General features: G+C 39.9%; 6 protein-coding genes across 13 annotated transcripts; 3 read left to right on the top strand and 3 right to left on the bottom strand.

Annotated features, from left to right (window-relative positions):
- Nucleotides 1-10,088: 10,088 nt before the first annotated feature.
- Nucleotides 10,089-16,321, bottom strand: LOC104419668 (filament-like plant protein 4). Its single transcript, XM_010031394.3, has 6 exons — nt 16,146-16,321; nt 14,927-15,061; nt 14,471-14,687; nt 11,688-14,127; nt 11,112-11,172; nt 10,089-10,505 (listed from the first exon to the last, which is right to left on the bottom strand). The coding sequence occupies exons 2-6, from the start codon at nt 15,044-15,046 to the stop codon at nt 10,359-10,361; spliced, it is 2,985 nt and encodes a 994-aa protein (XP_010029696.2). The 5' UTR covers nt 15,047-15,061; nt 16,146-16,321; the 3' UTR covers nt 10,089-10,358.
- A 1,190-nt stretch (nt 16,322-17,511) lies between these two features.
- Nucleotides 17,512-19,945, top strand: LOC104419669 (60S ribosomal protein L8-3). The gene is made up of 2 exons (XM_010031395.3): nt 17,512-18,033; nt 19,384-19,945. Exons 1-2 carry the CDS (start codon nt 17,594-17,596, stop codon nt 19,727-19,729), a joined length of 786 nt encoding a protein of 261 aa, XP_010029697.1. The 5' UTR covers nt 17,512-17,593; the 3' UTR covers nt 19,730-19,945.
- A 4,700-nt stretch (nt 19,946-24,645) lies between these two features.
- Nucleotides 24,646-30,075, bottom strand: LOC104419670 (zinc finger CCCH domain-containing protein 45). Of its 2 annotated transcripts, none has more exons than XM_018863272.2 (8): nt 29,618-30,075; nt 29,355-29,441; nt 29,074-29,160; nt 28,798-28,881; nt 26,101-26,223; nt 25,851-25,975; nt 25,632-25,723; nt 24,646-25,513 (listed from the first exon to the last, which is right to left on the bottom strand). In XM_018863272.2, the coding sequence occupies exons 1-8, from the start codon at nt 29,756-29,758 to the stop codon at nt 24,678-24,680; spliced, it is 1,575 nt and encodes a 524-aa protein (XP_018718817.2). In that variant the 5' UTR covers nt 29,759-30,075; the 3' UTR covers nt 24,646-24,677. The 2 variants fall into 2 exon arrangements, with proteins under 2 accessions (XP_018718817.2, XP_018718816.2); XM_018863271.2 differs by having other exon boundaries at nt 24,646-25,546.
- An 8,540-nt stretch (nt 30,076-38,615) lies between these two features.
- Nucleotides 38,616-45,953, top strand: LOC104419671 (nucleolin). The gene is made up of 11 exons (XM_010031397.3): nt 38,616-38,976; nt 39,463-40,541; nt 40,684-40,773; nt 40,848-41,312; nt 41,625-41,736; nt 41,819-41,983; nt 42,062-42,318; nt 42,472-42,565; nt 42,667-42,719; nt 42,798-42,880; nt 42,971-45,953. Exons 1-10 carry the CDS (start codon nt 38,724-38,726, stop codon nt 42,864-42,866), a joined length of 2,637 nt encoding a protein of 878 aa, XP_010029699.2. The 5' UTR covers nt 38,616-38,723; the 3' UTR covers nt 42,867-42,880; nt 42,971-45,953.
- Nucleotides 45,954-50,728: 4,775 nt separating this feature from the next.
- On the top strand, nt 50,729-51,851 carry LOC104419672 (histone H1). Its single transcript, XM_010031398.3, has 2 exons — nt 50,729-51,040; nt 51,129-51,851. The coding sequence occupies exons 1-2, from the start codon at nt 50,822-50,824 to the stop codon at nt 51,606-51,608; spliced, it is 699 nt and encodes a 232-aa protein (XP_010029700.2). The 5' UTR covers nt 50,729-50,821; the 3' UTR covers nt 51,609-51,851.
- A 9,236-nt stretch (nt 51,852-61,087) lies between these two features.
- LOC104419673 (NAC domain-containing protein 37) lies at nt 61,088-65,944 on the bottom strand. Of its 7 annotated transcripts, XM_039302183.1 has the most exons (5): nt 65,791-65,930; nt 65,126-65,234; nt 63,883-64,075; nt 63,207-63,478; nt 61,088-61,838 (listed from the first exon to the last, which is right to left on the bottom strand). In XM_039302183.1, the coding sequence occupies exons 3-5, from the start codon at nt 64,046-64,048 to the stop codon at nt 61,212-61,214; spliced, it is 1,065 nt and encodes a 354-aa protein (XP_039158117.1). In that variant the 5' UTR covers nt 64,049-64,075; nt 65,126-65,234; nt 65,791-65,930; the 3' UTR covers nt 61,088-61,211. The 7 variants fall into 7 exon arrangements, with proteins under 7 accessions (XP_039158117.1, XP_010029702.1, XP_010029705.1 ...); XM_010031400.3 differs by lacking the exon at nt 65,126-65,234 and having other exon boundaries at nt 65,791-65,944; XM_010031403.3 differs by lacking the exons at nt 65,126-65,234; nt 65,791-65,930 and adding an exon at nt 64,846-65,119.
- Nucleotides 65,945-69,961: the final 4,017 nt, after the last annotated feature.

Below are 69,961 nucleotides of genomic sequence, written 5' to 3' on the forward strand. Positions count from 1 at the left end.
TTTGGGTAATTGAGTTGACTGAAGGAGATAACTATTGAAGAACTTGCCTGCGCGATGACGCTCCTAACTTCTGATACGGGAGACAAATCGCACATGGCTATCCTTGAATAATGGATGAAAAGCCACAATCTTTCACATCTCAAAGTCATCCTGCTTCACTAAAATTGGTTTTTTTGGCTTCTCAGGCACCAATAAATACACTACAAACCCTCGCTGATTGCTCGTATCTATGCATGCTCGGTGTGAATCGATCGATATCAATGTCATCTCACTACATAAGGCGCGCATCTTTTGCTAAATCAACACTTGCGTGGTTCAATTAGCTTTTCTTATTGGGTTTGTTGACGGGACAAGCATTAACGTGGGATCAGGAGACAATAATGCATTCAGGTTTCATGCATTGTCATATTCATCCAATCTCTTCCGCCTCTTGAACTTGACTACACGTTTCATAAATGAATATTGTCTTTTTGCTAGGAAAGACTTTTTTGTACATGGGGCCGTTGGATTGCATTATGTGTTCATGGTCTTAGTAATCTAGAATAGGGATGGTTATCAAAAAAGTCGTAAATCTATTATATGAATGTTAATTTGGTTCTAAATTTTAAATTTGCCGAATTTAGTCCTAATTTTTTTTACAATTTATCAATATAATCCTTTCGGCTAATTTTAGCTGGAATTCACTGACGTTGACAATTTTTACAATTCTTATGTTTGCAAGATTTTTTTTTCTTTATTTCCTTTTCTTTTTCTTTTTTTTTTTTTTTCCGGCATTTCCCTCCACTTGTTGCTAGCTACCGATAAGGGACGCACCACTAGCCTCTAGCGAGGGCAACCCTCAATTGTGGCCAACGAGGGTTGCCAACCATCGTCGGACAACCTCGTTGGCCAAAAATCCATGGAAGGAAAAAATATCAAAAGAAAATAACGAAAAAAAGGAATTCATGATTTTTTAAAATTGCAAAAGTTGTTCATGTTAGCATCAATTGTGACATGTAGGATGTCTAACATCAATCAAAGTTAATCGAAATAACTATATTGATAACATCAAAATGTTTAAAACTAAATTAACAAAATTGAAAAGTTTAAAATTGAATCGGTATCCATGCAATTGATTTAGAACTTTTTCAGTAATCTTTAATTCTTCATCAAGTATACTGTAAACAAATGTTTTAGAGTACTTTTGCACAATCAAATAAGGAACATTTGTCCTTAAAAGCCTTTACATATTGTTAATGTGTATAAATCGGTGTTCAATTTGCTTTATTAATACACTACACTAGCAAATAGATTAGGGCCTAATAATATAACGCTTTCATCAATTGAAAGGGTGTAAGGCTTGTATAAATCTTGTATCTACTAATTGTTGATTAAGTGAGTTTGATCCGATCAAAAAAAGGGAAACTACCAAAAGAGTCTTAAATTTTATTGTACTTGTGTTAATTCAGTCCTAAACTTTTTAATTTTGTCAATTGCGTTATAAATCTTCTAACAATTTCTCGTTTTGAGTTAATTATTCAGTGCAAAATGGGAGAATTTCCATACCATGATAGAATCTTTCGAAATCTCCCCTCCTACTATTGTAAATGGCCTAGTTTCTCTTAGCCCTCCTTTAGAACTTTGTACTTCTAATGTTTTTAAAATTGACTATCTTTTTTAGGTTCCTTATCTCAATGAAGAATATAAAATTTCATAGACTCACATTCCACCTATAAATCCATATTCTACTTTTGCTAAGCCTTCATCCCTCTCTCCCATTTGTTCTATTAAGCATACTCCTCAAGATATCAAAGACTATGCCCAGTCCTTGAAATTCGAGAACATTTTGTCACCCTCCAAATTCCTTTTGATTTCCCACGACATTGGACACAGCAAGGATATATGCACCTCCAATTTAATGCAATTAGACTTGCTTTATCCTTTTATGGAGGGAAATGGTTACTCGCAGTCGTTCAAATGGCTCTCTTAGACACCCGTTTTTTGGGCTATCAACATGCTTGTATTGGTACCATCCAAATTACCCTCAATGTAGGAACAATGTTTGTTACGCTGTTTCCAAACTTCAATAGGGCTTTCTCAGATCCATGATTTCTCTCAGCCCTTAAGGTTCAACTATAGATTACTAGAGCTCATTAAATTCCATATTCTATTGTTGCTACCTTAAATTATCAGATGGTTTGTTGAGTTCAGAATCATGCTATTGACCTACCCAAATAGATTCCTTGAGATCAGCTAGTTGAGTTACTCCCAGACACCTAGGTAATTAACTATGAAAAGAGCCACTAGAACTCTAGGCCAATCCAGTCCACAAAATCCCAATTTACTAAGAAAAAAGATGGTACAGTTGTCATTAAATTTAGTAATGAAAAAGAAGAAGCCACTTCTTCTATCTTTTCTACTATTCTTATAATGCAACTTTATGTAGCTGATGTTCTAGTTGACAATGGTCATCCAAACCGAAAACCTATGATTGAGCTCTTTGACCAAGAGGGATGACCCATTCATTACTATATGGATCCCCGTACATGACACTGTTTCTGGGATTTTGATTGTTAGTGTTCCCTTTTTACACATCCTATAGATGAAGAAGAGATGATAGATTGTCAATAAAAAAAAAAAATAGTGAAAAGGTAGTATTTACCAGAGCTACCTTGATGGAGACCTCACTATAGGTCCTCTTGGTGAGGATGAAGGAAAGTACCAATTCATGGTCATATATAGACCACCCCGACCACAACCTCCTCACTGATTCTAGAATCATGTGAACCTTCCTCGCCATCTCAATCACCACCCAAAAAGAAATATTCCTGCAAAAACCAGTTGTTTCATCTTCCTACAAACTTATTTAATAAAGGAAAAGCTCTTTTCCTTTAGAAGTATTCAAAGCACCTTAGCCGTCATGTTTTCCAAAACCAGAACCACCACATGTCCTTTCATCTGTTTGTACATTGTAATCTTCAGACTTTCCACCCCTAGAAAAATCTAATTCTAGTGCCATATTTTCCGCATTAGAAGAATTTATATATGTTCAACATTGGTTCCGTCATATGCCTAAAATCCCAAACCCTACGGATGTTGATGATTACGAGAGACAAGAAAATCACAACTACTAAGGCTGTTCTAAATTAGCAGTTAAAAAATGTTTTGGCCCATAATAATGTTCTTAAGACAATTGATATCAAACTTTCAACTGTCTAAACTCGTCTTGATCATGTTGACCAAAAAGTTGATCAAATGGCTTTGGTCACGAATAAATTGTTTGAAACATTTCAAAAGAAAATACAGTAAATGGAATTTGGCAGATTCGTTCCTCATCATTACCTAGAAGACCAGACAGCTAAAATGGAAAAATTGAAGAGATAGATCAAGCTCCTACAAGAAGGAAAGTCCATTCCTCCTTTGGACCCATTTTCTCAACCTTGGAGTCTAACTCCAATTGAAGTTATTTCTTCCAAGGTTACATCGATTGCTTCAATCTTTGAAGAAACCCCAAAGATTGATCAAAGTGATATTATTACACTTTGAAACCGCATAAGAGAAATAGAAAGGCAAAAAAAGGTTAGAGAAGACAAGAAGCCAACTCCTAAACCTTTTTAGGAACCTTCCTCTGCTTATGCAGTCTCAAATCCACTTGAGAATTTTTTGTGAGACTAAAGTCAGCAGCAAATCCCAACCATTGCTGCATTCAACTCCACTGAACAAAGTATCTTTGAATCAACTTTAGAATTAGATTGTGCGGTCTCAAAACGCTTTAGATGAGTTTCTTCTGGGAAGCATAAATAATCTAACAAATGCTATGTCTGCAACAAGAAATGCCATTTTGCAAAAAAATTGTCCAAAAGCCAAGGGAAGAAATTCTCATTTGATTCAGAAAGTAGAGAAGGAAATTGGAATCACTCCAGGATGATGATAATGTTGAATTAGTTTTTTCCTTGGAGGATAAATGAACCAAACACATTGTATGAGCCATCCAGACATGGTCACAAACTAGAGAAATTTTGTTTGAAGAATCCAAAGAAGAAGTTTTCTTCTTTTCGGGAAACTCCAAACCTCCCACAATCTAAGATCTTTGTGCAGATCCTCCATTTATTCTATCATATTTTCCTATTAAAATGTACCCATCCAAATATGACATGCTTATTTCTGTCATTGCTCTCATTGACATTAGAGCTAGTCCTTCTATTTTTTATACAAATATACTTCTAGAAAAATATTGAACTTTGTATACCGGGTATTTTAACTCTGCTTCTAGATATACCTTTGTTACTAGAGTTCGAAACAAACCTATCACCATACAATTCTTTTCATATTGTATGACCACTATCAAAATCCTTGGCTCTAGCTCACTAAATAAAAATATCATTACCGATTGGGATCCTTATATAAATTCTTAAACTCAAAATTTTGCCCAATGGATTAGGGTTCAATGGACAATTTAAGGAATTTGTAGACATCCAAAAATTCTTCACTATTCATATGAACATTTAGACCCTATTTTGCAAACCCTTATTGAAGCATGTGCAGACTCGCACTCAAATTTTGTTCAAAAATGCCGTAACCCTTTGTGGAAAAATCCTGGCTTTTTTCATCCATCTTCATTTCAAGAAAAACGAAGATGTCAATCTCACCGAAGTTAGTCACACAGGAATGAATATGGAACATTTGCTTTTCGCACAGAAGGAATGTTCAGATTTGCTTTATCAAGGATATTGAGCCCTTAGATTCTCAATGGGTTTGCGAAGTATTTTATACAAACAAACGTGCTTAATAGAATAGAAGAAAAATTAGATTGGTCATTAATTACTAGCCTCTTAATAAATTGATTTGAAGACAGGTACAAAAATGGATGTTGTATCTCAAATCAATATTTCCAGTGAACGACACTCCCTTTTGGGCCTAAGATAGCTCCTCCATTGTTTCAAAAGGTTATGTGTAGGATTTTTTTAGCCTATTATGGCCAGTGCCCATATTTATATTGATGATATCCTCCTCCATAGTCCAGATGAGGATTTTCATTGTAAATTAGTAACCTAATTCGCAGAGCTAGTGCGAAAGCATGAGATTATGTTATCCTTGAAAAAGATGATTATTGCACAAAAAGAAATCGAGTTTATTGGGATGCACTTCATAGATGGAACATATTATCCTGATCCTCATATCATTGAGGAATCGAAGAAGTTTCCTGATGGTCATCTCTCTCACAAGCAGGTTCAACAATTCATTGGGATATTTAATTATCTTAAAGATTTTGTCCCAAAAATCATAGAGTGTGTAAGTCTACCACAATAAATGCTCAAGAATGACACTCCTCCATGAGGACCACATCAAACTCAATTGGTAAAAAGACTTAAAGAAGTTCTACAACATCTTCCTCATCGCAAATTCCTTCCACTATTTTGCAAAGAGATGCCAATGGTGAATATTATACTGTTGTTTTTCTTGAAGAAATTGATGGGAAGCTAAGAGTTTGTAGACACAAGAGTGGAAGATTCACGCAAGCGATTATTACTATACGTTCAAAGAAATCCTTGTAGTAAAATATGGCATTAAGAAATTTGAATTCCATCTTATAAGACATCATTTTCTCGTGGAGATGGATATATCATTATTTTTCTCAAATGTTGAGATTCAAGAAAAAGCAAATCCCACATCCTCAGCCCTTTAGGTGGCAAAATGGTTCTCAAATTATCTTTTTAAAACCAAACATATTGCGGGAAAAAAGAATATACTTGTTGATTTTCTATCCCGATCAAAAGAACAAGCAGCTGTCACATATATAAATATGTATGTGGTGAGAAATTCAAGAAGAGGTTTTAAGACTCAAGAAATGAAGCCCAAATGGTTTTCATACTCTTATCCACCAGAAGTCCCTAACCTTATTGGAGACAACACTCTCTTTGAAAATCTTGGAAGTCTTATGTGGCAATACCATTTCCATATTATCAACGATTATGGTGGTCTTATTATTTGCCCAGACGGACTACACTCAAAATATCCATTTATTCATCATTTGTCTTTCTCCCTAGATGAAGAATTTCCAAAAAAAGCTCAAATGGTTTAGTTGGTATTTGTTTAATCTTTATACCATAGCCATTGAGTTTTTGACAACCAAGATGCCTCTCATCATTAGTAGGATCATCCAAGAAGAAACCAAACATAAATATTTTGGGCAAATACTTAGTTGGTTTAAACCATTAAGTGTATAGAAAAATATTTTCCAAGCACAACTCAAAACATGTAAGCCTATCTCAAAACCTCATACAATTGCTTTATTTTTCAAGTCATAATTATTTGTCCAACCTATTGGAGATATGTGTAAAACTCTAGCAGATGTTAGAGTATCTGCATATAAACCCCAACTTGTTCCAAATAAGATTTTTGCAACTCTTCCTTGTAGAATCTCAGCTTACCCTCAATGGTATCGAGAATTGCAGAAGATATTATGCTAGTGTAATCAAGTCATTCCACCAAGAGCATGGCCAACAGAAACTGATAACATTTTTTGAGATCATTATGATGAATACCCCACAATTCGATCGACGATCGTTGCTTACTTAAGGAGATACTATGGAATTGACGTGCAGGATAACTCTGAGTCACAAACATCTTCACAAGATCCAATTTCATCATCAGAGGATCTATGGAAAGGACCATTGTCTCAGGACCCTTTTTATCATAATAAATTACAGCTTGCACTCAATCTAACCATTGTCTCAGGACCCTTTTTATCATAGTAAATTATAGCTTGCACTCAATCTAACCCTCAATAAATAAATAAAAAGCCCATCACTTCAACTTGAGAATTTACCACAACCTGACATTTCATCAAGCTCCACTAATGTAGCTCTTACCAATCATCCAAAAAACAAAGGTTGTCTAAATTAAATAAAGTTGCTCCAAAAATTGAAGAAGTGGAGAAGCTCCTAGAAAGACTCGACAACAGTGTAGAGATAATCCTGAGAAAAACACTCTCAACAATCCCACGAACATTCCATCAAGTTCTCATCAGCCTCTAGAGTCCATAGAGTGTGATTAGCTTGAAGCCTTAGAAGTTGAAAGACTCATCAGGCAACACAAAAGATAGAAGGATGGATGTAGCTTAGATAGCTTGGACGACAACACAGAAGAACCAATCCATAAATATAACATGTGAAAGAATCAAATGCAAGAAGAAGTCAGATGAGACAAAACTTGTGAAGAAAAAGTTGGCTTAAGTACTGTATAGTAAAATATTTATCGTGTGGACAAAATATAACACTATTATCACATGTGAAGAAGTCCGATGCAAGAAGAAGCCATACGCAAGAAAAAGTTAGGTGAGATGAAACGTGTGGAGAAAAAGTTGGTTTAAATACTACAGCAAAACATTGTTCATGCAATCTTCATGTATTGTTGAGCACTATACTCTTCATGTATTGTTTGGCATTATTCATAGCATTGTAACAATACTATTTGGCACTGTAGTGTACTATAGCAGAAGTGAAAAATGACGGATAAGAGTTTGTTAGAAGTAGAAAACTCAGCTTGTTAGTGTGAAACTCAACATGTACAAATAATTGACATTTGTCGACCACAAAACATCTATAAAAATTATTGGTGATCTCCATAACTATCACCAATAATTATGTGTTTGTCTTTAGTGTTTGCCTATAAAGGCAGTGTTTGCAAATGTTAAGGGGCAGAATGTATCATCTCTTAAAAAATAATATTGTGTAGTTTGCTATGGATCCTTAAAGTTTTTTCATATCTTCCTTTTTGCCTGGTATGATGCTTTAAAATTAGGGATGTTTTTATCAATTCTAGTAGTATGCTCTACACTTGTCACAATGTAGAACTTGTCTATAAGAATTATGCTAGCTCAAAATTTTCTCTCATATGAGTCAAAAAATGAAAAAGTAATTTGGTAGCTAATAGGCAGTATCTACTTTGAGGTTTGAAGAGCTGTGCATGTGGGATAGCATACTTGCCACAAATTCTGGTTTCATTTTCCCTTACTCATATCATATGCAAAATGTAGTTTTGTATCTATGTCTAGGTTGAATGTCCAGTTGCCAAAATCCAACTTAAAGATCGACCTTGGAGTAAACCTTGGCTTGAATAAGGCTAGAGAATAAAGAGTTCTAATGAGGTAGAGGAAATTTATTATCTTATAGGAATTGATTGAGAGGCTGGTAATTAACGACTAGTCCTATTTATTCTCTATGGCCATTTTTGGTTAAAAATCACTGATATTGACATTAGCTATCTCACGTGGAGCGATTGATGTTGATATAGACATTTATTTATTTTTTTAAAATTTTCTTTATACTTTTTCCCCTTCTTCCTCCACCAGTCGCTAAGCCTCAGCGATGACCAGCGAATGGACCAAGGCCTAGCCATGGGAAACGACTGGCAAGGTCGCCCGTCGCCAAATCCTAGCGAGGCTAACTTTGCCTGAGATTGTCGAGGGTGACCCTCTTGCCTTTGGCTAGTCGCTGGCCATCGCCGAGGCTTGCTAATCGGTGAAGGAAAAAGGGAAAAAAATAGAAAGAAAAGGAAAGAAAAATATAATAAAAAGTTTCGAAAATTGTTTGTCAACTCCGACCATGTCACATGGGACGGCCAACATCCACGTTAACAACTTTCGGTCAAAATTGGCTCGATGGACTACATTGGAAAATTGTATGTTTAGAATTAAATTAGCCAAATTGAAAATTTTAGATGAAATTGGTATAAGTGTAATAGATTTGAGACTTTTTTAGTAATTTTCTCATTCAAAAAATTAATCCTGTTTGAAAATCATGCATGTTGTATTTTATACTTTTAAAATAAGGATAATTATAGCATACACCATTTGTACAAAAGTTGTTCACAATTGATCTTATTCACCCTAAAGTTGATAATTAGAGAAAGAGCGAGTAATTAAAATTCTAAAATCCTCTCCTTGCACTTGTGTTGTTGTTGGGCCTTTCTGTTACTTTTTGCTCCCTGTTTAGGTACTTTGTTTGCTTTTACCGCTGTTTTGGCTTTCCTCCGCCCCTATGCAGGTGGTCTTGCTTTTACCTTGGCACCCTTTCACTCACTCTGACTGTCTTGTCCTTGTGAGTGCAAGTTTTTGATGCCGAGATCTTGCTGTATAGTTTCTTTGTGTTTTTGGGCTCTAGTCTATTTAATACTTATCTTTTACCAAAAAAAAAAAAAAATTTGCTTGCATAAAACTTCTTCATAATCGCGACATGCTCTGATTTTTCTTAAAATAAATAAAAGCGTGATCATAACATGCATGAGTTTCTAAAATTGAACACACAAAAATGACCCTTACTATCGAAACGGGCCATTCTTATTCTGCTACCAAGACACAGAAGATTGTGTAATGTAGCAAACGTGCCATTCTTACAGAGACTGGATTTTTTAGACAAAAAAAAGTTTGGGTCAAAATTAAAACCTAACTTAGATCTGGTGCTTTTTAAGAAAATTAGTCCCATATTTGGTACACCAGGTTTATTCCGTGCCCTTTCATACTAACTACTAAGGAAAGATCCTCCTAAATGCTTTAACACTCACACTGAAAATGGACTGAAAAATCTCTCAATGTTCAGAACCCAACTCACCGCCCAAGCCTGAGAACATGTTAAGGCCCCAAAAGGCAAAGAGTCAGACAACGAGATGCCAAACCTTTCAGTCGATGTGAACTCTCAGGAAAGATCAACCTGTCATCCTATAGTAACTTTGATTGGTTGGGCACCGTCAATTGCTAAGGCCGAGTTTCAATGTCTATACACCCGAGAATGAAATAGGTAGCAATTACAGGACCCCAGTCATACGACGAATCTCGCAAGATTAGTGATTGTAGCTCATCCCCATCAATATAACGTGAGATTGATCGTCAAGCGTGTTAACATCACAAAAGTGCAGAGCAGAAATTCTTATTTGCCAGGTACGGTTCCACGGTTCTTACGGTAGCTGAAGTCGGAGCAAGGTGCTACGAGAATGGACTACGATAGAAGCCTGTCAAAGTTTTATCGATGACGGGCTAGCGAGGCTCCAGATGATGCGAATTAGCACGTTCATTTGGCCATCCGGGAACAAGCATGTTAGCTCCAACTTGATTAGTGGGAAAAAGGCGAATTACTTTGCATTCTTTAACTAAAAATGGCAAACATCTGTCGGATAATCAGGATGGAACCAAACTAACCCGTAAGAGTCTTGCATTTCCAGAGAGTGGAAATTAATCGGTATGATATCAGGAGGGCTTTTCAATTGATGCTCGCCGCTCACTGAAATCAACACTACACAGTTCAGCTTTGATCATATTCACCTGGTCTGTTGAGGCGGCCTTTTTCATTTTTGATTAGAATGATATCGTCTCAGCTTAGCCTCTACAAGCTTTCCTCCTTTTGCTTCTCATCAAATTGAGTGACCTTGCTTTCTCGGTGGGGTTGCAGAGCCGTCAGTTGCTTGCTTAGAAGATGAATGGTCTCTTGACACTCTGCAAGCTTCTGGCTTGCTGTGGCTATCTCCTTCTCCTGCCAGAGTATTAGAAAATCTTTAAGGGATACAAAATTGCCGACAGACCAGAAAACATGCATTCGCACCTTTCAATCATGAAATCGATCATTTAAATCTCTGGATGTAGTCATTGAATAGTTATAGGGACTGGGAAGAAAATTGGAGATTGCAACAAATGCATCTTTAGAATCTCAATGCTCAGCAGTCTGCACTTGAATATGTAGCTAATCTATTTTGTTAGCAGGGTTGAAAACAGTAACTGATAATGTTCACTACAATCTAGGATTTTGAACTAAGAAAGATCCATTTCACGGACATATCCATTGGCAAGGCATCTGATCCTTAGTCCACGAACAAAATATAAAACAACAAGAGCAAATTAACAGCCACTATAGACAATGACAAAATTGTGGTCATATTCCTCATGATCGTAAATGATGTGTATATCGAATACCTATGGTGCTTCGAGAGCAACTTATAAATGCCTCTGCATATTACTCTCCTTGCAATAATATGTACATGTACATTGTATACTGATGACTCTTTCCAATTTAACTTCCTGAAGATATGAAGCAAGTCTAAGGAAGACTATAGCTATTTAAGATTAGGTGAATCTACCATACCTGTCTGCTCTTGGTGTCAAGATCTACTGCAGATGATGAGCATGTTGTGCAGTTCTCCTTCCTTCAGAAAGAGATAAGAGGTCACGTAAGATACACTTTGGACATCAAGTTCATAAAAAAAAAAAAAAAAGTGTCCCGATGAAAAACAAGTTTTGCTGCCTATGGATGAAGTTGGAAGCCCGAATGGCATGACAATTACTCAGAAGCGATGAAAGGCAGCTGACATTAAAGTACAACATTTGAAATTGCACAAGCATGATATTTATTTCTGGACATAGGCACGATTTTTATCAGCTCTGATCCAAGGGCGTTCACCAACTAAGAAATTGCTAGACATTCCTATTGAGATTTTTTAAGCTCGAAGGAACTCCCATGACCTCTCGCCAATATACCTATGTGGGCCTAAATCCTATCTGACCTCAAGCCCGAGAAAAACAGGAAACCACCTCCGTTCCAAAAGCCTATTTTTGAAATGAATGATGATTAGTTTTTCATTGGTAAGTTCAAACCCCGGGATAAGTTAATCTTAACTGACTGTAATATCCTTCATATTAAGGTGAGGCAACAAATTCTGACCTTTTGATTTTCTGCTGAAGATCCTCACACCTAGCTTGAGTTTCCTGATGATGGTGCTTTTCTTCAGCAAGTTCCTCCTCTAACTTCTTGATCTTATCTCGTAAAAGTTTCACTTCATCTTCCAAATCACATGCCCGCATTTCTAATGATTTGTAAGACTCTGTCATGCATTTTAGTTGAACCTCTGCTAAGCTGTGCGAGTTTTTACATGAATCCAACTGCAATTTAAGTCCTGTAAGAAGCTTCTCTTTTTCCAGCAGATGAAGCTTTGTAGTCTCAAGATCAGTGCACCTAGCTATGCCAGATACAAGGTCACTTTTCTCTGACTTGAAGAGGTTCACATCCTCCTTTGAATATTTATGAGGTGCAACCTTTGACCCAATCCGGGAGCCCATGTTTTCTTCTTGAAATCCCTCACTGTAATCCTCAATATTGGAAGTAGGAGGGATATTGCCACATTCATCTGTATATGTATCTCCTGACAGCGTTTCTTTGATGACCTTACCCTCCAGCAAAGCAACCTTGTCTATGCATTCTCCATCACTATTATCTCCCTCATGACCTGTGTAGCTAATTATGCCAGATTTTAGTTCACTAGCTTTACCAACGATATCTGAAAGCTCAATAACAAAGTCGGCCAAGGTTAAGTTGTTGCAAGCAAGGTTCTCAACAGACTTGGAGAAAGATTGTATCATCTCTTCCAACCCATGCCCATAACTGGAAAAATCCTGGCAAAAGGCTGCTTCCTTGCCTAGAGAAAATACAAACTTGTGCATCTGAGAAACTGCCTTTTCAAGGTTTTGCTTTCTCATATTTTCGTTGCTAGTCTTAGGGCTACCCAGAATGACTGATGTCACAGTCTCTGCAGTTTTCACTGTATCTTCAGCAGTCGGATGCTGACCATATCTATCACTTCGATGAACTTCCTTTGAGATAGGACCGATTGAATGAAGTAATGGAGAATCTGGGATCTGTACAGCATGTTTTATATCTAGCAAAACTTTTCCTACATCCACATCTGGAGCATGAGACTCAATTATCATACCTATTTTTGAGAGCAAGTTGGGCAATTGCAGATCCTCTCTATGCAGCTGTCTGGTTGGAGGACTAGGGTACGGCACATCCTGATTCAACAATGAATTTATGCCAGTATCCTCCTTAGGAAGGACACTCAGATCCTTCGACTTTTTGGTATCTGCTGGTGCTACACGTTCTTTATTTGCTTTGCCAGAAGAATCCGTATTTCTAATAGTGGAACTGCTTACACATATATCATCAGATGAACAGGCCAATTTCTCCATTTCAAGAAAGTCATCCATTAACCGTCTGTCGCTCTCGTGTGACCACTCATCAGATTTGTCTATGATCTTAGTCAACTGAGACATGCTGCAGATATGCAGACCCCAAGATTCAGAGGAGCTTCCTTCTTCTTCAATTCCATCTTCACAAGTAGAACTGGCGCTTGGCGGGGTGCTTGCTATTTGACTTGAGAAATCTTCAATATCCAAACCCATGTTGGACTCAGGGGTTTGTTTCAACTCACCTGCCTGAATCTGAGCTTCCAAGCTCTTAAGCCTGCCAACAGTTTTGGCACACATGTTTCTCAAAGCCTGCAATTCTGAGTTTCGAGCAGCCAAAGTTTCTTTCAACATCTTTGATTCTTCTTCCGTTGCCAGCAAATGTTTACTGAGAAAATCAGGCTCTTTGTAACATTGCTGAGGATGGTCAAAGGAGATTTCAGGCTCATGAGGCAACCTAGGACTAGGATTTCTAGCTTTGCTCTTCCTTAGCCAAGGTTCACTGGAGATTCGGCCTGAGCTCCCAACTTCCAGCTTCATTTGAGCTAATGCAGCTGGACCAGGCAATTTCTTGCGAACGAGGCCACGTAGCCTTTGGCATTCTGCTTCCAGTTTCGAGATTTTTTTGACATCCTCCAAATGCTGCTGGTTTAAAGCTTCTGCTGACTTCATGTTCATATTCTTCTCCTGATTTCTAATATCAAGTTCTTTAGAAACCATGTGCAGCTCATATTTCAGTGAGTTCATGTCCTTCTCATATAACTCGATATCCCGTTTAAGAACTTCAATCTCTAAATTAGCTTGAGACTTTTCTTCATTGACACTTAATATTGTATCAATATGATCCTGTAATGACCTGGAAAGTGCAGCATTTTCTGCAGTTGCCTGAAGAAGTCGACTATCTAATTCAGCTACCTTTGCCTCAAGACCAAGTTTCATATCGTCCCATTGCTTGGCTTTGGTACGAATTACTTCTTGCAAGTTCCTCTCGCTCTCGTCCTTTACATTTCTTATCTGCCTCATGCACTCCTTCAGAGCACCGTCCAAGTGGGATGCCCGGTCCTCAGCAGTGAGCTTCAACAGCATAGTAGATTCAAGTTGCTGTCTCAGTGCAGAAGCTTCTGCATCTGCCTTCTCCCATCCTGAGAAAAAGACAAGGTAATGATGTAAAAACTATATTGGGCATGACAACTGTAATGTAAAGATAGGTATTATGAACTCTATTGCTTAATGTACTTTCCGGTCCCCACAACAGTTAAGCATTTCGATCTCGTTGTTTGAAAAGTTCGAGGCAAGGACAACTATCGCTTTATCATACTCATATGTTCACTGAAGCAATCTAAGTGAACTTTTGAAAAAGTCATTGACAAATCTGACAGAGGAAGTGCTAATTATTGCTCTTATCTGCATGATTGGGTGGGGATGGAGAGGGATAGAGATTATTTAAACTACTTAGAGAGCTAAGCTCATTACTAGGGATTTTACCTGAAACAGCTTCTTCAGCAACTTTGGCATGTTGCTTGACCAGATTTTCCTTTGAACTAATCTCCACATAAGCTGCAGACAGCTTTTCGTTCAAGCCCCTAACTTGAGACTCCAAAGTAGTGACTTGAGATTCCAGTGTAGTGACATGACCTTCCAATCCAGTCAAATGCTTATATGAATCCACGGATATCTGGACATAGCTTACCTTTACATAATCCTGCCCACGGAAACATAGAAACTTAGGCAGGAGTTATTTGATCAAGAGCACAATGTGACTTGTTAAAATGTTGTTAAAAGAAAAAAAAAATGAAAAGGAGTACTCCCTTGCTCCCGGCATAAGTGAAATTGACAACAACGAATGAAGATGAACATAACCAGTTAAACTATTTTTGCAGATATGGACAGCTTTCTTATGCCCACCAAATTATGCTTTCGACCCAAGTTCAATGGGCATACCTCATGTCCTAGCGATGCTGCTTTAGACAAGGTAATTGCAGGATCAGATGGGGCAACAGCTTTGTCAGGCAGGTTCTTGTCCGACGATTTCTTCTTCCACGGCCAGCCACGACGGTCCATTTCACTATATGCTTCCTAAGATCATAATACATAATTGTTTTTAATTACCTGACTAGCCTCCCGGGTAGGGGGCATAGAGCGAACAACAAAAATGAGAAAAAAAAAACAATTAAATGGAAGGCACTGCTCAACGGATGACCTGTGAGTAAAAAAAAAAATGTGAACTTTACTACGAATGATTTCGAAATCTGTGGATGCTGATCATCTCAAAATCACATCAATATCGAAACAGACATGAGAGCATGATCATCCGATGCCAAATTCGTCGAAACCTCAAGCATGAATTACCCAGTACTCCCACAAGCTCAGAACAGTTTTCTCAATGGCTCAAATTCTCGCTCACGCCGTGTGTAGGACGAACATCCGCCAAGAACGAAGAGGGTTCTCCCCACGGTCATAGGAAAAAAGATTCGCCAAGAACAGAATCAGCCAAATTATCATTCCAAAAATGCTAAATGCCTCGCAATCAATGCAGCTCTAAACCAGCCACCCAAAAAAAAAAAAAAAGAAACAAAATTTGAAGAAAAACAGAGCTAACCCAACCGCGTGTCATCTAAACAGAGTGAAAAGAAAACTCACAAAGAACACAGCTAACTGGCCACCAAAAAAAAAAAAAAAAAAAAAAACAAAAAAAAAATGAAATACAACAAAAAACGATTGTCGTGCAGTAAATTTCACCAAAACCACTCCAAACGCAAAACGAAGCGGCAGGATCAATGGCCGAGTCCCACTTCGCTCGCTCCTATCTACACAGAGAGAGAGCTCAGTATGGCATCCATCGGCAAAGGTCGAGGAACAAAAAAGAAGCGAAAAAACCGGAGCGAGCTCAGCTACACGAACGGCGGCGACCACCCCAGGGACGAGAAATTCACAATCCACGTCCAGGCGCTCCCCCCCCACTGACCACGCACCCCCGACCGAGGACTTACTTAAAAAAACGGCCGGGAAAAAGCGATCTCCACTCTACTCGCCGGACGCTCGAGGCGCAGCCGCCGACCGCCGACCAAAGCGCCGCGCCGGCGCGATCGCCAGCAAAATGCGAGCGAGCGAGCGCACGGAAGAGAGAGAGAGGAGGAAAGCGATCTCGAGATGAACTCACCAGAAGAAGAAGGAGAAGAAGCGGCGACGGTTTGAACTTTGAACTCGAGGAGGCCGATCGAGCTTCGACGATCGTGCGGCGAGCTTCGAGCCTGGGGACGAGCGCGAGAGAAAGTGAAGACGATGAAGAAGACGACGCCCAGAAATAGGAGGGAGAACTTCAAAAAAAGGCGAAAGTGCGGGCGGACGTCACCATCACAAGACGCTCCTCCTCCGAGCCACGCCAGCCCCCGAAAAGCGGGCGACGCCACGTCGGCCCCGGGGGCGGGGCCCGCGCCCCCCGCGCCCGCTCTCTCGATTTACCCGTTTTGCCCTTGCGGAGGGTTCCCCTTGGAGTACGACAGTCGACGCCCGGGGCGCGACTGGCGGGAGCGCTGGTAACTGCTAATTTTCCTAATTGCGCTCGAGCTGGTTCCATTTCGGGCAAGTTTGTCGCCACTCGATGGCCTCAAAATTTGAATTCGCAGCTTTAATTATTTTTTCCGTAGTTGCCGTGAAACAGTCCGAAACTTTAGTATCCTTTTGACACTGCGTTTCCGCTGTCCAGTCCAGATTGGGTACTAAACTCAAATATATAATAGATTGAAGATGTCCACTGGGTTCGATTCATCCAGGATTCAAAGCGAACCAGTTTCGACCGGCCAGTTCAAGGCCAACTTATGGGTTTGATTCCCGATTTCGTGGAGCTAACTGCGGCCTAGAAATGACATTCCTAATTTCATTTGAAAATCAACTCAATTGATTCGATTTCTAGATTGAGTTGGTTTTAAACCGATGTTGAGGTCTCTTTCACAAATAAAAGAAAAAAAAATTGCAATTATTAGAAATTGAAATCTCGACATAAAGAAAAAACAACTTTATCACTTAACCAAAAAAATATTTTTGTATTAACCACCAATTCTAGACTAGTCCGGTTCACAATTTTCTTTAAACCAAGTTATAGAATCTAGGATATCGACTCACCTTGAAATCAATCGCTTTTAAAGTGAAAACACGTTAGATTTTGACTTTTATCTAGGCCTAAATATCAAAACCAACATAGAAAAAGCCGACGATTCTAGACCGGTTCGATTCACAATTTTCTTTAAACCGAGTTATAAGATTTGGGATGCCAACTCATCATGAAATCAATCGCTTCTATTCTAAGATGAAAGCACGTGAGATTTCTGCTTTTATTTGGGCCTAAATATCAAAACCGACATAGAAAGAGAAAAAGCCTGAGCAAGAGCCCATTTAGCCCAAAAGCCTCAAAAGAAGAAGAAGGCCCAAGTCACTCAAACTCAAAGCCCAAATACAACTTCTTCACTCTTTTCACTACGCTATCTACTATATATACATCTGGACAACCTTCTCCCACGAACCCTAGGTAATCCTCCTCCTCCACCTCCACCTCCATTTCCGACACCCGCACACAGGCACGCGCGCCGCCCCTCCGCCGCCGCCGCGAGAATGGGTCGGGTCATCCGGGCGCAGAGGAAGGGTGCCGGGTCCGTCTTCAAGTCCCACACCCACCACCGCAAGGGCCCCGCCCGCTTCCGCAGCCTCGACTTCGGGGAGCGCAACGGGTACCTGAAGGGCGTCGTCACCGAGATCCTGCACGACCCGGGGCGCGGCGCCCCGCTCGCCCGCGTCGCCTTCCGCCACCCCTTCCGCTACAAGAAGCAGAAGGAGCTCTTCGTCGCCGCCGAGGGCATGTACACCGGCCAGTTCGTCTACTGCGGCAAGAAGGCCACCCTCGTCGTCGGCAACGTCCTGCCCCTCCGCTCCATCCCCGAGGGCGCCGTCGTCTGCAATGTCGAGCACCACGTCGGCGACCGCGGCGTCTTCGCCCGCGCGTCCGGGGACTACGCCATCGTGATCAGTCACAACCCGGATAACGACACCACCAGGTGCGCCCCTTTCGTTTGCTCCTTTTTCTTGTTTGGACCGGATAGGATTGGGTCGTCCTTTAAGTGTGTGTTTGAGGTGTACGGAGCGTATAGCAGATGCGAGTCGTGATTGCCTGAGTGTTGGGTTGCTATTGCTTGTGGTCGATTTGATTTGGAAGAGCCCTGGGGGCGGTATGGCAAACTCGGGTCGCGATGTTTCGGGATTATCTTTACAGTTCGCTGTTTCGGCTTGTTGCTTCTATGATTTGAAATGGTTAAACTTTTAGTTAGTTGTATTATTCGTAAGCCTAATGTAAGCCTGGTTGCGTGCACTGGAATTGAGCATATGTTTGTAAGAACTCAAAAGCGGTGTGATGCAGATGATTATCTTGATTGCGTGATTATGCTCGCTTCTCTATTCTGTTTGTTGGTGTATTTCAGCGATGCCCCAGAAGAAAAATGTCATTCTTGTCAAGTTCTGGAAGTTGGTTATGCTCGTTGTATGGGTTTCTGCATAAAAAATCCATATTCTTAATCCGAGGCTCTCACATCCGGTGGAGATAATTTAATATGTTATCTTGTTTGTGACTTTGTTTGCTGTTGAAGTTATTAGTCTTTACGGTGGACTCTATTGGAAAAATGTCATTGGCAAGGCAACTGATTATAGAATGTGCACACATTAAATTTGGCATCTCAGAGATGAGATGGAAATGGCTTGTAATTGTTGGGCAGTTTCACTCTTTTTGCAATTTGTGGATGGTCTTCAATACTTTGCTTATAGGACTACATTGTTGGATTTGGTGGGCTTTTAGCCCACTGCAATGCTTAGGCACTATGCCACTATTCATTTTTTCCATTGGGTAGATTTTTCGATATTTTTGCATAGTGGGGGTCACTCCTTGCATGTTTTCTTGGCTCTGTTTGTGAAGTCATCTACTGCTTTGGGGATGGGAGCCAGTTGGAAGGGGTAGGTATAGTAGAGTTGATAAAGTGAAGAGATTAAGTGATGTTTTAAATACATAAATGCAGCAGTGATGCTTATGAGATGAAGGAAATTCCTGACTATTTTCATGGGAACGAAGGAAATTTTGGAACTTGGTATTGTGTTTAACATTTAAGTTAAGGTCCTACACAGTGAGAAAGAATTTTCATAACAAAGGAAGGCAATGACATGATGTTTGACCTATCAAGTGTTCATATTGTGATGAGACGGTGTGCACTTAATGATTAGAAATTGCATTATCAGATATTGATTTGCTTGTGATATTATATTAGTGCCCCCCATAGACGTTATATTTTACTGTTCCCACGCCTGATAATTGAAGCTCACTAAATAACCTTCGAGCTCACATTGTTTGCATTGGATGGCAGAGTCAAGCTCCCTTCCGGCTCTAAGAAGATTGTTCCAAGTGGGTGCCGGGCAATGATCGGGCAGGTCGCAGGTGGAGGTAGGACTGAGAAGCCTCTCCTCAAGGCTGGCAATGCTTACCACAAATTCAGAGTCAAGAGGAACTGCTGGCCTAAGGTACGTGGTGTGGCAATGAACCCCGTCGAGCATCCTCACGGAGGAGGTAACCACCAACACATTGGGCATGCGAGCACAGTCAGGCGCGATGCTCCTCCTGGCCAGAAGGTTGGTCTCATCGCTGCAAGGAGGACCGGTAGGCTCAGAGGTCAAGCTGCGGCTACTGCTTCCAAGGCCGATAAGACCACTTAAGGAGCATTTCTATTTTATCTTTTCCTTATTTTTCTTTCTTTGGGGATTGTCTTGTTGGGGACCTTTTGTAGTTCACTTCCAAAGATTAGCTGGTGCCTTTTGTAGACGAATTTTGGACAACTGCGAGAGTCGTGGTCATTTTATATATGATTGTTTGTGTTGCTTGGGAGCTTTCAATTATTTGACAAGCTGAATGGCAATTGCTATTATTTCCTACTCTTCCTTTGCCTTTGTTAGGGGAAATTTCTTCTAGTGGCTTGACCTGACTCACGGAGTTGCAATGGCTTGGCTGTGGTGGATTGGTGATGGTGGTACCTTTGACAATTTTATCTTTGGATCAAACGTGGGATAGGCTGTCTTTAGATGGTTTTAACTGGCTTTTGAATCGGGAAGTGGTTTGGTTCCTGCTGGCCATATCGGGAGGGGGGGAGAGAGCGCAACGGACGCAACTTGAATAACTTGTTATTCAGGTTGATGGTGCTTGGTGGCGGATGGTGGCGGAGCGGCACGAGAGAGGGCTTTTCAGGGTGAGACGTGGAAGCCACACCTCTGCTGCGGCGTTTGGTGATGGATGGCGGAGGTTGTGGTTCCATCACAGTGCCATAGATGGCGGCGGAGCCATGGTCGGTCTCCTTTAGCAGGGCCACCAAGATAATGATCGGTAGGGAGCCTCCTCTGTTCTTGAAATGTAGGCGCCGCTTCTTGGGACATATGCACCACTCCTTTGTAATGTTTGTAAGGTCGGTGCTTTATACAACGTCCTTTAGTTGACTGAAATTCCTTCAAGTCCGGGTTGATGAGAGTCCATGTATGCATTGTTATTGGTCATTTATGCTTTCTTTGGCAATTCAAATTTGAGTTCATATATGATAATCTATGATTGAAACTCCCTAGACTAGACCTTCACTAGACGAAGAGGAAGACCTCACACCTCGACGAAGACCTTCACATTCCTCGACGAAGATATCTACATGACGAAGATCGTCGCATAACCGTGCACAAATGATGCCTGTGGTCGCCTAAAATTCCGGCGTCTCCTCTCCCTGTCGCGATCTCAGATCGGTGGATTTGAGTCACACTCTATTGGCGACAATCGTGCAAAGAAATCTTAGATCTATGGATCTGATAGCCACGATTCCTCAACCTCGTTTCTCTATTCTCCCTTGCGCTTGGTCACTTTGATTTCGTCGTGCCAGACCACCGCAACATCAACCATGCAAAGGTCACGCAGGTGTTTGCCTTCTTTTATTGTAGCAGCTGTTCCGGCAACGGCAGCAGCCGCAATCTAGGGTTTTTTTTTTTTTTTTTTACATTTTAATAATTTTATTTAATTTTCTAGTTTTTAGTTTATCAATTCAATTGATCTTCTTATTATTTTTAAATCTTATTTTAAATTGTACTAAACATGTGATTGGACCAAACATTTACTCTATCTAGTTTACGAAAAATGACATCCAATATCTAAAGATGGAGAAATTAAGGGCGTGTTTGGTAATGATTTTGTTCATGGGAACAATTTTTTATCATAAATGATTTTTTTTTTTGTTTCCAGGAACAATTTCTAAGTATAAGAATGTGTTTAGTAATTGCACCGAATTTATATTCCTGTAATAGAAATGCGTTTAGTAGAATTGTATAATTTCGTTATTTCTTTTAATTTTTTAATATTTTTATTATACTTTTCTTTTTCCTTTTTTTCTTTTGTGACCGGTCGCTGACCATCACCACTACTAGGCTTGACCTTGCCTAGGCGGCGCGAGGTCAGCCTCGCCCGGCCACGGTGAGGCTTGGGCCGACATCGAGCTTGTCAAATGATTGCCGGCCATGATCGAGGCTGGCGATCGACCAAAAGGAAGAAGAAGCAAAGGAAAGAGAAGAAAAGAGAAGAGAAAAGAAAAAATTGTTCCTGAGAACAAGAATGTACTTTTTTCTACTTTTTATTTTTGTTTCAAATCTATTATTCACAATAACAAAAAATATTTTTTTTTTTTGTCCGAGAACAAAAATTTTATCAAACACATTTCTATTATTTTTTTGTTCCCACAACAAAAGAACAAAATAGTTGTTCCCGGAAACAGAAATGTCTTTTGCTAAACAGGCCCTAAGTTGATAGAGGTAATTATTTTTAATTGGTGCTTCTAACACTCGTTCAAAGGGAGGAAAATGACTTTCTGATTAGACTCTTGTGTCACGATCAAGAGGTTCTGGTAACTAAAGGGCCATGCCTTGATGCGGAGGACCTTTGCGATCGCTTGGATTCCCAATCAATCTCCTTCTCGAACTTTCCAAGGGCGGGCGAAAAGCCGTATTCTAGAAGTCTCTAACTTTATTTACGTCGGTAGATGTGATCGCTTGGATTCCCAATCAATCTCCTTCTTGAACTTTCCAAGGGCGGGCGAAAAGCCGTATTCTAGAAGTCTCTAGCTTTATTTAGGTTGGTAGATGGTAGTTGACATTAATGTCGGTAGATGAGATGGTGCAATCTCGTCCACCGGATAAATTTTAGATCAATGGATGTAATCAGAGGGCCTCGAGTATAAGAAGGGGTGCTCTCCCTCTCATTTGGATCCATCCAACTATTTCAGCAATATAAAGCTCATTTCTTTCCAGAGCCTCTTTCTCTTGATCGAGTAAGGCTTGGCTTAGGTGATTCAAAATTGCCTGAGTCGCCGCACGGTCACGATCCTAATCGATCGGCCCGTGACACTTGCATGTGATTATTCTTTCCCTGGAAACTTACTTCTCTCTTTCTCTTGTCCCCGTCCCGGAAAATTTCCTTACGAAGAAAATACTTTCTGAAAAATCATGTTCGAAAATTTTTTTCCTTTTTAGATTGAAAAATTATTTTCCTAACTTTAAGCATGCATATCTTCTTAGATGGTAAATGATTTTTTGTTGATCAATCATTTTCAACAAACTGAATGTGTAAAAATTCAAAAAACTAATTCGTGATAAATTTTTTCACTCAAACAAATGCACTTCGAATCCCTACACGTTCTTCCCGTTCTTCTTCATTCCAACGGCTGGTGAACCACCGCCATGTCCAATTCCGCAGAGCGCTTGATGCTGCTCCTGTCTTCCATTTTTTTATCAACACTGATACTCAGAAAGATTTGCAACCCGTGATGTGAATACTTCGCAATCAGTGATGCTTTCCACAGATTTTTTCTCATCTTGGGGCTTTTCAATCAGCTAAGGTGTCATGCTTCTTCAATTCTCTATGGCTGTTTAGCTATAGTTGGGAGAGTTATTATTTACAAAAAAAAATGGTTATTTACAATCGGCAGAGATGTTTTTGTATCAACCGATACATTGACATTCTGCTCAAACACCAATAAATTATCATTTTACAAAAAGAAAAACATTTTTAAAAAGCATCATTTTTTTTTACGAAATAAGTGAAGCATTATCATCCGAATCTTATATCGAGATCCGATGCAAACTTAGCAAATACATTCTTGGACAGGCCTCTTTATCACCTCTCATTGGAATAGGAGATCAAGGATCTAATCACAGGTGTAACCTTTTTTTTTTCGGCGGTGAGCCTGAGAATCCAATAGAGATTTCAAAATGGCTAAGAGATTACCAAGCCGTGATTCAAGTGCAATCTGGATTTTCAAGAGATGAAAATATCCCGATGATGGTCCACTAGAAATCCGCTAAATGCCAGCGGTTAAGCTTTCTCAGACCGGCCCAACCATTCGTCCTGGTGTAAAAAGAAGTTGATTTGACTTAACTAGATTAAAGAGAGCATTTTAAAAATCCAACTGCACGTCGGCAGCAGTGATTTATGCTCGATGATCGCAACACTGTTTCGAAAGAATTTACTAAGAACCGGACTTGCAAGTCCGATTCTTTAGTGATAACAATCCAAACTTTTATTGTAATCGCTGCAGATAAGATACGCTAAATTAAAGAAATAGTTCCCTCAAAATGAATTGCACAGGCAAAGCCAAAAATTCCAGTTTTAACACCCAAAGAGTCAAATCTGCTCATGAAATAATTTAACTAGTAACCCAAATTGTCCTCCCTCCGGTTCCTATTATTCATCCTTCTATGATCCGAAAAGAAAATACTTATTCAGGCGTCGCTATCCATTTTTCGTCCCTCTTAATCACCGAATTTCACTCTGTTCCCCGGCTGGATTGTCGCTCACCTGCTGAAAGACATTGCATGCAGATAAGTGCAATTGACCCGTGTCGGCAACCCTTTGCAGTATTAAAGAACATGCAAACCTTCTTCTCTTCTTTAGGCCCTAGTTTTTGGTCCATTGTCAGATTTTGCAGTTGATTCTGATTCACCGCATTTGGTGCAATGTGCACCGAGTCTTCTGGCTGTTCTCCTCCATGTTGTCTTACCAAGTTCTTATAGAAGTTAGGATCTTTCACAGGTTGTGGTCTCACAGCCTCCTTAATTGGGACAGGAGCAGGACTCGGTGGAGCACTCACCTGATAAGTAAAGGATGGCCGAGCTGGCATACTGCTGGAAGGTGGCATTCGCGGACACAGTAAAGCACTCCCAGGATGTGCTGTTGATGCCCACATAGTCGGGACGAGAGCAGGACGAGGTAGAATACTCAACCTAGGAGGGAAAGTTGGCCGATCCGGCATGGCGCAGGGAGTTGGAATCGGCGCATACAGGAGACCACTCGGAGGACGTGCTCTTCCCGCCGCCATAATCGGGACTGGAATAGGATTCTGTAGAGCACCCACATTGTAGGTGAAAGATGGTCGATAGGGCAGAGTGCATGAAGTTGCTAATGGAGGACCGGCAAATCGAATAGGGAGAGCAGAACTCTGAGCCTTCACTCCATCTAACCCAGGCAATGGAGCAACAACCGGCCGAGCTTGCGGTGCCCTGAATGGAGGTTGCATCTGATTTTGTGCAGAAAAGATTGCATTAGCAGGAGTTGGCGGCAGAATTTTCTGAGAAGGACGAACTGGGGGAGTTATCCGCTTTGGTTCAAACGACAGCTCATAGCTTGACACGGGATTTGGTGGACTTGTTTGCATGGGTTGAGGTAGTGAAAGCTCAGGGCTTGATAGAGGAATTGGAGTTTCTGGCTTTGATTCGGTTGGCAACTGTTTCGGGACTGAAACGGCAATCGATGGATGTATATTTTTGGTAACAGATTGGGAAGCCTCAGGGCTTGACAAAGGGGTTGATGGATGAATATGTTGTGACTCAGGTAGCACAATTCTGGGGCTTGCTGGGGAAGTCGGTTGTTGAACTTTCTTTGAATCGGAGCACGACAAATTGGGGCTTGACGTAGGTGCCGGTGAACTTTTTTCCTCTGATACAGGAACAGAACTTTTTTCCTCTGAGTTCGATGGAAGGTTTGGTGGGCACATTTGTTTCGACTCGGACAGCAAAACTTCCGGTCCCAACAGGGGAGTTGGCAGACAATTTGCTTTGACTCGGTCGGGGGAAGTTCTGGGCTTGACATGGGAAGTGAAAGAGTTGTCTGCTGTGTCTCTGGTTGAGAAAGTGGAGGGCTTGATTGAGAATTTTGGGGACTAGCTTGCTTTGACTCAGGCGATGGAGTTTTACTCTTCATAAACTTTCCAATCGTTTGAGGATCAAAGAGGAACTTGACGAGCAGATCGAGGTCAATTATATTTCCCTGCTCAGTGCTCTTCACAAGGACACTGAAAAATATCGCCGCTGCAGCAGCAGCTAACTCGACATCTCCAGCAGATATCCTCACATCTCCAGCAGATATAGTCTCAGCTCCTGAACCTGTCGTCTGATTCTCATCAAGTGAAGTTTTATTTTCTGATTCATCTACCAGAGGTTCCAAGGAAGGAGTTTCAGAAACTGACAGAAGTTAAAGAAAGAGAAGGTGTCAAATTTGAGGAAGTAAAATTAACGCTGAGCGTTTCCAAGTCAGGTCGAGACTAACCAATGTCCATCTCTTCAACGCCAATAATGGGAATGATTGGCGTGAGACTATCATCATAGTCTTCCTGCTTTACATTAGGGGGTTCAAATGGGCTGCCAATTAAAAACAAAAAACAAAAAAAAAAAAAAGATGAAGGAGATGAAGAGGAGGAGGAGGAGGTAAATGCAGAATCATGTAATCCAGAAAAATGATCATTCAGAGGAAAGAGTGATATTTTACTTAGATGGTATATATGTTGGGCGTGGGTAAAACGACTCAAGCACTTTGAATGCTCTACCGTGTTCAGCTCCCGCCTCTTCACTTTCTTCACCAGCGGCAACACGCCAGTTGCTACTCACAGTGAACTACAAAGTTTATTCAAAAGGAAAAACCACAACTGTAAATTTAATTTTAACAACAAAGGGCAATGAATGCATTCAGATAAAACATTAACTAGCTATAGACAGCATTTAATGCCAGAGAATCTTACCTTGGGAGGGCAAGTCCACCGAATGCAAGGGATATGAATATGCTCTCTTGAATGTTTTGCCGGATGGCTGTCTCCATATACCTGCGGCACGGCGTCTAATTTCGCACCATTCAAATCCGATATCTACAGCGATTTGCCAGAAAATTATGCTTAGCTTTCAATACAAATTGTGAAGTACAATCCCTAGACACAGACTGCACAAAATACATGGAAGGACAACCTTCCATGGTACTCAAATTTGACATAAAAATAACCACTTACAGATAAAAATGTCTCATATTCTCCATAACAAGAGAAGAACATCAGTTCATTAACAGTATTACCTCATAACATAGTTAGTACAGTGAGAATTACACACGTAACTTGACCATCAGAATGAGAGGCTCAAGTTAAATTAACACATCAGACCAAAAAAAAGAAGTTAAATTAACACTTGCTAATTAGATGAGCAATGCCAATCATCTTAGGAAGATACTCCTCCAAACGAAATTTGAATGCTAATGAAAAAGGGGAAACCTTCTTTTGAGGACTTTTTGACGAATCCTTACTAAATGCATACTAGGCAAATCATTAAACTACCGAATCTTCATCATAAATTCAAAGTCCTTTAGAGGAAGCTTCTAACCAGTTTCTTTTCTGCTATCCTTCATCAAAATGCATACTCGGCAATTAATAAACTTCTCATGGCTTCATCAAAATCCTTAATAAGAAGGTCATGATCTTCTTATGAGCCCCCTTTAAAATTCTCACAATATCTTTGGACTTATCCATCAAACTCTGAAGTGGGAAAAGCTTATCACTTGCTTAATCCATATTCCAAAGTTTGCATAATAATCCTGAAGAACCCTTTATAAAGCAGATCATCAACACATGCAAGAAACAAATTTTCCGTTTAATGGTTATTTAAAGACCTACCTGTATTAGAATTGTACCCAAAAGAATGTACATAAACATTGTCATATTACTTTCATGTCCAAACGTCAATTTGTAATCCCATCATTGCTAGTCACCAAGAATATGGAAAAAAGTACGGTGAGAGATTTATACATGAAAGGCAGTTTTAGAGTCAAGGCCCCCAGACTAACAGAAGATCATGGAGAACACTGCGACTTGATCGTGACCATGTAGTACAATGTGTGTCAATTATCCTAAAGTTTAGCTCATTAAGCTATTTATGTACTTCATTTAACCATTCAAGCAAGTGTTCCAGTTATCAATTCTACCGATTGCCATGCCAAGCAGTCAAAAACACGTCAAAAGACAGCAGTTTAATATGAGATAGCAAAGTTATATTTTTGAAACCAGATCATCAAGAAAGTTTATTTTTGTCAACCCATACGAAATTGTTACTAGCAAAACAAGTTGAACTGCTGGTTTAAATTAGGGACTGTTATCTTAGAACATGGCCTGGCAGGGAAAATTTCACAAGTTGTCTGTGTATTGGTTGTAACAGCAGAATCTCTCACTAAATAACGCATCAAATGCTTCACCGGCGCATAAAAGCCCACTAAGTCAGAGAAAATGATTAGTTCCCCCAAAATGTTAATCAATATAATGGATTCTGCATTGAACAGCTAATCATATGCAAGTCTTCGAATAACATTGTTTAGAGAAGCTTAAGGCTTGTAACACAAAAGTATGTCCTTAACATGAATTTACAATGTAAAGTCTTTCTCTAGAGTAAAAAAATTACACCACTGCAACTTCATCTAAGTCAAGCAATTGTCTGGGGATAGCTGCTCAACTTTTCTATGCGATACAATCCAGCAAGTAACTAACAAGATTGTGCCTGCACCTCAAGCTTATAAACGACTTGTAAAACCTCTCATATGCCGATTTTGGCACTTACTTTTGACATTCAGGCAGACTTTCTTTTTCACAAAGTATATAGTCTTCGTAATTGGTAATTAATCAATCAGAAAAAAGAATAAGTTTCCATATTTCATTGTACCGTATGAAGTAGTCTCTCCATGAACAACCTGTGGTGCCTCGGAAAAAATGTAAATCTGATCACCCTTTGCAAATATGTTGAAGACATCCCACAAAAAAGGATAGTAATAGAATGCCAACTGGGGCCGTAAATATTGCTCAAGTTATTCTTTCCAAAATGTTGATTGTATACCCATGAATACTATATAACCTACATCTTCGGAGAACATCGTTTTTGCTCATAGGTCACTCCAGACACTAATTAGAATTCTCAGATGTCTGATCCTATAAGATTTAATTTGCACATAAATACACTAAACCAATAAAGCTGGCAAGTGATTCCTGAATAGTCTTTTATAAGTACATTCCTCCACTTAAGTCGAGATCCGGATCACATTGTAGCTTTAAGCTCATTTAAACTCAAGTCTTAAATTATTGAACAGAGCGGGATCAAATCATTATCAACTAACTAAAATACAAATCCCTTTTACCGTCCATTAAGCAGCAACTCCGGAATGCCAAATTAAATGCATGCGGCAGCAATTTACTGATTCAAACGAATTAAGCACTTTTGACGCACATTTCTTTAAAATGCAAAAGAACTTTTCAAAGCCCGCGGAGATTAACATCACGCTTCTTTTTTGTTTTTATTCCTTCGTGGACAAGCCAAACCGAGCGCACGCACGACTAGCTCGAATTCAAACTCAAAAAGACACACGCACGACTGATCCTTCACGTGAAAAAAAATGCGTAAATCCATCGCAATACCTGATGATGCTTATCATCCGAAGCCCGCGACACGGGCTTCGATCCCCCAGCCCTGCTACTCCTCCTCATGTCTTCTGCATCACACTGAAACAAGCATTTTCAACACGTATTCCTCCCAAAATGAAAAAAAATAATAATAATAAAACTCTTAAAGCAATACGTCATTATCATTAACCGAGCGCGCGCAGGACAAGCTCTAATCCAAACTCAAAAAAGACACAAGCGTGATTGATCCTACGCATGAAAAAAAAAAAATGTTTCGAGCCATCGCTATACCTGGCGATGCTCATCATCCGAAGACCACCGGGACACGCGCTTTGATTCCCCGGCCCTGCTACTCCTCTTCATATTCTCCGCATCAAACTGAAACAAGCACTCTCAACACTCATTTCTCCAAATGGAAAAAAAAAATGAAAAAAAATAATGAAAAATACTCTTAAAGCAATACGTAATTAACATTAACCGAGCCTGCGCAGGACAAGCTCAAAATCGAACTCAAAAAGAAACGAGCGCGATTGATCCTTTGCATGTAAAAATGCGTCGAGCCATCGCTATACCTGACGATGCTTGTCATCCGAAGACCACCGGGACACGCGCTTTGATTCGCCGGCCCTGCTACTCCTCTTCATTTCTTCTGTATCATACTGAAACCAAGCACTCTCAACACTCATTTCTCCAAAATGAAGAAGAAGAAGAAAAAAAAAAAAAGGAACTCTTCATGCATAGCGAAATCAACGTTAACCGAGCACGCGCGCAGTACAAGCTCGAAATCAAGCTCAAGAGTGACACGACCGGTCGATTCTCTCTCGCACGTCGGTACCTCACGGAGCTTATCATCCGAAGGCCACGACACGCGCTTCAGCCCCCTGCCGCTCCCGCTCCCACTCCCGCCTCCGCCGCCGCCGCCGTTCCTGCTGCCGCTGCCGCTGCCGCCACCGCCGCTCCCGCTCCTGCTGGTCATGTCTTCTCCACGCCTCGCGAGTCGCCGAGCGGGCGCTCCCCGGTGCTGCTACTCTCCCTGTTCCGCCGCTTCCTCCACCGGTGGCGATTCGAGATGCGAAGCTGATCCGGCCGGTCCATGGAGGCGGAGCTCGTATATATATATACGCACGAACCGCCCCACCAGAGAGAACAACCCTAGGAATGGCGATGGCGCTCGTTTTGGGAAGGTGACGAAGCGACGCGGCCGGTGGAGGGAAGAAGCGGAAGGGCAATGAAGAGGCTGCCTCCGTTGCGGTGGCCCGAGGGGATTTCCTGCTGACAGTGAAGAAATGATATGGATTTTGGCTGGTCTCCGTTTTGGGGAGGGGGTAGGTGGCGAGGGGACAGCTGGCTTTTTCTTTTTCCTTCTTTTGGCCTTTGGTTGGTAGGTAAGGCGTTGCTGCCATGGCAAAATGCTGGCCATCGATTTTTTTGACAACGTGTGCGCAGATCGAGATGGATTTTTTTTACAACATTTGCGCAGATCGAGATGGATTTTTTTCATCAATTTTTTATTATTATTTGAGATGTAAGTGTACCTGAGCTCGTTTTTTGAGATGCGACCGGCGCACGGGATGGCAAAAAGAAAGAAAATCCATAGAAAGACCCTTCCGTCTTCACCCCATAGGAAATGAGATCGCCTCCAAGGACGCCTTCGGCATTCACGGGTCTCGGACCGACCGACTGAAGAATCCTGTTTAATAAGTGGAACACATTAGCTACCGCTCTTAGGTTGGGATAACTACAATCGCAAAGGGTGGTAACTCATGGATGGCGGACTGCAATGGCGATGATGGTCTGCTCTATTTCTGCCGCCGTCGATGGTCGGCTCTATTTGTGCCGATGCGACGGTGGCTGCTATTGTGAGCAGACCCATTTCTCTCGGAGGGATTTTTTTCCTTTTACAGTTTAGGGTTAAGGATTTCGAGAAGAAGGAAAAGACGGATAGAAAGCGAGAGGGAATAAATCAGTGAGCAGGATCCGAGCACCTTTATATAGGGGAGTCACGCTTGACATCTGCACACGCGGCAATCGATGAGTGGAAGAACCTACGTGGCAATTCAAATAGCGTCCGATTTTTTTTTTTTTTATCTTCACCTTATTTCATAGGACAAAATAACATAATATCATGAGATGAAAAAAAATAGCAATATTTATTATTTAATCGAAGAAAAATCATGAAAATAATATTGACTTTTGTATTAAATTGATTGAGTAAGCCTTTAGTAGGGCCGATTGGTTCCTGGTAGTTTGACTCCCAAGCAAGAATTAGGAACCGAATCAGAATAGTTCTCAGTTAGGCCTAGGGGTGTATAAAAGAACCACGACCCGCCTGGACTGCTCGGAATTAAACCAAAACCGCCCAAAACCGGTGGTCCTTAAGGGAACCGATGGGTACCGATTCGGTTCCCAGTTCCATGGACGGATCCGCTCACCCGCCCACCCGGACCGGACCGATTATATTATAACAATATATTAATTTTTAATATTAAAAAATTCAAAATTAGCAAATCTAAAATTTAGGACTTTAATCACCATCTTGTCTTAATTCACTACTCTCCTACTCCATCTCGTCTCTTTCAATTCAAAATCTCCCCAAGCTCTCTCTTCCTCTCCGATTCATCTCCGGATTTACTCATCTCCCTTTGAGTCATAGTCTGAACTCGGCGAAATAGGGAGTCAATTCTCTTTTCCTCCCTTGAACTTGAACACTCTCTCCACGTCGTCGTCATCTCCGCATTCACTGTCACTATCATCATCTTCGTTGTTGGGCTCGTCCTGCTTCTACCTCCTCTCTTCCCCCTCCCCCTCCTCAGGCTTCTCCCCATCATCCTCATCTTCAGGGACGAGCAAACTCTAGGTCTAAGAACGGCTTATTGTCCCCATTGTTCTTCTCATTGTCGGTCTCAAGGGAGGAGTGGGAGACGACGGAGGTGGTGGTTGGGACGGAAGTGGAGCGAGGGTTGCGACCGGTTGAAGTCGAAAAGGGGAAGGTGTGGAGGTTGGACCGGTTTTATGGATCTACCTGGGAACCAGACTGAACCGATAGTTCGGTTCCCGGGTGGATCCCTGCAACTAGTAGGCGGTTCCCAATTCCAATTTTTCGGAACCGGTTCTTAGCGGGCGGTTCCCGGTTTTAGGTCGGGAACCGCCCGCCCGGATCATGCACACCCCTAGTTAGGCCAATGGAATCGGGAGGCCTTCTCCTTCTACTTGAAGGTGTCATGCTAGGTGAAGGTGACAGCATTGATGTGGTCCTTTATGTGGGAGATTAAGAATTAGGTCTCAACCATGCTAAGGGCATCAAAAGTAGGACTGGAGTAGACCTGTTAAAAGGGTGGATAGGGTTGGGTTTGGATCGGATCGTAAATTGTTAAACTTAAATTGACCCATTAACTAGTTTTTGACCCATTCATTAATAATGTAAATTTATTGATGCATACTCGACTCAATTCATACTCGACCTAACTCATATTGTAAAACATTTTCATATTTAATCAAATATGGAATAGCTTTTCTCTTATGATTTAAAAAAAAAAATTATATTGTCAAAACACTTCCGTACAAGAGTTAATACCTGAAGAATCCAAACATTGTATAATTGTGATAAATTTACCACAAACTAATTTCTTGATAATGAAAAATTCCAAATAGATATAGATGTGACAAATATACCTTAAATGACCACAAAAAACACCAAATCGATACAATTATGACAAATTTACTCTAAATTATATTTTTCAACCGTAAAAAAATCTCAAAATTGTACATTTGTAACAAATATATCATTCATTAGATTGGATTAATATCACAAAAATTGTACATCTATGACATGCGAAAAGTAAAATCCCAAATTAGTATAATAGTCAATCAAATTTAGTAATTTGATAGTAAAATTTAATGGAAACTTCATATCAGTTTGGAGTAAATTTGTTAAAAATGTACCAGTTTGAGATTTTTGGTGGTTAAAAAATTAGTTTAGTGTAAATTTGTCACATGTAACCAGTTTGGATTTTTTTAAAGTATTAACCCTCCATACAATTACAAACTTAATGGATGAATTTAACAATTTTTTTTTTTTTTAAATATGAAGCTCCATTTATTTCATGAAAAATTTGATATTTCTGAAAGTGATAATATTTTCTGGTATTTGGTTAAACTTGAAAATTAATTAGAAAATATTTTTCACCTAGTACATAAATTTTGATTTAATTTTTTGCACACTCCTTTTAAGTATTTTATTTTTATTTTGTAAAAATATAATTTTTAATTATTTTTCTTTTTCTTTTCCTCCTTCTTCTCCCACTCGCCAGCCACAACAACCACGACCGGCAATAAGTAAGCTCAAGCCTTAGTAGCCTCAAGTGAGGCTCCACCTTGCCAATTCCGATGAGGTCAAGCTTGCCCTAACACGGCAAGCTCGAGTCTTGCCAAATTGCCTAATCGCGAGCTCGAGGCTCGCCAAATCGAGGTGGCCGGAGTCTTGCCAACGTCAAGGCCAACAAGCTCAAGCTCACCAATGCAATTGGCAATTGGGCAAGGGCTTCACAGCCCTCACTTGGTGACTGGCGAGGGTTGGCAACCGGAATTCATAGGGGAAAAAAAGTAAAATTAAAAAAAAATTAAAAAAAATCTAAAATTTTTAAAAGATAAAAATAATAAAAACTACAATGGGCTTTGAACTTATTTATATCGAACTCTCTTATCTATAGCTCGGGGCTATCTAGGCAAGCGATAGTGTCGGATCTTTTCTCCCCTTCTGGTCACGCACCTTTTTGGAGACGTGGGATTTTTCCCTCCCTACACTATCTCATACCCCTGATCAGCTTACCTGGCTTGGGAACTCTTCCAATGTATTCTCGGTTGCCTCAGCTTGGGAAGACATTAGGAGGAAGAAGGATTGTGTCCCTTGGGTCTTGCTTATTTGGGACAATTCGATTGCTCCAAGATTTCAATTCAACCTTTGATTGATTATTAGAAATCGTCTACCTACCTAGGTTCTCCTCCTCTCATATGGTAGACTTGACAATGCGTTGTGCGCCTTTTGTAACTCTACGCCTAACTCTATCGACCACCTTTTCTTTGGCTATTGCATCTCGGCTACTCTTGCTTTTTTCTATGCTGCTAGATGTAATCTTCCGTGGCGAAATAGGTCTTGGTCAGAGAACCTCTAATGGGCTTTGAAGTTCCTTTCAGGTAAGGATTTCTTCCACTCCATTGCCCAATTCTCCTTTGGTGCTCTATGCCATCTTATATGGAAGAAGAGGAATGATATTATTTTTAGGGGAGAAGAGCCGGTGGTGTCGACTTTGAAAAATCATCTTATTAAAGTGGTTAGGGACAAGGCTTTGACCTTCAAGAATGTGGTCGATAACCCAAGAAATAGGAGGCTCCAACGTAGTTGGGGTATTGACCTCTCCATTTTTTCTTCTACAGCGCTGGTCCTTCCTAATTAGTGATGGGTGCCTTCTTTGCCTTGGTTGTTGCTCCTGTTGCGTTGCTTCGTGGGTGCTATTCCGGCCTCGGAGTTACGTTGGAGGATCGATTTTCCTTCCTTCCTAGTGTTGCTGCTGGAAGCTTTTGTTTGCGTTGTTGGTGACTTCAGAGGGCTGGTTTGGGTTGCTGTTTGGATTTGTCCGCTCGGCGGGTTGCTAGCTTTCATTTGCTGTGCGGAGCTATGGTGGGTCTCACTTCTTTGAAGACTGTCATTCCTTGCTTCTTCCTTCTTGCCTTAGTGGCGGAACATTTTGTTGTTGTTTGTGCCTGTGGATTAGGCTGTTTCTTTGTTTTTTTTTTGGCTGCCTTGTTTGTGGCTAGCTTTCTTTTACTTCAGCTCCCTTTCACTCGTTCTGACTTGTTGTCACTATAAGTGAAAATCTTTGGCACTAGATCTTTTGTATAGTTGGTTAAAAGCTCAATATATTCTTACTTTTACCAACAAAAAAAAATTATAAAAACTACTCAAAAGAATGATTTCTCATAAATAAGCTGACTCAACTAAAAACCTTTATAAGTTAAATGGGTTGTAAACGATATATGAGTTTGTTTTTAAATCCATTTACAACCCATTTATTAATACTTAAATAACCCATATACGACCCATCTTATTGTAATTGGGTCCAAAATGAGCTTCTTCTTTTTTTTTTTTTTTTTTAAATCTTGACACGTCTAGACTGGAGGATGTCCCGGTGGGCGCTGGAGGAGGGTTGCTTGGCGGGTTTCTCAAGGTCGAAGCGGAGTTCCTTGAGGGTTCCGGAGGTCGTCTTCCTGGTTCTGGGCCTCGCAGTCAAGAGTAGTTGAAGGCCATGTAGGAGCGGAGGCCGGAGGGGGCAGATGTTGGCAGGAGAGGAGAGGGGAGAGGGCGAAGCTGCATTCTATTTGTCTGATTATGGAAGGTAACTATAGAGACTGGTTTTAGGCTTGACATTTTGTGAAGTATTAGGGATTTTTATAGATCTCTCAGAATTAAAAAAAAAAAAAAATCGGTTCCTTTCAGGTGGACAATTCCACACATGAAATTGAGAAACAGACTAAAAATCACAAATTCTAATATTTTGGAATCAGTAACTGAACCGATATTCTCTGGAATCGCCAGGACGAACTGGTCCAAGCAATTCTTTCTTCTCACCCAGAACTTTTACACTAAAAAATGACCATCTTTTTGTGTAAAATCAGCTTAATGGATAATAGCAGTTTGGTCAAGAGCATAAGTCATTGATAAAAAGAGTAGTTGACAATTTAAAAAGTATCGACAACTTACAAAGCTATTGAAAACATCAATTATCTAGATGATGTTATCGACGTCCATGTGTAACGGATAAATAGTGATATTTTTATATATTTGAGCTCTTTAAGATTGGTATTGAGATTATGAATATCGTACCAACTCGTAACCACCATGAAGTTATTTTTTTAATAACCGTTTACAATTGTCAATTGTAGGCTTTATATAATCATATAGTACTCTTCATAAGACCCCACACAAACAAACAAAACATTTGTCTAACAAAAATCTTTCGATTCATGTATCGTAGTCGTAGTTTTCAAATATCTTGTCATTGATCAAATTATTGTATGTTATCTTAGATGTAACTTTCATATCCTCCTTATCAATTAAATTATGACGTTATTGTGTATTTTGACGTCGATTAAATTCTATTGAAATATATATCGATCTCCTTGTTCTTGTGTGATGCTTCTTGTTCAAAATTGTCACAAAACCAAACTTCTCTTAAAAAAATTGAAGAACAACTTTTATTGAAAGGTATTTCATCGTCGAGACAAATTTTGGCGAAACATCCTTTTGGCACGCATTGTGGGATTGTTTGCGGTTTATTCTAAAATCTAACAAGGCCAAGAACAAGGAATCACCCAGCCTGATCATGCTATAGGTAATAATTGGACGAAAGGGTCACCAAGGCTTAGACCTCTTATGCTACTGCAATGGCAAATACAAGCCATGATGGGAATGCCGACATCCCACGACGTCTTATAGAAGAACAAGCAAGGGAATTAGCACCAAAACTCATTTTGGTGGCTACCACGAAAAATGTATTTAAGGAATAGCAAAATGAGATGACAAATCACATTACAAGACATCTCTATAATGCAGTCAAACCGATCGTCGTCTTCAATGATGTCATCTCAAGCCTTGAAACATCCAATTAGTCCATATCAATCCAACTTAACATTGTGGCTTGCGAGTATGTTTTTCCAACTCCTAGTCAATTGAATGGTGAAAATATTGTAGGCCAAGCAATCTCACCTCTAGCAAGAATTTTACAATAAAATCCTAACCAAATTAATCTAGTCAATAGAGATAGCCAAGTTAATGCAAACTAGATTAATCCAGTCAACAATAGGCTTAAGTCGCTTGTTAATCATAATGTCGACAACTAGGACCTAGATCATGAGCTTGGGGGCAAGAAGGCCAAGTTTATGAACCTGAAGCTAGGGAGCAAAAAGCTCTGGTCTATCGGTTTCTAGATATTCAATAAATGACAGATATGGTTGCCCAATGAGTAAGTGTTGATAGAGGCATTGTTAGATCAGTGTATAGAAAGCCACATCGCAATTTGGGTGGATAACATTCCATATCCAAGAGAATTCAAAACTCTTGATTTTGTCGTATATACTAGTAAAGATGACCAATTGATTGTTGAACACATTGGTCCACTAACTTCCCAATATAGAGAGACCGGAACAAATGAATTCGTGTTTGGTTATTCCCTTCGTGTTCATCAAAAACTGCCTTTACTTGGTATATGAATTTAACTACCGATTCAATTCATTCTTTGACTAAGATGGAAAAATAATTCCCTTCTCAATTTGTAAGAAACAATACCTGTGGTATGAATTGCTAATTTAGCCAAACTCTTTCAATGTGATAATGAGTCAATAGATAAGTTTGTTGTTCGATTCAAGAAGTTAGAAATGGATACCTTACTTTACTCTTAGAGAAAGATTTCACAAATTTGGCTTTCAGTTGATTAAAATTTGATTTTCGATTTAGTTTGTTTCATGAAAAATATGAAATTTTTGGGAAAATATTTTCCTAGAAGTTATTTTCTAGAAAAAAATTATATATATATATATATATATATATATATATATATATTGCGTTTGGCTGAAACTTAAAAATGAATTGAAAAATATTTTTCACCGTTTTAGTGTAGAAAATCTAATTTTATTTTTCTAAATAAATATACAATATTTAGGTGCTAATAACTTGTACATGGGCAACCGAGAAATCGAGTATAAATATTAAAGTCCTAGGTTCAATCTCAATGGACTTTGACCCAAGCGTTGGGGATTGAGGCACGGGCACTTAGGTCCTAAGTGCAACCTCGATAAACTTGAGCATGGACACTTGGGTTTCGGGCTCGACCTCAATAGACAAAAGCTTAGGCATTGGAAACCCTCATATTGGATGTTGAAGAATTGGGAACCAATATGAGTTTCAGTTCAAACGCTATTATTTAATCATATTTTGGAAAATGATTTCTAATTCTTTAAAGAAAAAGACATTTTCTTAAATTTTATGTTAACTCATTTTTCTAAGTGAATCAAACGCTAAAAAAGAAAGAAAAAAAAAAAAAAACATAGAATAGAAAAAAGACGAAAAGAAAAGAGAAAAAAAATGGCTTGATTGTAGAATTGTTTCAAAAACAAAGAATTAACTTTTTTATATTTCTTGTTCCTTTTTTGTTCCAAAAAATAAAAGAACAAAAATAGCCAAGAATTTGATGGTTTCCAAATAGATCCTTCATAAGACTTCATACAAACAAACAAAACTTTTTATCTTTCAATTCCTATAATTGTAGTTTCCAAATATCTCATCATCGATTAACTTTTGTCGTATCAATGTCATTGTAGTTTTCATATCTTTATCATCAATTAAATTCTGCCGTTGTACTTTGCTGTTATTTTGTTTTGTCGTCATTTATATTATGGCAAAGCATTGATTAATTTCCCTTGAAGTATATTTGTCAATTTTTCTGCGCTCATGTAATTTTCTCTATCTGAAAACTCCCACGGAACCTGTTTTCTCTCATAAAAATTCAAAGAACACCTCTTAATGAAATATATTTTGATGTCGAGGTAATTTGTTTAAGATTTGCAAGACCTTGATTTGATTAGAACTTGAATTTTCTCGCAGACGATATCGATCAACAGCGGAAAATCACAAATCACCAAAACGGCCCGTAAAAGAAAATAAGAATGGTCGTAAAAAAAAAAAAAAAAAAAAAAAATCATTCACGACCCCAAAAGTTACAACACAAAAACGACGTCGCGGGCGACCTCTGCTCGGGGATAAACCGCCGTGCTCCGGGGCGACGTCGACGTCTCTCTTTCGCGTGTCCAGCCAAATCGCCATTAACAACACCTCCGGACCTTCGCGCTCCGACCCGATTCCGTTTCGTCTTCGCGCGTCCCCTCTCGACATGAGGACGAGAAACGCCGACGCGCCCAGGCCGGCCGCCCCTAGAAGGACGCCGCGGGTGAGGAAACCGGCCGGCAAGGCAGGTCCGGGTCCGGCCCCGAGCTCCGACCCGGGCGACGCGGCGGCGGGCTCCGCGACGCCCCAGGCCGTCGAGACGAGGCGCGTCGCCGCCGCGCGGGCGAGGCAAGGGAGGAAGGCCGCCTCCGCGGCGGACAGGAACGAGGATTCGGATCCTGCAGCCGAACCTTCGCGAGGTATGTTTTGAGCCTCTGATCGTGGTGATTGCTTCGTGGCTCTTCCGCATGATTAGGGATTAGTATGGCTTGGCTGCTCGAGTTACTCCGGCGATGTTGGAGACGGTGGCTGTCGGGAACTTTCTCGGCTGCTACTTCGATGAATTGTGCCGAAAGTTCATTTGTTTCATTTCGTTGACCTCTCGCTGTTTGTATGTATCCTTGTGTTTTGCATGTGCTATCTTACATTAAAGGTTCTGGGCGTTTCAGTAAGGATTAAGTTATCTGGTAGTCTGTCTCTTGTGCTTGCTAAGCTGCACGAAGTGTGCAACGGCAATGAAGCAAAGGTTGTCTTTGTGTATTTAATTTTCGGGTTTTCAATCGAGGGTAAATTGCGTGTCGCCATTGCTGTACTTGACATATTTCTCTGATTACGCATTTAATTGTTTGATTGCACATTTGCTCACGTGAATGTTATCATCTTTGGTCTTCAAAATATTGTTACAGCTGAAGAAGTGGGAGAATCGGCTGATGCTGCTGCTGAAGTGACACTGGTGACAAAAGTTGGGACAACTCCAAAGTCAACAGGGAGGAAAACAGCCGGACGTACTAAGTCTCCTGCTTCAGCAAAAGCTTTATCCTTGCAGATGCCCAAGTCGCCTGAATCTGTTGAAGTTCCTGTAGAGGAAACTCTGGAGGAGATGGTGGTATTAGCTGATGCCCATTGCGAGGATGATAACACAAAAGTTGAATGTGTGTCTAAGCATGCTGAAGAACCCTCAGGAGAGGAAAAATCTGATTTGGCAATCATTGAACCCCTTGAGGATGTCTTTGAACCGGTGGGCAAGGAACAGGCTCTGTTGCAAGTGGAAAAATCTGCTATTGAAGATGGTGGGCATCTGGTGGACAATGTAAAATCTCCACTTGCCAATTTTACAGTATTCGAGGAAAAAGAACAAATGCAAGTGGAAGCTGAAATAGCTCCTCCTCTAGGTGATGAGGATTCTCTCAAGGAAGAGATAAATGCTGAAGCAACTTCAAAGCCATCAGATGATCATGAAGTCTATGAAGTGAAGCGGGTAGAGGAAGTTATTGAAAAAAGAGATGTACTGGTCGGAAATAATGCACGGAGTGGAGAGAAATCCCAAAATATGCAAGAGAACGTCCAGGAGAAGTTTCAAGGAGATTTTTTTCAGACTAGAAATGATGACTATGGGGATGATGATGAGAGCATGGAGGAGTATGGTGATCGATTGGACTTTGGAGAACCTGGAGAGGAAGACCTTGGTGAGGATGATGGAGATGAACCTGCTGAAGAAGGGAACGCTTTAGAAGAGGAGCATAAGGAACTATCGCTTATTGCAAAGGAACAAAAGATTAAGAAAGAGCATGAAATTTTCGTTGGTGGTCTCGACCGTGATGCTGTTGAAGAGGATGTGAGGAGGGTGTTTGAGAGGATTGGTGAGATAGTCGAGATTAGGTTGCATAAAGATTTTTCAACCAATAAAAACAAGGGATTTGCCTTTGTTAAGTTTGCAAACAAGGAGCATGCAAAGCGGGCCCTGGCAGAGATGAAGAATCCTGTCGTGAGAGACTGTTACTACTATTTTATCTTGTTTTGTTTACCAGTGCAATTAGGCTTTCAACACATTATTGTCCAAAAACTATTTTTATCGGTTGTAGCAAAGAGAGGAACTAAGGATGCTTTTCACTTGGTGTTACTTGTAGATACGTGGAAAGAGATGCGGCACTGCACCTAGTGAGGACAATGACATATTGTTCCTAGGAAATATCTGCAACACATGGACAAAGGAAGCTGTGAGTGTTGAAATGTTTGCAATAGCTGTTACTTAAGCTCAGCTTCCGGTTTTTCATTTTTTGTGTAATGGCAGATAAACCAAAAGCTGAAGGAGTATGGTGTTCAAGGGGTAGAAAGCATAACTCTTGTTCCAGATGCTCAACGTGAAGGGTTGAGTCGTGGTTTTGCATTTCTCGAGTTTTCTTGTCACACTGATGCAATGCTAGCATATAAGAGGCTTCAAAAGCCTGATGTTGTTTTTGGTCATTCAGAGAGAACGGCTAAAGTTGCTTTTGCTGAACCGCTACGCGACCCTGACCCGGAGGTCATGGCTCAAGTGAAATCGGTTTTCATTGATGGGCTTCCTCCTTATTGGGATGAGGAGCGTGTAAGAGAGCAATTTAAAACTTTCGGAGAGATTGTACGTGTAGTCCTTGCCCGAAACATGTCAACTGCTAAGAGGAAAGATTTTGGGTTTGTTGATTTTTCTAGCCATGAGGCAGCTGTTGCTTGTGTTGATGGAATCAATACTTCAGAGTTAGGTGATGCTAACACAAAGGTACTCCCTTGTGCATTCTATTTTCTGCCTTTTGGTACTTATTTTTCTGCTGAATATGTGAGCAACGTGTTTACTTGAAATGAAGAGATTTTAAGAAAAATGTGAGCCGTTTTTTTCCTTTGGGCATTAAGCTAGGTGAATGGCTTCAAACTCTGTCAATTTATTTCCTTAAGTTCTGTTTCTTATTTACTGCCTCTGTCCTCCATGTTTATTGTTTACAACAATAAAGATGCAGATTGCACACAAATTAGTGACTCCTTGAAAGATTGCTTGAGTGGAATTCTGCAAATGTTGTTTATATGGAGATTGTAGGTTAAAGTTAGGGCAAGACTTTCCAATCCAAGGCCTAAAACTCAGGCAGTGAAGGGTGGAATGTCTGGTGGATTTCGAATTGGTCGTGGTAGCGTTGGCAATAACAGACATGGTATCGTCTGAAATTTCCTGCTTTTCATTACTTTTTTTTTTTCAATCCCATCTCCATCTTAGTTGGGCTCTTTTATGAACAGGAAGGGGATTTGGGTGGGGAGGACATTCATACAACAGAGGGGATCACCATAGCTGGGGTTTCCATCAACGTGGACGCAGTCAAAGCAGCAGAATGCGTTTTAGCTATGACCACGAGTTTGATAATCCACACCTTGATTTTCATAGGAGGCAATCTTCTGGACGAGGTTGTTGATTTGGCTCTTTTTCTGTTCGTAACTTCTAAGTGGCTAGTGTTGTTGATTTGATGTCCTGAGTCAATGCAGGGGGAAGAAGGGGCATTTCACGAGCTGGTCATTATATGTCTGGTCATCATGCCCCTGTAGGCCCGTCTTCAAGACCACCTATTGATAGATCATGGCACGGTTATCCTGACAGAGGCCCTGGCATGCATCTGCCTTCTAGGCGGTTACCTTACTCTCCTGAAGAACAATACAATAGACATTTTGAGGGCAGGCAGTTTGATGACCCATACTTCTATGACAGTGGTGCCCATGGTTTGAAGCGTCCCTTTCCTATGACAGTAAGTATCTCCACCGTTATTCCTCCCTTGTTTTTTCTTTATTTAATCTCTTCTGCTATTATGTCATCATGTTTATCTGATGTCTTCTACTGTAAGTATCATATCTGAGTTTATCTCTTGTATCCAAGAATTCTTTTCTTCCTGCATTTTCAGGATCAATATGCTGATTACATGGAGCCAAGTAGAGTACGTCCTCGTTTTGATTATATGGATTCTTCGTTACCATTATGTGGAAGTGTTTATCATGGTATGTTTTCTGCTAGCAGCATCAGAATTTTTCTGATTCTTGCTGATCTGCTGCTTTTTTCTTCTTATCCCTTACTGGCTTATCTGGTTTTTCTGCTTCAGATGCTTTTGGAGTTGGAAGTGGGCCTTATCCACATGATCATTATGGTTCTGATGTAAGCAAAACCATAGCTTCCTGACTTAATATTAATCTGCCCATAATAAGCTGTGCTGACATCTAGGAAATGCTGCAGTATGGTGGAGGTCCGTATCCATCTTATTATAGGGATGATCGCTCTTATGGAGGTGGCTACTACCACTAGATTCAAATTCTAAGGTAACCCATTTTGTTCAGATGCCATTTTCTTATATCTGAATGTGAATTATGCTAATTTGGTTATTGAAGCATTCGATTTATTGTCTTCAGGTAAGTTTGGAAATGCAGGAAATGCTTCAATGGTAATGGGGAAAGGAGCCCTGTTGCAAGAACATCTAAGTTTGATTACTTTTCTCCTATAAGATATTTTGCTTTGTTCTTTTACATTGCATCTACTATCTAACCTCTTTTCATATCTATCCCACATGTCATCAGTTCTTGGATTCCCTATAGTTGTTAGGTTATGATGAAGACTTTAGAGTCTTGTAGATAAGGTGGCTTGAGGATGGGACCAATAAGTGATATCATTTTGTGTGAAAGTGGAAGTGCGTTATGCTTTTGCACTACATATGAGGAGTTTGAGGTTTTCTACCACTTGAAGTGCAGATGTTGTATGCTTCGTGGATCTCATGTGCAGCTGGTCATTTTTTATGTTTTGGTTTAATGAAATAAATCAAGTGAATTTATTGGTAGGCCAAAGTTTTGAGAGTTCACTTTACTTTAATTGATGGAGAGCTGATTTTAAAGTTGATGATTTTCGTGGAGGCCCATGTGGAGACAATATTAGCTGCAATTAAGATAGCTTAAGTAGGCTTTAAGTTGCGCACAATCATCAGAGGTTTTCGGCTACTATGAATGAATGTGGCAAGGATTTCTTGCTTGAGGTGACTTTCTCCATCAGCTTCAGGGGATCAAGTTGTCGTTTATATTAAAAGTATATTAAAGATGGGCAGGTTAAAGCAGAAAGTTTGGAAATTTACTCCATAGGCAATGGTGCTCCAAAAATTAATTGGTGAGGTTTCTGGGGTATAGCTCAGAATCATGTCAACTAATGTTTCTGAACTTCTTATGGTTTATGAATCCTTTGCCGTTTGACATGGTTAATTGCGTGAGCGTTTTAGGTGGATGGATATTCCTGAGCCCATTGATTTCGGTTCATAGATGTTCTCTATAAGCAGAATAGTAATCTGATTTGGTGGTCTCTTATTCCATTTACATCCGTATGGTATGTATTTACTGTGCTTAGTGGCTATCTTCCGTGAGAACATATCTTCAGTAGGATTTAGTTGTTCCTATAGATGGAAAAGTCTATTTGGGTGCCTTGGAGTTTAAGTAGCTATGAAAGTCAATCGTGTGTTATGGCTAATGCATTGGGATTTATAGTAGTTGAAGATTTTGAGAAATCCTTGTCTCAGCCATTCAATGTGGGAATTGGGAAGAATTAAGAGCGTAAAGAAAGCATTATGGTAACAGTGGTATCAAATGCCATAAATTTGCAAGATAGTCAACATTGGTTAACGGATTTCTTTATTAGGATTGGAGGTGATCATTATTTGCATAGAGATTTTTGTTTGTCTTCCACGTCATCATTGTTGGTCATGTCAATGATCTTTCTGAGCATATATTTTTAGAACCACACAGAAAGTAAGTAAACCTTGTGCAAGTTTAAAGTTCTTTTATGTGTAATTGTTCATCTATAAGGTAAAATTAGATTCGAAGGTCGTTTGTAATCACTCTGCAAACTTTGAAGTTGTCTGTTATTGCTTTATTATGTCAATGTCCTTTACACGAGATTTCACATGCTCATTATGATGTGGATGGCAATAATGTGGAACTAGTTTGAGTTTGGGTTTTCCTATAGGATAGAAGTGTTTGTGGTGGCTTAAGAATGGTTGTCTTTGTGATCATCATGATTTTGATGTGAATAATCTGAGTAAGATAGTTGGGCCATCGGTGATGAAGTATTGAACGTTGACTTGGTGAGTTTTGAGGACAACAGCACCTGTAGTTTCTCCCTTATTATTTAGTATGCGCTCACTAGACTTACTGTATATATTCCTTACTGGCATTGTGGTAAGGCACATTAGGGAGAATTAGAAAGAGTTCTCAGAGTACTTGATGTAACATGGGGTGTCATAATATTTGGTACATAGTGGAATATATGTTGCGAGTGGGTTTTGGAAACTTAAGTGCTCAGTAAACTTCATTTGAATAGATATCTGAGGTGACTCTAGGCAGTCACCCCGTTCATTTACAGAGGCGATTTTGGGATCTTCCATTAGCATTGTAGTTAAATTAGTGTTTGCAATCTTTGCTGTCTTCATCTAAGTGTAGGCAGAGTTTTTGTGCTTCTTTTTGCGTTGAAGTTGCTAATTTTTTTATGGCCTCTCTTTCCTTTCTAAATGATTTTCTGATATGTCATTCAAAATCTGCATCTTATTCAGAAGCTTCTTTTTGCCCCTCTAAAAGATCCGTTCCAAAATTTGTGTTCTTCACTGCCTTGATCACTTATGGAAAAACGAAGTTTCTGAAGGAATAAGACACAGTTTACTTATGGAATCGAAGTTGTTTCAAGACTAGTGATTTTCATCCATTTCTATTCTACATGCATCAGCTATGACGTCTGGTCAACTGTAATGAATTAGGGCTACCTTATACCTTTATGCTTCTAGATCTGGACCATTTACTTTTCCATTATCTATACCTGGTAAAGTTTTAATTTCTTGGCAAGTTGACCATAGTGAGACTGCTATCCGCAGGCAACGGATAAGCCATGTTGTATTATTGGTTTTCATACATTCTTTCAGCTGTGTCCATACATGCTGTTGTCTCACTATTTAGACAGTTTTCTAGAAGGATATTTTAGCTGAATCAGGCATCAACTGTAATTTATACTAAAGTCGACCACAGTGAGATTGCTATCTGCAGGCAACAGATGAGCCATGTTGTATTATTGGTTTTCATACATTCTTTCTTTTGGCTGTGTCCATACATGCTGTTGTCTCACTATTTAGACAGTTTTCTAGAAAGATGTTTTAGCTGAATCTACGGCAGGCATCAACTGTAATTTGTACCAATAAGAGACTTTCTGTAGATTTCTTAGTATGCCTTCCATAGTTGCTGTATACTAGTCGGAGTGGAACCTGATAAGGATAATCCTGACTATATTAAGATTTGATGTGGCGAGTTTTTGGTTGGCGTTGAAATGGCCACGTGTAGTTCGTTGTATTATTACATGAATTAATTTGGTAAATTGGTGGATTGCCCGTACTAGAATCCTCCTCTTTTCTCCCGATGTTAATTTGTCATTTCGTATTTGGTGTTAGCGCTAGCTGACTACTGGGTTATCGTGAATGATGTGATTGGTTAGCTGACTATTGTCTCGTGAGGTCTTGTGGACACTCGACATGCATAGTGTAGAGTGAGAGAATTTTCCATAAAGCGGAATTTTATAGCGTGAAGAAAGAAGCTTGCTGTATGGAGGAGATTCTTTGTTTTGGTGCTCTGCTTTCACTGCATGCGTTTTGGACATGTCTGAGTCTGTGGGTGGTATGCTCGCACCCCTATTAGATAGATAAGGTTAAGGATCATGGTTTCAGTCTTCTTAAATTTTGATAAAAAAAAGTTCAAGTTTGCATCGTTAAGAGTTTCCACGATTTATATTGCAACTTGTTAAAAAAAATTATAAATATTCAGAATCTGTTGTTTCCGCTCTTTAAGAGCGTATACTTGTGTCTTTTTTGGCAACTATCTCCTCAGCTGTCCAAAATAAAGCGAATTCGTAATGTAGTTTGTTGGGCGATGGAATTTTGTGTTCTTACATCTTGATTGTTGCTTAGGCATAGATCTAGTGCATATTGCATGGACTAAACAAATGAGAGAGAAACCCCATTAGCCTTTAGTCTCGGATTAATTTGCTTTTCTTCTAGAATTACATTCTCCCTCTTTTCAAGATAAATAGTTCGTGTTGTTGTTCTTCCTGTGGGACTACAAAATAGTCTTTTAACAATGGTAAAGTCTTCAATAAAATATGGCTGGTTGTTTCGAAGCATGTCTTAGGCTCTCTTTATTTCTTAGAAAATGTGAAATTTTTGGAAAATGTTTTTCAAGAAGTCATTTTCTAAGAAAATGATAATATTTTATGATATTTGGTTACGATCTACAAATGAACTAAAAACATTTTCTATCATTTGAGTATGAAGATTTCATTTGATTTTTCTTAATAACATACGTTATTCATGCGAATGGATAGCTAATGAAATGGGCACTGGCACGGGGTCTTAAGATCTGATTGTCGACTTCTGGGCATGAGCGTGGGTGTTGGTTGTGGATCCATCGAAATCGAGCCCAAGAATTTGAGGACAACTGGAGACTTCGGTATCGGTACTCGTGCCATGGTCCATTTAGGTTAGGCCCCAAATCTAGCACTTGTGACCTATTCCCCTAGGCTTGGACATGGGTCCATTGAGGTTGGGCCTAGAACCTTGGTGCCCATGCTCGGCATTGATGAACCAAGGCACGGGTGTAAGGGATAAGCGACTCGGGTGCAAGGGACTCGAGCAAGGCCTTGATGGACTTGGGCTTATTTGAGCATGAGTGTTAGGGTCGGCTTGGCCATACCTGAGCACGAGTGCTAAGGACCCGACTTGGATGTGAGGACTTAGCCCCGTTGCCAAGGGAATGGGATTGAGCATTGGGGTTCTTGTGCCTAAGTATAAAGTTTTTGGTCTAAGGGCCGGTGCCTAGCCATATTTTAGAAAATGATCTTCGATTTTTTTTTAAATCATTTTCCTATATTTAAGTTTTAGTAAGAAAACATTTTCGTTGACTCATTTTCTTTCAAAACTACATTTCACAAAATAATAAGAGAAAAGGTTAAGAATTAATTTTGATTAACCATCTAAGCACTTATTTTATTGGCACCATTTAAAAATAAGTACTCGTTTTCCTTTTTCAATGTACTAGGGTTATTACAAGAAAGATTTCAAATTAGTATGTTTATGATAAATTTATCCCAAATTAATTTTTTGACTACAAAATATCTCAAATTAATATTTGTGTGATAAATTTACTCTTTGTTAATTTATGCTAATATGTAATGTCATTCATGGACTTAATTATAATGTGATTCTTGAATTTTTTGTACATGTTCAATTAAGTTTTTGGACAATATGATGTTCTATATTATCCTTCCACTATTGATTTGGCTTACAACTTGGTAAAGTTTGGACATTTGACAAAAGAATAACATTACTCATGAATTATCCACGTGATATTTGACTAAAATTTGATATAATAATTTATGTCATCAAATAATAGGGAGAATTGTTTTCCAATTTGAATAAATTAAAAAAATTAGAAGGATTATTTTATTCTAATTTCAATTGATTTTATTACGTAGATAATCTAATCCACATGTAACATTTTTCTTTTGTGCACCATTAAAAAATTATTGGATTGAAGTTTATATCAGTAAATTTTGTAAATTTGTATTAATGAAAGGATAATATAAAACATTTTCGTCTAATGCCAAAAGACTCAATTGATTAGGGACTACATGTTTATTTATGAGAGTGCATATTGAGTTAAAATTCAGAGACAAAATTGAGCATATTACATTCTCCCTCTTTTCAAGATAAATAGTTCGTGTTGTTGTTTTTCTTGTAGGACTACAAAATAGTCTTTTAACAATAGTAAAATCTTCAATAAAATATGGCTGTTCGTTTCGAAGGATGTCTTAGGCTCTGTTTATTTCTTAAAAAATGTGACAATTTTGGAAAATATTTTTCAAGAAATCATTTTCTAAGAAAATGACAATATTTTACAATATCTAGTTAAGATCTACAAATGAACTGAAAAATATTTTCTATCATTTGAGTAGGAAGATTTCATTTGATTTTTCTTAATAGCATACACTATTCAAGTACTAGTGGCTTGCGAATGGATAGCTAGTGAAATGGGCACCGGCATCGGGGTCTTAAGATCTGATCGTCGACTTCTGGGCACAAGCATGAGTATTGGTCGGGGATCCATTGAAACTGAGCCTAAGAATTCAAGGACAACCGGAGACTTTGGTATCAGTACCCGTGCCATGGTCCATTGAGGTTAGGCCCCAAATCTAGCACTCGTGACCTATTCCCTTGTGCCCAAACTTGGGTCCAATAAGGGTGGGCCTAGAACCTTGGCGCCCATGCTTGGCATTGATGAACCAAGGCACAAGCATAGGGGACTCAGGCCAAGGGACTCGGGCAAGGTCTTGATGGACTTGGGCTCATTCGAGCATGAGCGTTAGGGTCCAAGGCTTGGCCTTGATGGACTTGAGCACAAGTGCTAAGAACCCAACTTGGATGTGAGGACTCGCCCTGTTGCCAAGGGTGCAAGATTGAGCATTGGGGTTCTTGTACCTAAGTATAAAGTATTTGGTCCAAGAGTTGGTACTTAGCCATATTTTAGAAAATGATCTTGGAATTTTTATTTATTTTTAAATCATTTTCCTATCTCTAAGTTTTAGTAAGAAAATATTTTCATTGATTCATTTTCTTTCAAAACTACATTTCACAAAATAATAAGAAAAAGGTTAAGAATTAATTTCGATTTACTATCTAAGCAAATAGGGTTATTAAGTGAAGGACTTATTTATATTCGATTTACTATCTAAGCACTACAAAATATTTCAAACTAATATTTTTGTGATAGATTTACCCTTAATTAATTTTTTAATCATCAAAAACTCAAAACTGATACATTTGTAATAAATTTAATTTTTGTTAGTTTATCTTAATATGCAATGTTATTCATGGACTTAATTATAATGTGGTCCTTGAATTTGTTGTACATGTTCAATTAAGTTTTTGGACAATTAGATGTTTTATATTATCCTTCCACAAGAATTTATTGATGTGGCTTACCATTGGTAAGTTTGGACGATTGACAAAAGAATAACATTACACGTGAATTATCCACATGTGGTATTTGACTAAAATTCGATATAATAATTTATGTCATCAAATAGCAGGGAGAATCATTTTTCCAAATTGAATAAATTAAAAAAAATAGAAAGATTATTTTATTCTAATTTCAATTGATTTTATTACGTAGATAATCTAATCCACAGGTAACATTTTTTGTGTGTGCAACATACATAATTATTGGATTGTAAGTTTATATCAACAAATTTTGTTAATTTGCATAATGAAAATACAACATAAAACATTTTCGTATAATGTCAAAAGACTCAATTGATCATGCACTACATGTTTATCTACCACAGTGCATATTGAGTTAAAGTCCAGAGACAAAATTGAACATATTAGAAATTCAAGGATGATATTGTTTATTAGGCTAAAGTTCGTTTACTATCGGTGTTATTTTTTTTCCTTAAGGTGAAAGTACAAGGAAGTTTCGATTTATGGGGGGTGTATTTACCTTTATTTGGTATTTGCATATCGGTATGATTACGTATTGATTTTTGTTAAAGTTGACCATAATTTATACGGTACACAGTCGGAAAAAAAAAAAAAAAAAACGAAAAAAAGCAATCGAAGTAACCCTCCTCACTTCACACCTCCACACAGTACTCAAACCCCAACCGTTTTCGATCATTCAAATCACATTGAAACCTACACTTTCGCGTCTTCAATCCCTCACGAATTTTGTCCAAAAATTCGAAGCAGAAGCAATCGAATTTGGCCCCAAAGCTAGCAAGAAAACACAACCCAACCTCGCCCCTTCAAAGTTCAAAGCGCCTCTCTCTCTCCACCAGAAGACCAAACCTCTCTCTAATGTCTCGGCAAAATCCTATCCACGCCTTTTTTCCACAATACCTGACCCCCCCGGACACTCTGAAAAAAATATTCCAATCCGAGGCAAAGGACCCGAGCTGACGGCCCGATCGCCCCCCACGTGTCCGGCCCCGATCCCTCCTCCCTCCCACCTGGCGATCCATGGGCGCTGAGACGGACCAATCGGAGTCCTCGTTGTGTTTCGTCGGAGATCCTTGCCCCGGTATAAATTGCACGGAGGCCGAACGCAGTGTCGTCATAGTGTTTGGTTTTCTCGCACACATCACAACCATTTTCGGAAGCTTCTAGCACTTTTACTTCTGCCGCTGCTAACTACGCCATGTCGACCACTGTAGAGGGCGAGGTTCTGCCCGTCGAGCAGCCGCCGACGGAGGTTCCGGCGCCGTTGCCGGTGCCGGTGCCGGTGCCCGCGGCGGAGGAGGAGAAGCCGAAGGAGGAGGCAGAGGCGAAGAAGCCGGCGAAGGAGAGGAAGCCCCGGGCTCCGAGGGAGAAGAAGCAGAGGCCGCCGAAGACCGCCTCGCATCCTCCCTACTTCCAGGTACTGGTTTCGCGATCACGAGTACAGCGATTAGTGTATCTGCAGAACGTTCGATTGATGAGATGCTGGTTTTCTGTTTTTGGAGCAGATGATCAAGGAGGCGGTCCTGGCGCTGAACGAGAAGAGCGGGTCGAGCCCGTACGCGATCGCCAAGTACATGGAGGACAAGCACAAGGCCGTGCTCCCCGCCAACTTCAGGAAGATCCTGGCGCTCCAGCTGAAGAACTCGGCCGCCAAGGGGAAGCTGATCAAGGTCAAGGCCTCGTACAAGCTGTCCGAGGCGGGCAAGAAGGAGAGCGCCAGGCCCTCGGCGAAGCCGTCGAAGAAGGCGGAGGCTGCCCCCGCTGCCAGGAAGTCCAAGGAGCCGCCCATGGCCAAGGCGCCGCCCATGGCCATGGCGACCACTACTCCCAGGGCCAAGCGGTCGAGGAAGCCGGAGGCGCCGGTCAAGCCGGCGAAGAAGGCCGCGAAGAAGCCGGTGAAGAAGGCAGCGGCTGCGAAGCCGAAGCAGCCCAAGTCTATCAAGTCGCCTGCTGCGAAGAGGGCCAAGAAGGTAGCTGCTGCTTGAGGCTATGGGCGACGGGGAGACGGAGAGCGTACTGTAATTTTGGGCTTTTTGTCTTTTTTGGGTGGGGTAGACGATGTGAATGTGAATATGGGGTTGAAACGTCGCTCGCGTCTGGTAGTAGTTTCTTCAACTTCTGTCAATAAAAATATGGGTTGATGAAGAAGATGGGTTGTACGTAGGGTTAAAAATAGTTTCTGATGTTTCAACGAATGGTCGATAGCTAAGTCTGAACCTTCGCTTTGATCTCTCGTGTCTCTCTCTCTCTCCAGCGTTTCATCGACTCAGTTTTCCTTAGCTGCAAGGGATTCGATGCCAGTTTGCTTTAAACGACATGTCTGATGTTGATCATTCGGTCTGGAGTTTAAATTAGTCATCTCGTACTGAATTCGAAATCATTCTCTGTACACAATAGGATCGAAATATCTGGAATCAAAGAGCATACCCACTTTAGCTTCGAAGCAATTCTTGCTCTAGAGTTTTCACGGCCAAAAATGCTTTGCCCGTTTAGCTCAGCTTGCGCGAGCACGAGTATATTCTTGAATTGGTACCCACTGAGACTACCCTGAGTGTCGGGAAATCGTGCTTATGACCCTTCTCCCGAATCTCAACGCGGCTCTTAATGATCTTAGGCTATATAGACAAAGCCCTAGAGTTTCATAGCTGTGATGCTTCGTTAGGAGATTGGTGGGCAGAGAGCATCATTCGACGGATCTCAGCCTACCAGGAGCTGAGGATGGTGCCCTGATGTCAGGCGGCCGAGATGAAGAGAAAGATGTAATATAAAAGAACCGAGGAATTTTTCTCCGGTTGTGTGTCCGAAGCCACGTGCGAATGGTCTCGAGTGGTCGAACTCCGACAGCCCATGATGGGATAGCTATCTTCCTTCCGTGGGGAGTCCCAGGAACGAATGTAGCATTGGGCGACGCGTGTGCAGGATGGCGCACGCGGAAATCGGAATATCAGGGAAGTCACTGTGCAGGACGGTGGCTTTCCCCATCGATCCGCGCCTTCGCTGGATGCGGATTGGGCGCTGGTCATGATCTGAAACACGGGTTGCCGGGAAATCGCTGAAAAAAGGGGTCGAAAGTTCTCTTTCTTTCCTATCAGAGGAAAAAAGGGTTTGGAATTTAACTTCGACCCTATTTTTCTTCTTTGAAAGGGGAACAACGTGGAAGACGAAAATGAAAAACATCGCATGATCCCTAATCATGTTTTGCCAAAGCCCACTCGGACCGTCAGTTACGTGCCGCGGTGACTATTTACGTTCTGAAGTCAGACGTATTCGTGCTGTCTCTATTAAAAAATATGTTGGTATACTGGTTAATTTGAATCAATCCTTTAACTATTAAAAGCTCAAACCGACCTTGACCCACTAATTAAATCAGTAATTTGAACACGGCCCATGTAGCCGTTTAATTAAAAAAGGATCATATAGGATTACTCCAATCCAAATGTGACGTGACAATCCCGATATGTTGTTTTTATGGCTTTTTTTTTTTCCACAACTTATGTGCTTCATGAGTTTAAGATAATAATTTAATCATTTCAAAAAAGAATCAATAAGATTATGAATGTTCTTTTTGCGTTATTTATGGAAAAGATTATTAATACTTGGTCCAATTATTTCAATGAGTAAAATCAATTTCATTTACCAGCAATAAAACAAAGAAACATCTTAGCTAATTTAAATTAAATAGGTTAATTTAAGTCATGTCCTTAGTCAATATGCCGAGACCCATCCCATTAAATGAGTGATATGAGTTTAACTTGAACTCGACCAGTCTTATTAATCGTGTCAAAGGAGTTGACACGACTATAGTATGAACACAATTAGTATAAATTTGAGCCAGTAAATTCCATGACGTGTTCAACTCAAGTCCTCGTGTCTTGTCAGAAATCGCCATTTCTAATCATGTGGGCCCTAATCTGCATGATCAATCAAAATTCTGTTCATCCCAAAATGTCAAAAATCTATTCATCTCAGCTGAGAGGCCATCCATTCAAAATTGGTTTCAGTGGAAAGTTGTCATTCTATTACCTACCAAGATCTTGGACCATTCTCAGCTTGCAGTACCATACTAGTCCAACGTGTCCAAAAGATAAAACCTGAGAAAACTCGTTCAATGAGCCTAAAACGTATGAAATCGAGTACGGATCGTGATGGATCCCATGTGGATCTCATCAGCTCTAATGATCCGAGGTTCACTCTGGCACATATTCGGTCCGTCTTTAGACCTTGCCCTAGAAGGTAAGATAATTAAGGTCGAGAGAATTAGGACCAGCGAGTGGGCTTTCCTTTTAGAGTCAAGCACACTCCATTGGCCCTCTTAAAGCACGTTCAGCTTTGCTTGAATATTCGTCATTTTCACGGCAGGACTCGTGCATATGATCTATTTTGAAGCCTGATCTTGGGCCACCCCATGCCCATGCCCATGCCCAGGCCCAGGCCCAGGCCCGACTGTTTTGCCAAGCAATTGGAGATTTCGCAAGGCCCACGACCTTAGCTGAGCCCAATTCGTATGGTCTCCCGACAAGGTGCGGACGAGTCTCAGTTCCGGTGTACTGTAGTTTCATCATTTGATGAACCACGGGGTGTTTGTTAGGCAAAAAGAGCAACAATCATGGCGACTGGCGAGCATTCGTTTCTAGACTCGTCTATTTCGGTCTAGCACCGACCATTAGCTGCGCATGCGTTACTTGACTGCAATGTATTCAAGACCGAGAGAATTACAAAAATAAATAAATAAATAAATTTCTAAATTTATTGTAATTATATTAATTTAATCTTAAATCTTTTTTTTTTTGCCAGTTTAGTTCTAAATTTTTATAATTATGTCAATTCAGTCAATTCGGCAATTTTGATCAATAAGCGTTGATGTGGATAAATTTTTAATAATTTTTTTGTTATTTTCTTTTCTTTTTTCTTTTTTTATTTCCAATCTTCCTTCTTCTAGTTGGCCATCACCAAAGGCCAAAGGCGTGAGCCTCACCAACCACTAACAAGGCATACCTCGATCTTGCCATGGTTGGGCGAGGTTGAGCCTCACCAAATTTGGCAAAGCCTCACCCAACCATGGCAAGCACAAGCTAGCCAAGCCTCATCTAGTGATAGTGATGCTCACCCTTGCCATGGTTGGCCAAGGGTCGCCCTCACCAATGTTCAGCGAGGCTGACCTCATCAGCCAGAGGAAGAAGGAAAATATATATATATATATATATATATATATATATTTAAAAAAATGTCCACAATGACATACGGCCACGTCCACATTAGTGCCGACTAGCTAAATTTGATTGGATGGACTGAATCGATACAATTGCAAAATATTTAGAACTGAATTAATATGATTACAATAAGTTTAAGACCTTTTGGGTAATTTTTCCATTTGAGATGATCTAACAAAGAGTGCGAGATCTTATCCTATTGGACAGTTGATTTCTCACTATTGAAGCAACGAATTGGAAGTGATGCGTAAGCGATGATCTCTATTTAAGGAACAGGACCGATGTCCTCTGCTTGGCAGCTTAATTAGCATCTGGACAGATTTAGGTTAGACTCGTTATCAATTTTATTAGAACTTAAGATATTGTTCCAACATATCATGTGACATATGTATGCAATGTGCTCCAAAGACTACAATTAGCATGATGAGTCCACTTTCTGTGTCGCTCTCGGAGAAACTCGCTGCAGAGCGTAGTCCTCTCTAATTTGGGACGTAGAGTAAGGGTAAATTCTTGATTTCTTTAGTTAGTTAACTAACACGAAGCAATCTGCAAAACACGTAGCGCCAAATACTCATCTACTTTTTAAATTATTTTTCTGCTCCAATTATCTGATGGCCGAGCTTGTCGTGACTCGTCCTGGACGGTATTTTATACTCGAGGGCACGGGACACACCGTCTCCAATACTACTTATAGCCATTCAACTCTTTTCGTCAGAGCGCTTCGGACGTTATCCGGCCGACCGTGAATCCGGCTCGCGACTGCTGCTCCGTTCCGGGGAGGCGCAGCTGTGCAACCTCCGGATCGAGCAGCCACATCTGCAGCTGCTGCTAAGCAACGATTGACGAGGAAGCCAGTAGCCATGTCTCCCTGTGTAAGCTCCGCAAGTCCAAAGCGATGAGGGAACTGCTCCCAGCATGCCGTGGACCTCATCTCGAGACTTTTTTCCTCAGTGGCCTCTGTCGTGCATGGCTCCGAGGGGACATGTGCAACAAGGACGCACGACACGAGCAAGCATGCCCGGCCGGCGCCACCAATTGGTTCCGCGCATGCCAGACAGCCCTCGGTCCCGCCCCTCGACGACCCCACCAGTTCCCAGCTTCAGTCTCATTCCCTTTTCTGCTCCCGTTTTGTTTTCGGGCAGAGCGAAAAACGAAAAAAGGTGAAGAAGAGGGCAAATGGAACTAGAAACAAGAACTGAGCGCACGTTAAACAATGTACCAACTTTCTATGAGTCTGTTCCAGTTGTGGTCGGACTAGATGAGCTCTTGATTTCATAGGGTAGAGAAGAATCTCATCCTACCTAGCGTTTGGAGTTTCCTGCCAATGTGTGTCTTTGTGTATGTAGCACCTATTTCGGTTGCCGACACTATGGTTGGTGTTGAACTCGCTAAAGGATGGCGGTTTCAGTGCAATCATATAAGTCTAGCTCAAATGGTTGACATCGAACATTTCGTAGTGGGCGCCAGGCCCTATTAATGATGTTCAGAAGTAGCAATTGCATTAGTCACCTTTCCTCACTCTTTTTTTCCCTATTTACAAAAATTTTCGAAATGATACCACTTGTTTTGCAAAAATCAACTTCTTTTAATGACGTTCAAAAGTAGTACTCGCATTAGTTTGTTTGCAAAAATCAACTTCTTTTAATGACATTCAAAAGTAGTACCCGCATTAGTTTGTTTTGCAAAAATCAACTTATAATCATTAGGAGTTAGAGTTTGAGCTTTTTTTTTAACATTGAGATGAAATGGCGCACTTTATCAAACTTTATAAGTTACAAAAGGAAAATTTCTTAAGAAATCTTTATGCGTGTCGTGCAAATAGAATTGGTAAGAAATCATACCACTTGAGGAGAATCATTTTGTCTGGTGCAAAGGAAGTCAACTTTTTTTCTTTCAGGTAACTTGTTGGTATTTTTCGAATAATTTTATGATTTTAGCAACTTTTTTATTAGTTTGAAAATTATGGATTCTTAGAAGGGTTAATACTCTGATAAAAAAAATCCTTTTCTTACCTTTACCAAAAAAAAAATACTCTGAAAAATCCTTAACTGATACACTTGTGACAAATTTACCAAAAACTATTTTTTTGACCATAAAAAACTCCAAAGTGATACACTTGTAACAAATTTACCTCGATTGACCATAAAAACCCTAAATCGATACGTTTATGAAAAATTTATCCCAAACTAATTTATTTGACCACAAAAAATCCAAAACTGGTAAATTTGTAATAAATATACCCTCCACTAAATTGGATTAATACCATAAAAAAATCACAAAAATTGTAAACGGTGACAAACGGAGCGTAAAATCTCAAATTGGTATACTGATCAACTGTTACGAGTCATTTAACTTAATAATTTGACAGTAAAATTTAACAAAAACTAACAGAGGGTAAATTTATTATAAGTATATCAATTTGAGGTAAATTTGTTAAAAGTATACCAGTTTGGGATTTTTAGTGGTAAAAAAAATAATTTGAGATAAATTTGTCACAAATATACCAATTTGGGGTTTTTCAAGTTATTAACCCTTTTTAGAATAACTTACCAATTATATATATATATAGTTTGACACCAAACATATTGTAGAGGGCGCAAGGTCCTTTTGATGATGTTTATAAGTGGTAACTGCATTTGTCTCTTTTCCCCACATTTTTTTTCCTATAGAAAGTTTCAAAATGATAAAGCCTTTATAGCTTTTAGTTTGTTTTGCGAAAATCAGCTTGTCATCATTAAAAAATAAAGTTCGAGTTTTTAATATTGAGACAAAAGGGCCCACTTTGTCAAACTTTACAAGTTACAGAGGATAAATTTTTTAAGAAATTTTTTTGTGCGCCTCGTGTAGATAATATTGGTAAGAAATCATACCAATCGAAGAGAATCATATTGTCTCATGCACAAGAAAGCATTTTTTTTTTTTTTGTGCGGGTAAACTTCAATGACTGTTGACAAGTGTTAACAAGTCGGTGGTGAGGAAAAAATAGCAGCCCAATTTTATTTTATTTTTGACTGATCATGTTCTTTCAGTTAACTTGTTGGTATTTTTCCAACACTTTCATGATTTTACCAACCTTTTTAATAGTTTTGTTTTGGTCTGTAACTTTTTTTAATAGTTTGAAAATTATGAATCTTTAGAATAACGTACCAACTTTTATTTGCATGACTCTCTAAGACTTTGAATTTGACAACTATTATGCGAAAATAATAATTATTTTTCGGATTACTAATCTAAATTAGCATGACTTGCCAATTTTTATCCCACTAAATTAGCACATGGCATTGGGTTACAAATTCATCTTTTAAGTTACTAAGCGACATTTATTTGTGTTTTTTTTTTTTTCTATTTTTCAACTTTTCTTGTTGATTGCAATATGTTATTTACATTTTTTTTTTATCGGCACCTTAAATGTACCATTTTTTTTTTTTAGAAATTACAAATTAGACTTATAAGCTTTCCTCCAACTTAGTTACCAACTAATTTAGGGTTATCCTCTACTTTAAGTTACTCACCAAGCTTATTTTTCTTTTTGTTACAAATTATCTTTATTTGCACGAACTTTTATCTATATCTCTTAACTACGCCTCAAATTTATCAAACCTTAAATGAGATTACTAACTTCAATTTAAGTGATGGATCAACCTTTCTCCATAACTCTCAGTTGAGTTAGTTACAACTGTTTCTTTGGTTCATTTTGCTTTACCAAATTTTCTGTTGGGTTAATTATTTAGGCAGGAAAGAAGTTTGCAACTTACTAAAATAAAGCTTGGTACTTTCATATAGTAATTGGCAGGAAAGGTAAATAAAGATGGATAAAGACAAGATATTCTTTTTGTCAAAGGTAAAAGAAGGTAGTCATATAAAGAGAATCAACTGAACATTGGTAACTAACTCAAATAAAAGTTAGTTAGGCAAAACTAGTTAGTAACTTAATTGTAAAACAGAGTTTGCTAAGCAAGACAAATAAATGTGATAACTCAATAGAAAGATTATTTAATGAAAGATAACCAAATGGACACTGGTAAGCAACTCAAGTGAGAGCTGGTTATACTTTTTTGCTATGACTTTCAATTTTTTTAATGAGCTCTGGCCAATTTATCGTTTCTATAGTTGGGCATTTCCAAACGGGGGATAAGTACACTAATGGTGCCATAAGTTGTGTACGGCGCTCACTTTGGTGCCAAAAGTTTCCGTCGGATCACTTAAGTGCCAAAAAATTTGAAAAACGCTCACTTTGGTGCCAACTCCGACGAAATTGGCCGGAAATCCGACGTGGCCTTTTTTTATTAATTTTTGATGCCGACGTGGCTCGTCGGAGAGCTGAGTCAGCATCCAAACACCAAAACGACATCGTTTGGTGTCTCCCCCAATTCAAAACCCTAATCTCCGGCCGTCGTCGTCCTCGCGGTCCTTGCACTCGGCGGCCACGGCTTCGACCCCGACCTCGACCCCAACCCCGACGATGGCCACTCAACGGCAGCGGCTCCGACCTCGACCCCGACCCTGACCCCGACGATGGCCACTCGGCGGCCGTAGCTCCGACCTCGACCTCGACCTCGACCGCGACAATGGCCGCGGCTCAAACACCGACCCCGACCCCGACCCCGACGATGGCCACTCGATGGCCGTAGCTTCGACCCCGATCCCGACCACGACCTCGATGATGGCCACTCGGTGGCGCAGCCTTCGACCCCGACTCCGACCCCAACCCCGACGACGGCCACGGCTTCGACCTCGCCGAAACCCTAATTTCTTCCCCATGTGAGCTAAACGGCGTCGTTTCCATGAAGCCATCCATGTAGGATGGCAAACGACGTCGTTTTCTTAAGGAGGACCGAAACGACGTCATTTAAAGGCTTATCAATTTTTTTTTTTTTTAAAAATCATTTTGGTCGGAATCTTTCGCCGGAGGCCGGAATCTTTGCCGGTGGCACCAAAGTGAGCGTTTTCCTCCGATTTGGCACTTAAGTGATCCGACAGAAACTTTTGGCACCAAAGTGAGCGCCGTACATAACTTATGGCACCATTAGTGTACTTATCCCTCCAAACGGGGTGTCTGAACCAATATTTCGCATGCCAACAAGCTCTACCTGACTTATTACCAAACCATGTTCTAACGGGGTTGCTTTCAATAACAAAAGTTAAATGAATAAACAAACATTTGGTTTAAAAACTTCAGCCATATTTTTAAACATAACATCTTGCATATAATATAAGCTATAATCCTTTTGTTGCCTCTCTGCTTATATCCACATATGCCGACATTTACATAAGGGCCCCGTGGACCAGCCAAACTCGTTTTCTCCACTTCCCGCCTCACATTATCCTCACCACTGGGATTAGGTGCATCTTCTGTAACAACTTGTATGTTGTGACACACATTACTCTCAAGCACATTCTCACTCCTAAGATTCATATTCAAAAGTGAAAGTACTTGCCAGTTACCGGCTCTTTACTCCTGTCCAACTTGGATAAAGTAAGTAAAATCTTGTGATTTGGTTGAGTGAATGTGTGTACTTTTAGTCTTGCTCTTACTTTTACTGTTTTTGTTGCTTATTTGCAACGCCACGAGTGATTTGTACACGCCTTTTAGATTATCAATCAAGTTTGGTCCCTTTCCTTGTTCCTCAATCTCCTTGCTTGGCACTTAACTGTTTCTGCGACTATAGGGTTTGTATCGTGGAGGTTTGGCACGTTCTTTTATTATACCGCATTCAATATTTTAGGATTGTTTTGTAACTAACTCAAGCTTTCTCGAGTTGGCACCATAAGAGTCTGGTATCATTAGATAGTTAATTTTGAGATTGTAAGGTTGTTATTCATATTTGATACCCTTAGGTTGGCAACATCGCAGTTTGGTATCTTCTTTCTACTTCTCGGAAATTTCTTGAGATTGTTCATAAGCTTTCTCTCATTTTGAATTTCGTCTTTTTAAATCTGGCATCACTCATGGTTAACCCTTGTTTTCGCTGATTGATGCCAAATTTTGGTGTAAAAATGAGGAATGGAGAATTCATTATGAATTCTAGGAGCGTCTACAACATAATCGATTGTGAAATTCCATAAATTTCTAGGGACCGGTAAGAATGGAGTGGGATAACAATTATCTATATTTTGAACACAACTTTTTTCGTAGCTTTGACCGTAATTATTATATCTTTGAATTGATTTTTTTTTTTTTTTGTCAAGAATCTTTGAATTGATTTAAATGCTTCTTACTCAGAGAGAGAAAGAGAGAGAGAGAGAGAGAGAGAGAGAGAGAGATACAAACTTTCACAACACATTATGTTCAACAGAAATAATATCCACTCTTCCTCATTCAAGGTCAGAGGGCCATATGCTCTTATCAGATATAAAACCTTTCTCTTCCTTACAAATTCATAGCTTCTCAAACAAACATATGCCGCCAGCGTCGCATCCGGCGCCTGAAGTCAAGAAACTGCTCAACTTGGTCGCTTCGCATTCTCGAGCATTCTCTAGCAACATCAAAGCCATGTCTGAGCTGTCATGCTGATCAAAGCTTGCGGTTATTCCATCGCCCTCATACCTCTCCTCTTGACTCAACTGAGAAGCAACGAACTTGTCAAGGGCCCTCCAATCAGTCACTCTCTTATTGGAATCATCATCATTATGTTCCTCTAAGTGCTCGTTATTGTTACTGTTGTGGTTATTGTTATTGATCTCTGAAACTAGCGAAACCGAGCTCATCGGCCTCTTCGTTAAGGGAAGAGATGGACTTTCTAGCTGAGGAAGTTGTAGGAAGTAGCTGTCGTCCGGGTTGAAGAGCTTCAGGTTCTCCGCCACTTCTATCTCTTTCTTGCACACAAAGCTCGAATTGGGCATGTAGCCAAGGACTGGCCTCGAGATGCACTCGGCAGGGTCGATGACCGAGCTTGTGCCACTTTGCTCATCGTAGAAGTAGCTCGTGTCCCAGCCTTCGAGGGTGCTCTTGGTCAGCCCAGTGGTCCGTTTCTTGAATGCTCGACAAACCACCCATCCCTCTTCCTGAGAAAAAATATTCCCTAATGTATCAGATAAGGAAATCCCCTACACAAGAAACTTGTGCATTATGCTAGATAACAGAAAGAAAAAGAAATGCAAGAAGAGTTCAATTCAAAGTCCTATGCGAGATTTCTTTTTTAATTACATTTTGGGGTATTTTGATATGCTTATTTGTGAAGCACACAGAATAAGTAAAGGCTGTATTTGTGCATACCATGTATAGATACAATGAAATACACAAAAGACATCTTAGAGTCGCATAAAGTTGCAAGTTGTCATCTGTCTAATAATTTATCCATCTCAATGGGAAAAAGTGCAATCAATTTGCACAGTGTGTGTTGACAAAGACTTAGACAAAATGCCGAGATATCAAGGCGAGCTCGCGAGCAATCCGCAAATCATGCCTAACATATAAAAGGTGAAAGGAGGACCAAGAAAACTGAGCTTCTTCCTTTCTCTCGTTGTCCCTTTTGTAGCACCATCTACTTCTTGAAATATACGCTGAGCTTCCTTTTTGCTTGATAAAGTGAAGGAGGAGATAGTCAATGACGCGAGAGAGAGAGAGAGAGAGAGAGAGAGAGAGAGAGAGAGAGTCTGCTAAGAGGGGAAACGGAATATATTCTTTTTCCACAAACACATTGAGTACAGAGTGCAGACGGGGAAAGAGAATCGAAAGACAAAGTCGTGCATGCATTTTGCTTTTAACACAGTACCTTTTGACTTTGTTATGGTGGTGGCCGGCTTACACACTAAAAACAAACCCGTAACTTGAGCAGATTGAAGCTATCTACCGTTCCACTCAATTAAATTAATATGTCAAGTGAAACACGGATTTAATGCATCGATTTAGCAGAACAGTCTTAATTAGTATATCTAACTTCGTTCTATTCAATTAAAGCAAAATAAGAGCATCCTCAGGAACTTGAAAAGAGAAGTAGGTTTTTCATGAGAGGCTATCATCTTCGGGAGGGAGGGAGGGAGGGAGGGAGGGAGAGAGAGAGAGAGAGAGAGAGAGAGTTTTATTTTCTCGACCCAAGCTAGGTCAAAGGCACTGTTTAAAAGCTCATGCCGGGGACAATGATGACTATTCTCCCTTATCCACTCGAATTCGCATGCTCAATGGAACTGTCTTGAATGTGTTCATGAGAAAGAAGAGAAGGAAAAAGCTTGTGCCGAAAAATGCGCAACTTATTGGCGTGATACCATCTGTATTTGAATGACGCCGTTCTCAGTATCTCCTATGGAGATTAAGAATGCAAACCCTTTTTATTGATGGTATGATGTCAAACTAGCATTCCCTCTCTCGGGGTATAGAAGTTACTGTGGAGAGAGAGAGAGAGAGAGAGAGAAGCAGAGGTATACAGTACTTGCCTGAGGAGGTCCATTCTCATCAGATTCGAGCCGATACTCATGCATGATCCAGTCGCTCTTCTGACCATTCGGAGCCCTTCCTCGGTAGAAAACGAGGGTCTTCCTCATGCCGATCAACTTGGCCTTGTCGTAGACGGCCTTGTCTCTCCCAGTTGCTTTCCAAAAGCCAGCAATGGTGGCTCTGTTGGTCCTCGTTCCTGTTGGGTACTTCTTGTCTTTATGGCTAAAGAAGTACCACTCATTTTGCTCTTCATACCCAATCCTGCACCTCTCTGTCCATCCATAACCACCAAGAAATGAGTCAAAAGAAGTCTAATGGGAAAAGAATATGCAAAAGTGGGGTTACGAGTCAAGAGGTTAAGTATGTGTGGTTTTATTGGTAATCATAGTTAGATCTAGCCATTTTGTAGCTAGGTTTTATCGAAGAACCTCCTTTTTTTGCATTCAAATAAGGAACCCACAATCAACATCGCCTATATATACGTTTATCTGTATATATGCGTAATATGCTCTTGAGGGTTCTCGAATTGGATCGGTCACGATTTAAAGAAGCCACATGCTCACATAGTTAGTGATCTACCTCAAGAAGAAGCTGACTGACCTTTATACACGCCAGATCATGAACTTACCAGATTTAGATAATCTATATATAACTAGGAAAGCATTAAGATGCTGCTACCTTGGAGATCCCATGGTTCGATTCTGTACAGATCGATGTCTCTAATAACATCAAGGTCGATCTTCTGTGAGGCGACCTTCTTCCTCAGATAGTAGCCAACAAGCTCCTCATCAGTCGGATGGAACCGAAACCCTGGCGGTACACACGACTCCATCGTCTCCATATCAACTTAAATTATTTTGCTAACACACTGCATCAAATCCACCATGAAATAAAACACTCAGTTATCCTTCTGCGAGTCTTTAATCATGGTCGATTGGATCTAACTTGAAGAGAGGAGGAGAGGAACAGATTAAAAGAACTAGACAAGAGAGTTAGGAAAAAGGAGTAGAAAAAAATAGGAGAAACAATTAAAAACGAATGATGGGCCCTTTTAGAGAAAGGTGGCAATTGCCATAGGAATATGTATAGAATCATAGCTCATTTGGTGGTGAGCAATGTCCACCCATTTGTTACCACACAGTAAGGGAAATGATAAGAGCCTAGCTATTAGCAGGTTGTTGAAAAATAGAACCACGCCCATCATTTTTATTCACAATGATATGTGTCTAGCTAGGGATAAAAAGAAAAAAGGTGTGGAAAAAGGTGGAGAGAGAAATGCAATCATCATTAATAAGAGTTTGGTTCTTCTGATGAAAACTATGAGGGTAAGTGGGGAGGTTAACGAGGGTATGGTCACTTGGTAAGTGTTTTGTGCAGGTGTTACAAGCTAGTGGCTTGTGCCAATGATGTTGTCTTGTGTTGGTGAATGGTGGGAATGATTCATCAACAACGGAGCCTCCAGTAAAATAATGCAAAAAATCAAAATCAACGGCAATGAAATGAATGCGTCTAGAAACTTTAATGAATATCAAACATCAGTAATAAGCATTCCAGAAGGCTAGCTAACAAAACAAATAGTTACTTTTTCTGGAAGAAGTTCTTCTATTCTATCAATATACAGTAAAAGGAGGAGATAACCTAAAGCACCCCCATAAAAAAAGTTCTATTAAGCTTCGAATGGGACGAGAGAGGACGAGGATGACGTCATTGCTGGTTAGCACGCGTTGTTCCTTGTGAAAGCAAAAAGGTGATCAAGGGATGTGTGAGAGTGAGAGAGAGAGAGGACACCATTCTTGAATTTCAAAAGAAGGAAAGAGAGAGAGAAAGCATAAAAGGGGCTTTCTGAGAGAAAAATCATGTAAAGAGTTTCAGAGCGTCCTGTCTGTTTGTCGACAATTTGGCTTGCACACCATCTGACCTATCTCTATCTCTGTGTTTCCACTGCAAGAGAGCCTAAGTCTAGGGGGTATGTGATTCGTCAGAAGGAACCGCATCACGACTGAATTCTTTCTGATACTCATCCGTCACTGGCCAGCAGAGAAAGAGAGAAGGGTGTGAATATTCGAGTTGTGTATAGAAAAACTAATGCGGTTCACGGGGAGAAAGAAGAGGGAGGGGGGAGGGGGAGAGAGAGAGAGCGAGAGCGACCTTGCATCTTTTCATAAAAAAAACTTGCCATTTTGAGGAAATCTAACTTTCTGGGTGTGAGCTTTCTACGGTTAAATGTTCATGCAGATCAGACCAACAGCCTTCTGCTGATGAATGATGGAGAGAGAGAGAGAGAGAAAGAAGAAGAAGAAGAAGAGGATAAATAAGAAATCAATGAGCTCCAGTCCTAAAAACCTGGAAGCTGTATCAAAAGCGTAGCTAAGACTGAGGAATTCAGAGAACCCTATAATCCTCACGAGGAAGAATTCAGCTGCCAGCGAGCAAATGAGTTGAAGCTAGGACTAAATCGGACGACGAACTGTACAAACTCAGACTCATGAAGAAACAACAACCATTTTAAAGAAAGTAAGTAACGGAAAAGCTGAGAAAACAAGACAAATTCAATCCCATGAAAATCCAAACCTATCCCCTCACCTTGGACAGACTTCCAAGAAATAAGAAAGAGAGAGATCGGCTTGCAGACTCGGTGCAATGACTAGCTCGAGACAGAAGCTCTTAAAGAAGAAGAAGACAAAGGAAGGTAAGAGAGAGAGAGAGAGAGAGAGAGAGAGAGATGGAAGAAGAAGGAGAGTGGATGGAGAGAATATAAAAAATAAAAAAGACGGGGGAGGAGAGGACCGCTCGATTGCGCATGGGGGTGTATTATGGTTGGCTGTCCCCCCACCCCAAGCTTGCTCACGTCATCCCTTCCTCCTCTTCTCTACCTTCTTCTTGTCCTTGCCCTATACGAACTCTCCTCCTCCAAAAGCTTAGGGTCCCCTCCCCTCCCCTCCCCTCTCCTTTCTCGTTGTTCTTCGGCTCGTCATGATATTTTGGTCGTCTTTAGTTAATGACTTTGGGGCAAAGCTTCCTGGTTTCTCTTTCCTTTGAATATTCTTGCACGGAAAATTTACAAGCGAACTCGATTTGATGCCTTCTTTTTTCTTTCAAAAGATTCTCTGGAACAAAAGTTTTCTCGGCTTTTCTCCGTAGATGAACCATCATGTTTCGGTTAACCCACTTTACTAGGTAACCACGCAATCGTCAATTTTCCACGTGATTGCCAATTGTCCATTTGCAGCCATTGCAAAGGGAGATTTTCGTCCTAGAAGATTAAATTTTCCCACTTAAAATCGGCCGGAAGGGTTGGGGGAAATTGAGAAAAAGAAGAGTTAGTTTCAAGTCAAGAGGATTCGGATTGAAGGATGTTATCGTTCACGCAAAAAGCAAATAATTTAATGTAGGTTTGGTATGATATTAAATCTTTTTTTCCTAGAAAATGATATGAAAGCTCGCAAGCAGTTAAATATACCAATCTTTCAATCCTTTATATGTTTGTTGATTTTTAAGATTGACGACTCTATGACGATTTTCCCAATTTTGAAATCTTTGTAATCTCATGGGGGGAAGTCAATGACGAACTTTTACTTCAAAAATAAAAGCATATGGGCCTTGATTCGCTACGATTCCATCTTCTCCTTGATTTTTTTTCTTTTTTTTTTTACGCAAACCAGAACATAGATATGAATACTTATTCTTAATTAAATAAATTCGTATACGGTGATGATCTCATAAAAAAAAAATAATCCTCATAATAAATTTTCTCGACAAGCGTCGCTCGCATTGCCGCTGCTCCTTCAATTTTTCGTCTACCAATCACGAGATGCCGAGATATATTAACTCCCGGATGACCCGCCACGCTGGCACCACCCTCGACGCCACGTGTCGCCGCCAAAGGAACCGCCCGACCAACCCGGGAGAGCGCTCGGCGCTCACGTGGCCGACGTGGCTCATCTCATCACGCCTGGCGGCTTCGCCTCCAGCCCTCTCGCCAATTTACCACGTTGCCCCTCAGCGACGTGGAACTAAATTATGCGGACCATATATATTCTCTTTTCCTAATGAAAACGCATATTTCATCATTTAAATGCTCAAAAGATGGAGAATTCAAATAGGATGATAGTTGGGGTGTATGACTGTATTCATGAAATCTCTATATTCGATGTGGTAGGGATAAATAAATTTCATGTAAAAGCTTATTTTATTTTATTTTCAAGTTAAAGATACGTTGTTGAGCACAATGCAATTAGGGAACTAAAATCTAACATAACCCGCATAATACTTAGGTAATTCCCATGCTACTAGCGTAACTTATGGTATTAAATAGGTCAGATCAAATCAATCCAACTTGAATATAGTTCGCATGGACTCAAATAGGCTTTTTAAAACTGGGTTTTTGTATGCATGGTTTTCATTCCTAACAAAATATGTGCTTAATATGATATTCACAACAACAAATTTTTTTAATAAAAAAGTAAAAAAAAATAAAAATATGTGAACTGTTATTCACTTGTCATTATATATGAATGGCAGAAAAATCTAGCTTTCACTCACTTTGGTAGAACTCGCGATGCAATCCATTTAATTAATAAGGTAAAAAAAGATCAATTTCGAGTTACACAGGTTCAAATCAAACACAGTTGATTTATTGATCATGCCAAACAGGTTAACACAATTATGACACAAACATAATTAACATGAATCCAAAATCTGTGTTTGAGTCGTGCTGTCTTGTTGGTTAGAAATTTCTACCGAGATATGGGTTCTGGAAACTCACGAATTCCTTCACTTAAAACATCAGAGTTCTTAAGCAGTGTTGGTCGACGGACCTCATTGAGCGAGAAGGATCGGTAGAGGTGGCTCTTGCGGTTTAAAAGCATTGAAAACTACATGCGGCAGTAGCTTGTATCATCTTTTAAGAAGTTGTCGCATCCAGTTTTAAAAGCATCGCAACCCTAGAACGCAGGTCGCCAAATTCACAAGCGACCGCACAACATAACTACAATGCAACCATAGTATGTTTTCCCAGTCTATACCATTTTTATGCTGCTTCTGTCTTTAACTTTGAAGATTCTCTCTGTCAAAGCAGATTGCTGGGGTAACATCAGTCGTGAGCTTGAATTCCCAAACTGAAGGCACACAATGGACGGAGTACAAACACTCATGTCACTTTCAAAAGAGGTCGGATGGGTCAATGCGAAGATCTAAACCAAATCAAATGCGCGTTCTGCAAAACCGATGTCAGGCCTGACAAGTACTCGCTAGAAGGAACTTGTATAAATTGGAAAAGAGAGAAGATGATGGAAAAAGGGATGCCGACGTGGAAGACAGGGATTGGTGGATGGATCGCAGAACTTTACGTAGAAGGTAAACAAAGCAAGGAGAGGGACGAAGTATTTGGTGTTCTGTAAGGCCGACTATGATCATGAGGACCCCCACTTCCTCCTCCCTTTTGAGGTATTTTATATCCTTTGGATATATTTTCTTTTGGTACTTACTACAAGTTTACTCAAGATGTAGTTTGAGAGGATATTTTATGAGGGTAATATGCTGCATCATTAAGAGGATGCCATCTGTATGTTCCCAGCATTGCAGAAGAGATCAATCTTTATATTTGGTTCATCGCCAGGTGTAGCAGTCCCAACTTTGGATTGTGAGAGAAGTCACACCTTGCATTGGGTAGAACTCTATTGTTTTCTGCGCCCAAAAGAACTTTTTCCTTTTGGACAAATTTTTCTAAGTTTCCGATAAGTATCAAGAATGTATTAGTGACTTATTTTTTATGTACCTTTTTAAGAGCTTATCAACATTTTTGTATGATTGCTATTTTTTCACAGTTTGCATAACTATCTTTTGTGAGATAACTAATACGTGAGTGGGATGAGTGATTTCAGAAATAAGGGTTTTCTGAGTTAGGATTGGATAAAGAAGATTCCCCACCAAAGTATAAATGCACAAGCCACCAACCAAGAATAAAGAATGAAAATAAAGGTAGTTCACCACCAAGGTGTAAAGAATTGCTCTACCGGTCAAGGATAAAGAACTATTTGATCCACCACCAATGACGTTGGATAAAGAATCGGATATAAATTCACTCAACAAAGGAATTCTCATATATTCATTCAATTATCTTGGTTACACTTGAGAACTCTTCTCTATATATAGAGGAACTACGACATAAAAAATAGACAAACATCAAAGACATAGAACTATAAATTAAATAAAGTCCTAGGAACTAGAATTTTAACTCTTGGAACCTCCATCACACTAAAAGACTCATCATACTTGAGTTTAAATTCGTTCATCAACCTTGACAAGAAAATAGCCATCTTAGAAGATCAACAAGTATCCAAGGAAATTGCTTAGAATAGCCTCCCATCAGCATGTCTTTGAAATAAACATTAGTAACCGACTCAAATAAAATTAGCAATGCAAAATTAGTTGGTAAGTTAATTGTTCGAAGGCTTGCATATAATGTAACTGGATGTGGTAACTTAAAAGAATAGTTGGTAAGAAGCTCATGATTGGTAACAAAAACTAATTGCTAACTTAATTGAAAAAAAAAGTTAGTGAGCCACAGAAAAAAATAGATTGTCAATTTCATAAAATAGTTGGAGAGCTTAAAGCAATTTAAACTGAAAAATGGTCACCTTTTCGATAATTGTTCAAAGCATATGTACACACAAGGAAAAGGAGTAGCAAGAAGCCCCATGCACCATTCTTTATAGTAATAGAAGTCGCCCATCTGAAAATTGATTCAATGGTA

The sequence above is a fragment of the Eucalyptus grandis genome, chromosome 9, assembly GCF_016545825.1.
Source record: "Eucalyptus grandis isolate ANBG69807.140 chromosome 9, ASM1654582v1, whole genome shotgun sequence".
NCBI classification, from domain to species: Eukaryota; Viridiplantae; Streptophyta; class Magnoliopsida; order Myrtales; family Myrtaceae; genus Eucalyptus; species Eucalyptus grandis.

Excerpts from the sequence above, each read along its gene's own strand:
- LOC104419673 (XM_010031400.3), bottom strand. The coding sequence starts at position 64,048 with ATGGAGACGATGGAGTCGTGTGTACCGCCAGGGTTTCGGTTCCATCCG. Across the intron at positions 63,479-63,882 it reads ACCATGGGATCTCCAAGGTA|AGAGGTGCAGGATTGGGTAT; the intron begins GCAGCATCTTAA and ends ATGGATGGACAG. Across the intron at positions 61,839-63,206 it reads ATGAGAATGGACCTCCTCAG|GAAGAGGGATGGGTGGTTTG; the intron begins GCAAGTACTGTA and ends ATTTTTTCTCAG.
- LOC104419668 (XM_010031394.3), bottom strand. The coding sequence starts at position 15,046 with ATGGACCGTCGTGGCTGGCCGTGGAAGAAGAAATCGTCGGACAAGAAC. Across the intron at positions 11,173-11,687 it reads CTTCAGCAGAAAATCAAAAG|GAAGGAGAACTGCACAACAT; the intron begins GTCAGAATTTGT and ends CTCTTTCTGAAG. Across the intron at positions 10,506-11,111 it reads TTGACACCAAGAGCAGACAG|GAGAAGGAGATAGCCACAGC; the intron begins GTATGGTAGATT and ends ATACTCTGGCAG.
- LOC104419672 (XM_010031398.3), top strand. The coding sequence starts at position 50,822 with ATGTCGACCACTGTAGAGGGCGAGGTTCTGCCCGTCGAGCAGCCGCCG. Across the intron at positions 51,041-51,128 it reads CGCATCCTCCCTACTTCCAG|ATGATCAAGGAGGCGGTCCT; the intron begins GTACTGGTTTCG and ends TTTTTGGAGCAG.
- LOC104419670 (XM_018863271.2), bottom strand. The coding sequence starts at position 29,758 with ATGACCAGCAGGAGCGGGAGCGGCGGTGGCGGCAGCGGCAGCGGCAGC. Across the intron at positions 28,882-29,073 it reads CGGATGATGAGCATCGCCAG|TGTGATGCAGAAGACATGAG; the intron begins GTATAGCGATGG and ends TGCTTGTTTCAG. Across the intron at positions 25,724-25,850 it reads CCAACATATATACCATCTAA|CCCATTTGAACCCCCTAATG; the intron begins GTAAAATATCAC and ends TTTAATTGGCAG.
- LOC104419671 (XM_010031397.3), top strand. The coding sequence starts at position 38,724 with ATGAGGACGAGAAACGCCGACGCGCCCAGGCCGGCCGCCCCTAGAAGG. Across the intron at positions 40,542-40,683 it reads CAGAGATGAAGAATCCTGTC|ATACGTGGAAAGAGATGCGG; the intron begins GTGAGAGACTGT and ends TGTTACTTGTAG. Across the intron at positions 41,737-41,818 it reads CGTTGGCAATAACAGACATG|GAAGGGGATTTGGGTGGGGA; the intron begins GTATCGTCTGAA and ends TTTTATGAACAG.
- LOC104419669 (XM_010031395.3), top strand. The coding sequence starts at position 17,594 with ATGGGTCGGGTCATCCGGGCGCAGAGGAAGGGTGCCGGGTCCGTCTTC. Across the intron at positions 18,034-19,383 it reads CCGGATAACGACACCACCAG|AGTCAAGCTCCCTTCCGGCT; the intron begins GTGCGCCCCTTT and ends ATTGGATGGCAG.